The sequence below is a fragment of the Melospiza melodia genome, unplaced genomic scaffold (genome assembly GCF_035770615.1).
Source record: "Melospiza melodia melodia isolate bMelMel2 unplaced genomic scaffold, bMelMel2.pri scaffold_34, whole genome shotgun sequence".
In the NCBI taxonomy this organism is placed as follows: Eukaryota; Metazoa; Chordata; class Aves; order Passeriformes; family Passerellidae; genus Melospiza; species Melospiza melodia.
In genome coordinates this window covers 903919-976007 of record NW_026948659.1, presented here as the reverse complement: position 1 = coordinate 976007, position 72089 = coordinate 903919, and positions in this window count along the sequence as shown.

The window sequence follows — 72089 nt, the reverse complement described above, 5'->3', positions numbered from 1 at the left end:
CTCCAACACCAAATTTGCCACACAAGTGCTTGACCATACCAGTAAGTATACCCGCACCCAGCACACTTTAGAGCAACCCAAGCACAGCAAAACATATTACTACAAGCACAACAGGTTGTACTACTCAGTGGTATGGATTCATCAAATTGCGTGGTAAGAACCCAGTTTATCCAATCCTGTGGTGGGTTCGTTAGGGCTCTGGCAGCTGGTTCACTATATTGTGCGAGACGCTGGAGGTCCTGCTGTACATTAAAGAAAAGCTTTCTCAGCAGTCGTCGTTCTTCATCTCCTGCTGTTATTCTACCCCACCACCCGACATCCCAGATACGTAAGGCTTCACCCATTTAGCAGGTACCCAGAGAGTCCCTCAAGAACTCAATGATCAGAGTTATAAAGGTTTGAGGTGGAGTCAGAATTATAATGTCTGCTCCTCTTGTTTGTTCTCCGGAGCTTTCTTGACTCATGAGAGTGGGTCCACGTGGGTCGCTCCTTGATCCGAACCGCAGTGAAGATAGTCAGCAGCACTTGGAAAGGTCTCACTTTTCTTATAGGGGTTTTCCTAGAAGATTCTTAACATACACCCAATCACCGGGATTAAACGGATGCAATTTGCAATCAGGTTGTTTAGGTTGGTGCTCTATCACCACAATAGCATTCTTATCGAACTGTTTCCCCACCGTCATTACATAATCATAAATGTACTGATTACCGATTTGGTCTATAGCGTCCCCATTTACAACTTGCACAGCATAAGGTCTACCATACAAAATTTCAAATGGACTTAACTTTTCTTTTGATCTTGGTTTGACTCTCAGCCTAAGCAGAGCAATAGGCAAAGCTTGATACCACTGCAAATTAGTCTCCTGGCATATTTTGGCAATTTGTTGTTTGATGAGATGATTCATCTTTTCCACTTGCCCACTGGCCTGTGGACGGTAAGGCGTGTGTAATTGCCATTTGATTTGTAATGCTTTGCTTATTGCTCTCACCACTTTTGCACAGAAATGTGTACCCCTATCCGAAGAAATGCTCTTCGGTACCCCAAACCGTGGAATAATTTCATTCAACAGTACTTCAGTCACTTCTCTTTCCTTATTTGTCCTACAAGGGAATGCTTCAGGCCACCCAGAAAATGTATCAGTTAACACCAACAAATACCGAAACCCCCCTTTTCTTGGGAGTTCAGAAAATCAATTTGCCATACTTCACCTGGGAATTTACCTCAATTTATGGCTCCTTGGCGTACCTTGGTTCTCGTATTCGGGTTGTTTTTCAGACACCGCTCGCACTGGGACGTAACGTGTTTTACAGCAGTAAATAATTTCGGTCCTGCGGATCTAGACCCCAATGGGCCTTCTCATGTTCTGCTTTTACAAACTGCCACATCACGTTCCTGGTACTACTAACTGTCCTGTTTCCAATGGACCCCAACCATTCTCCAATATTTTGCCCTTATTTCTTTGAATCCTTATTTCTTTGAATTCTATGATCTGATTCTTGGTAATCTGGCTGGATATTGGTATCCAACTCTCCTGGTATTAGGGCCACTATTTCCACTTCCCTAGTTCTTGTGGCAGCCAATTTAGCTTCTGTATCTGCCTTCCTGTTCTCTATTTCCGGAATAGTGTTATCTTTCAGATGTCCTTTACAATGCATTATGGTCATTTGTGCTGGGAGTTGGACCGCCTCTAGCAATCGCAGAACCTCCTCTGCATGTTTGACTGTTTTCCTTGTGTAGTCAACAGTCCTCTTTCTTTCCAGATGGTCCCATGAGCATGTACAACGGAAAAGGCATATTTAGAGTCTGTCCATATATTTATTTGCATGTTTTCCGCCAATTCCAGGGCTCGAGTCAGAGCTATCAGCTCTGCCTTTTGGGCTGAAATCCCTGCAGGCAAGGGGTTCGACTCAATTACCCTTTCTGTAATAGTGACTGCATAGCCGGCCATCCTCGCTTCACGAAGCTGCTGCCATCTGAGAACCAGTTGTCCGCATCTTCGAGCGGCTCTTCTTTGAAATCTGGGCGACTGGAGTAGACGGCTTCAATTGTTTCCAGGCAGTTCGTGTTCGATGGGTTCTGCCGGGGCTCTCCCTTCTAGAAATGAAGCTGGGTTCACAATGTTAGTTACCTGAATGGTTACGTCATCTGATTCAGCCAGGATGGCCTGGTATTTTAGGAATCTGGAAGGCGACAACCAATGGTTGCCTTTCTGTTCCAGCACCGCCGACACAGTGTGAGATACTAACACAGTCACCTTTTGGCCCAACGTGAGCTTCCTGGCCTCCTCTATGTTGATTATCACTGCGGCCACTGCCCTCAGGCAGCCTGGTCATCCTTTACTTACTTCATCCAATCGCTTGGAGAAGTAGGCCACAGCTCTCTTGTGTGGTCCCAACTGCTGTGCTAGGACTCCTAGGGCCATCCCTTGTCATTCATGGGAGAACAGCCAGAATGGTTTTGATACATGTGGGAGACGTAAGGCCGGTGCTCTCATTAGTTCTAGCTTTAACTTCCTGAAGGCCTCTTCTGCCTCGGGAGTCCAAACTAGAACTTCCTTAGTTTCCTTCAACAAATCATACAATGGTTTAGCGAGTATCCCGTACTGGTAGATCCATAGCCAACACCAATCTGTCATCCCCAGAAAGGCACGCAAATCTCTCACTGTCTCTGGTTTAGGCATCTGACAGATGGCCTCTTTTCTAGCTGCTCCCAGGGATTGCTGTCCTTTGGAGACTTCGTATCCCAGGTACACCACTTTTTGCACCAGCTGTGCTTTCTGTTGAGAGACTCGATATCCACTTAAACCCAGGAAATTTAACAAGGAAATAGTCCATTCAATGCATTCTTCTTCTGTCACTGTTGCTATTAGGAGGTCGTCTACGTACTGCAGAAGGGTGCCATCTCTCAGCGGCCTTTCTCACTGTTCTAAAGTAAAAATCTTTTGACTCTCGGGAGCTAAAGGAAAGCAGAAGAATGCGTCTTTTAAATTTAATACGGTGAACCAGGCCAAGTTGTCCTTCAGTCTGGTTAAAAGCGTGTATGGATTAGCAACTACCGATGCCTGAACTAGTCTATAAGCTCTATTAGGTTTCTTTACCAGCAGGATTGGTGCATTAAAATCCGATTCTCATTCTATCAATAACCCCAGTTCCAAAAACCTTTTGGTTATGGACTCAATCTTCTTTCTTCCTTCTTTCCTCAGTGGGTATTGCTTTCTTACCACCGGTCTTGCCTCAATCGGTGCTACTTGTTTTGATTTCAGGGGGAATTGTGGAAGGGGCTAGCAGCGGGCCTGTTAGCTAAAGGAGCGAGAAGTAAGAAGAAGCTGATAAGGAGCTTTCTCCAAGGCCTTGGCAGCTCTCCCAGAAGCCTTGGCAGCTTTTCTGGAGGTTTTGGCAGCTTTCCTAGAAGTTCTGGTAGCAGGCCAGGTAACTCCCATGGCATCTGAACTTTCTTCACTAAGTTCCCCATCAGAGCCCCCTTCTACCTCAGCCCCGACTCTTCGTTTGCATCTTGCCTCGTTTCTCTCTCTATTCTCCATTCTTTAAAGAGCGAGTTCCAGGTTACTGCTAAATCAACAGCTATTTTATCTCCCACTCGAGCAGTTGCCCAGGCTCATGGGTGAGTCTCGTTCAGGATTCACTCGAAATTGTGATTCTCAGGTTAAGGTTCCACACAACTGATTGTTAGGCTTAGACCTGTAATCAGTTGTTCTTCATTTAAGTTCTCCAATAGGTCTCTTCTCAATAAGGGCTTTGATGAATTTGGTAAATATAAGAACTGATGAATTCCCATCTGTTTCCTAATACTGTATTTAATGGGTTTCAGAAAGTAAGGCTTTTCTGGTTGGCCTGTTGCTCCCACAAATTGTATAAATTCATCACTTTTAGGTACCAATTCCTGATTTAAAACTGAAAAAGTTGCTCCCGTATTAATCAAAAGTACTGTTTGAACTGTGCTTTAACCCACTGAGTTAATTGATCTACTATAATTAACAAATATTTCCACCGACCTACTTTAAAAAAATCTACAAAATCAACCTGGATCTTTTGAAATAGCTGCTAGGCTGTTTTGTATTCTCCAGAGGGAGGGCTTTTAAGCACTTTCTTATTTACCTTTTAACAGGTGAGACACCCCTGGGTAATTTGCTTTTTTTTTTTTTTTTTTTAATTTCAAATATCTTCATACATCCAAAAAAAAATTTTAAAAAGTGGTCACAAAAGGCTCTTGCTTCCCAGTATGTCCGTCTATACAAGTTATCTAAGATCTAATGTGCCACTGGTTTTGGCATCATAATTCTATCATCAGGAAAAACTCACTTCTCCTCCTTAAATGTTGCTCCTAATTTCCTTATAGCTGCCAATTCTACTAGCGGAAGGGAAAGAGTCTCTTGCTGAATTTCTATTTTTTTGTGAGGTCATGATTTCAGTATCTCTCTTTCTTAAGGTTGCTCTTTTGCTTCTTTATCAGCCAAATTATTTCTCTGACTTTAATATCCCTCCCCCCTCTGGTGTTCCTTTATATGAACTATCCCCCCCATATATTAACCCCTTCCTTTGAGTGTTTATAAGTCCCCTTTCCTTCCAAATTTCTCTAAAAGTATGTACGACACTAAAAACATACTTGGAGTCTGTATAAATAGTCCCTTCTTGCCCTTTTAAAATCCACAAGCTTGCGCTGACTAGGAGGGACTAAAGGGACTAGACTCCTTCACTCTAAACTTTTCCACTTCACCTGAATGCCAACCCATGTCATTAATTTCTAGATCATCTTCTTTAGGTAAAGAATAAATTTCAAGTTTTCCTTCACAGGGTTTTATCTGTAAATTTAGAGCTATTATTAGATCTCTGCCTAACATATTCTCCTCGGCCTCTGGTATCAACAATAAATTATTTACTCCAAATTTGTCATTTGTTTCAATTTTCACCCCTTTTATTATAGGAACAGGGAAAGCTTCTCCTGTAATTCCGATTACTGAAACTTGCTCACAACTTACTTCACATCCCTGGGGTAATTTTGTCACTGTTGACCGAGAAACTCCTGTATTTACTAAAAATACAAATTCTTCACTCTGAGGACCTACACTTAGTTTACACTTAGCTTTATTATCAAGGGCTCTTCTAGGTGTAATTCGATCCTCTTTGTTAGACAAAACTCTTGCCCTCTCTGACTCTCCTGAGAAATTTTCTCATCTTGCTGTTTCTTTTTGCAATTTTTTTGCAGGTGCCCCTTTTTATGACAATAAAAACAGGTAGGTCCCACACCCTTCTTTTTCTTATTTCTACTACATGCATCACAGCAATGTTCCTTAGGCTTTGGACCCTTCTTATCTTTTTCCAGGGCTAGTACTAGGGGATCCTGAGGGACTACATTAATTTCGCATTCTTTTTGCCACTCAGGTTTATTCCTTAGGGTGAAAAACATGTCTGCGTACATTATCTCATCCCATTTATTGAGCCGGTGGAGGAAGAGCATTAGTTGTAAAATGGTGTTATAATTAGTTGTTCCCTCCGGCGGCCATCTCTCATTGTCATCTAACTTGTACAGTGGCCACCACTGTGTACAATATTTAAGGAGTGTCTTTTTACTTATGTTTCCCCCTGGAATCCTTCCCAAGTCCTTCCAGTGCTTTAAGATACATCCTAAGGGGGTTTTCATATTTACGTCCTTACTCTGTTGACCTCCCATGGCTATTCCCTGTGCCTGTTTAACTAGATCAGTCTCCCTCTCGCTTCGCAGCGATACTACCTGCGTCTCATTCACTCTCAGCCATACCCACACACCTTTATGAAATAATTCCTACCTTATGGTCTATATCAGAACAGACTGTTTTACCAGGCTTGGTCACAGAAGGTCGCTTACAGACCGTGAGATACCGGTTTGCCAGATTCATGCAATCGCAACCGTAGACAGTATAACAATTGCAGGGGGTGACAATTTTCTTCCAGATGTTTATCAACTTATTCTCTTCTAAAAAAGTACAGAGAGAGCGGCAAGGTGTTTCCTGTAAAATTTTGCAACAGACACATAGAACAGACACAAAAGGATCACCGGCTGACAGACCACTCAGAAAGCAATCTTAGTTTTTAACCCTTAATCCACAGTATTATAACATTAAATACAATATTGAAAACAGTTGCCCACACAGTAAAAACAGACCAAAGATACCAAGACTCTAACCCAGTAGCTGGGACTCTAACCCAGTAGCAGGACTTTAACCTGCATTTCTATTTCTGGGACTCTAACACAGTAGCAGGACTTTAACCTGCGTCTCTATTTCTGGGACTCTAACCCAGTAGGGATTCTTTACCGGGGCGTCCCCCAGCTTTCCCTTCGGGCAGTCACGTCTGACCCCCGTTTCCCAACAAAGCGCTTTATTCCAAAACCAATAAACAATTGAAATACCTCTTAATTGGAGCAGGAGATGCAGGGTACTCTTCGTCCACCAGGAGCACTGGTCCGGGGGGGAGTCTCTTCTGACAAAAATTCGTCAGGGCGCCCAGAGAGTCCCGACCCCGGACTCGGCCCGGGAGGACTTCTCAAGGCCCGGATCTCCTGTCTGGTCCCATCTGGGTCGCCAGAAATGATGCCGAATTTTGCCCCAAAAGGCGAGAATAACTGCTTATGAGACTCAGCTTAAGTCAGATAAGCAGGAGGTATTTTATTGCGACGCGTCGGAGAAATCACAAAGTGGATTTCTGATTTCCCGTAACAAAACAAGCCTTTTATACATTTTTGAATATAGGATTACATCAGATCATATACATCATCATTTCTTTGCATGCATATTCATAGGGGCTGTGGCGTAGGCAGAGTGTGGGCGGGGACACTTCTTTTGAGGATCATCTTGGCGGTCGTTCCGGTTGCCTTCATCATGGGCTGGGGTCTCCTGATAAGTCTTCCTCCTTAAACTTTTGAACTCTTCTCCTAATTTGGTCAATTCCCGGTGTACTTGGCTTGGTCTCTATAGCTTGGCAAAGTTCTTAGGGTCAGTTTGACATTGTTGGCTCTGAACATGCTTAGCCCATCGCTTCTCCTCTCGCTATCTCTTTCCTGTCATTGTGTTCCATGCTTTAGCTGATTAATTGCTCTATGTGTTTCCTAATACTATACCTTCTTCAAATGCCTCATATTCTATGTTTTAACTCATTATTTCTTGAAGGCTATCTGTTTTGGGGCTTCATGACCCTCATGCCATTCTTCCAACAGTACCTGCCAGGTTCCCTGAGACAATCTACCAGGGCTTGGTATGCTGAGGGTTTCTTGTTCCCTTTACAGCTGGGACAACCTGAGTGCAATTTCCACACTCATCTGTGGAGCTCTCGTTTCTGCCTCTCATCGGGACCTCAGTGTGCAGACTCTGCGTCCTGCACATGGCTAGGCTCAGGACAATCAGAATTCCCACCAGGCGTACTCCTCTGCCTTTGCCTCCGCCCCCTGAGGTACCACCAGCGGCAAGGAAGACCATCTTCGTGGCAGCAGGAGTTTTCTTCAGGGAATACATTCTCTGACCTAGCCACTTACCTCCTTTTAAAGGTTCCCCACCTTGAAATTCTGATAGCATCTGAGCTGCACGGTACCTTGATTGACTTTCGGCACTCCACATCCAATATTTCTGCCTTAGATTTGAGTTTTCCACGCAACCTGTTCTGGAAAATGTGGAACCACTCTTGTGAATCTAATTCGATAATTCCTAAATCTGTGGCTAGGGTTAGAATGCAGTCAGTCAGCTCAAGCTCCTCTTCCAGACACTGGGTGCACAATCCCTTTGGCCTCTGCCCCCTTCTGCAGCGTACAATAAAAGCTCCCTGACAATATTCACACTTAAAAAGTACAAACGGATAGCATACAGAGTCAGTATACAACCTATCTACTCACTGTCGGTCATTTACAAGGACATTGGAGTTTGAGTTTCAAGTCACATGGGGAAGAAGTGACTCTCCACTTGGGCGCTTCCTCCCGATGTTCGACTTTCTTCACCCTAGACTTGTGTGTCCAGCCTCCGCCATCCAAATGGCCGTGTCTGTTGTCAGGAGTACAAGAAAAGTACCTCCCCAGTGAGGAGAGAGGTGTACAGCTTTCCACACTTTCACAAACACTCTGTCATCCAGTTGAATTTTGTGGATAGCAAATCCCAGAGGAGCACTCTGAGATACTATCCCTTGTTTTCTTAGTTCCTGTAAGTTTCTTTTATCCCAACCAAATACAGTTGAATCTGGCTGTCCTCAAGTCTGGGGTGTCCCATTGGCATCCCATGCTTATATGACATTTCATGTAACATCTCGAAGGGTGAGAGCCCCATCTCTGAATGAGGCATTTTGTGATATTAAGCAAGGCTAAAGGTAGGCATTTTGGCCAGGACATCTGAGTTTTTAAAGCTTATTTAGACAACTGCGCTTTCAAGATCTGATTCATCCTTTTCATCTGTCCTGAGCTCTGGGGATGCCACGGAGTGTGGTATTCCCACCGAATGCCTAGCGCCTCTGCCATCTGCTTAATAATTTTTGATGTAAAATGAGTTCCTTGGTCCTAATCAATGTAGTTCACCACCTCATATCAGGGCACAATTTCCTCCAGCAATTTCCTGGATACTGTCTGAACCATTGCCCGTGGACTTGGGAAAGCTTCCACCCAATGGGTCAATTTGTCCACGATCACAAGCAGAAATTTGAGCCTCCTCACTTTGGGCAATACATGGAAATCGACTTGAATCCTTTCAAATTGTCGATACGCGATGGGGCGACTCCCCAGGATGGCCTTAGTCTTGTTAATTTCTGGTAAATCAGGCATCCTTGTACCTCTTGTTTGGCCAATTCGTAAATTCCCCTGCACCGGAAAAATTTCAAAAATTGTTCTGCCAGGGTCTCTGCCCCCCCGTGTGTTCACTGGTGCAGTTTCCTCAAAATCTTCCTGGTAAAACCTTTAGAGACTAGTTCTCTCCCATCTGGCAATTTCCACTTACCTTCCTCCAATTTTCCCCCAACCTTCTCATAGCTTTCAATCTCCTTTTGGGAGGGTTCAGGAGGGTCATCTGGGACCTCGATCGCTTCAATTTCCAGGGTACATACCATCATCAGTGCTGCGGTTTTGGCTTCCTGGTCTGCCAAATTGTTGCCCCATGTTTGGAACTGAATTCCTGCCTGGTGTTCCTTCACATGGACCACTGAAATTTCCTCAGTCCCCATTAGTGCTTCCAAGATTTGCCAGATCAATTCTCCGTGCATCAGTTCCTTTCCCCGGGTGTTGATCAATCCCCTTACTTCCCAGATTTTCCCAAAGGTGTAAACCACCCCAAAGGCATACCTAGAGTGTGTAAAAATTGTTCCCTTCTTCCCCTTCAGTCCTTTCAAGGCTCTCAGAACTGCGTACAGTTCGCAAGTCTGGGCTGACCAACTTGCACTCAGGGGACCCGCTTCAATCACTTTCCCCATTCGTTCATCCACGACTGCACACCCTGACTGTCTTTTCCCATCAATCACCCTGCTTGACCCATCTACAAACCATTTTCCCCTTCATCTAATTCCTTTTCCTCCAAATCCTCTCTGATTCTTGTCTGCAACTCTACCACTTCCACACAATCGTGAACAATTTCCTCCAAAGCTTCCCCAAAAAAGAACTGCGCAGGGTTTTATGCAGTTGTTGTCTGCAATTCCAAATACTGTGAATGAATCAAAATGGCCTCATACTTAAGCAATCTAGCATCAGTGAGCCATTTATCTGCTTTCTGTTGTAGTATTCCCCACACGTTGTGCGGTGCAAATACTACCAATGGTGCACCGAAGGTTACCTTCTTGGCCTCCTCCACCAGCAATGCCACAGCCACAATTGCCTGCGAGCAGATGGGCCATCCCCTGCTGACTGGGTCCAAAAGCCAGGACAAGTAAGCCACAGGTTTTCTGACTCCCGCCCAGTCCCATGTCAGCACCCTGTGTGCCGTGTGATTACTCACATCCACAAACAACTGAAAGGGTCTCTTCACATCAGGGAGGCTCAGCACCGGTGCCACTGTGAGTGCTTCCTTGACTCCCCTGAGATCTTCTTCATCCTTTTCCATCCATTTGACTCGGTCTGTGGTGAGTTTCCTGAATAGAAACTTCACCTTTTCACTGTACCCTTTAATCCACTGCTGGCAATATCCCAACAGCCCCAAAAGCTGTCTGACCTCCCTTATCGTTTGCAGGGGTGGTAAGGCAACAATCCCTGCCACCCACTCTGGATGCAGGTGCCATCACTCTGGATGCAAGGGAAAAATTTCTTTTTTCCCTTGGTTAACCAATGTTCCAAGTACCTGACCTCGGGCTCTGTGAATTGCAACTTAGACTTTGACACCTTCAACCCCTTTTCCCCTAAAAACTTCAATGCTTCAATGGTGCTCACTCTTACAGCCTCCTCCCTTGGACCTGCAACCAGCAAATCGTCTACATATTGTAACAATTTTGTTCCCTCCGTTGGTACAAAATGGCTCAATACCTGCTCAAGTGCTTGCCCGAATAAATTTGGGGAATCCATGAAGTCTTGAGGCAACAACGTCCATCTGAGCTGCCGCTCTCTCTTCGCCTTTAGATCTTCCCACTGAAACGCAAAACAATCTCTGCTGCCCTCTGCTAAAGGACAGGTCAAGAAAGCATCTTTCAAATCAATCACGCTGTACCATGTGTCCTCAGGAGAAATGTTATTCAACAAGGTGTAAGGATTTGAGACCATGGGGAACAAGGTCTTAGTTCTCTGAATCACAGCCCTTAAATCTTGCACTAGCCTAAAGCTGCCGTCCATCTTTTCACAGCCAAAATTGGGGTGTTGTGCCGAGACATGCACGGCTCCAACATTCCTTTATTTATTAATTCATCAATCACCAGTTCCAATCCCTTCCTTCCCTCCATGGAGATGGGATATTTCTTAACCCAAATAGGGTCCTCTGGTCTCTCAATTTTGACATGAATCAGCTATGTCCAGACTCCCAGCTTCCCCTTTGACATACCACACCTTCGGATCTATTTTCTCCTTGTCCTGGATGTTGAGTTTATACATTCTCACCCTGAGCCTTGAATTTTCTACTGCCAAGGTGATTTCCAGGGCTACCATCATGTCCCGCCCCAGTACATTTAAATACGCATCCTGTATCAGTAAGATATTTCCTGTACGTCTTTTGGTTTTTGTTTCTATTTCTACATCTTTTATGATCAGAACCTCAAAGGGTTCCCCTTTTGCCCCGATTACCATCATGGAATCAGTGCTTAGAGAGCACCCTTGCGGCAGCTGCTGCACCGCTGTCCATTCCGCCCCTGAGTCTACCATAAACCACATCTCCTGCCTGTGGGGTCCTACTTTAAATTTTATCAAGGGCTCCCTCAATGTTCTGGACTCCAAACTGAAAAGTCCCTGACACCTCTCATCTTCTTGCAACATTGCTTGGTGCTTGGCTTTGTTGGGACAATTCCTTCAGATGTGTCCCTTTTGTTTGCAGTAATAGCACTCAAAATCTCTCTTCTGATTGTTTGATCCTTTTCCTTGGGAAGAGTTCTGCCGAGACCTGAGCCAGCGGGATCGCAACCTCGGGAGGCAACACGGGCACCGGTGGTGCCTGAGCTGGTCTGGGCTGGGGCGGAGGAACAAGGTAGGGAGGTGGAAGATTGTCCAAGGGTTCCCATTCCTTTCCCATGTTTGCTGCATGTCGGAGGGGTCATAGTGGGTATAAACTCATCCAAGCACACCTCCACATCTCGGCATACTCGATTTCCTCAAAATCCTACAGGCAGCAATCAAATACGTAATCGTACAAAGAGTTGCAAGTCCATGCTTTAAACATGCCGAACACCAGCCAAACCACGTATTTTCCGATCTCCTTCCCTCCCCATTTTTCCATACAAAAATGTATCATTTTCTCCTTGGACCTGCCAGCTCTCCTTGGGCTCTCATACCAGTGTGCTAGCATCCACCCCAATGGACTATCTCTTGGGATTTCTGGCAGAACTTTCCCGGGACCCTGGGGAGATTTTTCCTTGGGTTTTCTCCAGAACCTGCTTTTTCCCAACCTCATTTTTCCAAAAATCCCTCCTGCGAATTTTCTCACCTTGTCTCCTCCAGCTGGGATGCTCATGGCAAGTCCTGACTCTGTCTGATGTTGATCTCCTGAGTCTGCAAAATGTCACCAGTCTTACTCAGTCAAACGGAGAACCGTTCCACTGACTTTTTGACTGATCTCCGGTTTTCTTTCCTGTTTTCTCTGGATCAGAAGGACTCCTGAAATTTTCCAGGACTGTCGTTTCCCCTTTCTGACCGAACCATGACCAATTTCCCCCCTCGAACTTTCTACGAGTCCCAGGTCCCACGTGTGTTAAGGAAAAGCGTCTGCTTCCCCCTTGACGACCATGTGCCTCACGGTATGGTGGAACTGCGACTGTGGGGTCCACACTTGCTTTGTGACAGAGTCACATCTCACAATAACTCAGTCACACCCCACTCAACCACGCGATACTCACGGTTCCTTTTCCCACGTGGATTCTTCATGCACGTTGATTTCCGAGGGGAAAAAAAAGCACCTCGGGCTTGGAGATCCCCTGGATCTTGCCGAGTTCCTGAGAGCGGGGCCCATTTTATCCCTCTTTAGCTGTGGCTCCAGTTTTGGTTCGGTGATTTTTAATTGGTCTCGGGGACTCCAATCCCACTCAGACTGCTGAAATCACCAAGATGCCTTCAGGGCAGGAAGGGGTCCCGAACCCCAAATTCAAATCACTTCGGGTTTCACCAGATTGTTATAAATGATCAAATCGTGACCCAAAATTTATCAAAAATTTAGTAAAGATTTCTTAATTTGTCTGCGTGACCAAATTTCGGTCTTCAAAACCACCACAGCCAAAGAGACAGCGTTGAGCCTGTGTTCGGCGCTGGGTGAACCTGGATCTGACCTCTCGAGTGTCAGAGTCTCCCCCATTCATGCATGCTGCTTCCTGCAGTGAGGTTTTATACAGTTTATTCTGCCCGAGGCAAAGATGACCAAATTTTCTTTGTATCTCTTCACATGCATTGCTGTTTCTTTCCATGTGCAGAGGTGGACAAAAGCTGGGTCCTGGTGTGCCACTGGTGTCAATCGGCTCCGGCAAGCCGTGTATTCAGATGTATCAGTTTGGCGCCCCTGACTATCTTGATAGATGCAATTGGCAAGGCAATAATCGCTCTTGGGTGGCTCCCGATGACTTGGGATACCAGTTATCATCGCCCTGGAAGCTTCTATTCCTACGTTAAAGCATCAGTCGTTATCTTAACTTGTGTCAGGGAACTTGTTGAACCTAAATAGACAGATGCTCCCGGCCGGGGTGGTCAGACACATACATTTGGAGCATGAATTATCCCTACCATATATTACAACTGCATTTACCTCTCCAGCATTGCTTTCCAAAAGAAAAGAAAAAGCTGGGGAAGGCAAACTGTATAGCTCATGGTATTTTACAGTGTCTAAAACATGCCAAGTCATGTAGAAGTGAGATCCTTAGAAGTGAGATCCTTAGAAGTGAGATCCTTTTGGAATTAATGGGACAGAGAAGTAGTGCAAAGGGGAGCATAAAAATAAATAGAATAATACATCTTGGTATGGTTTTTCCTGTTTTCATTTCATTTCCTAAAAACTGCTTCAATTCTTCCAGAATCTTCTCCACAGTCCTGTTTGCTCTTTCCAAGAACCTTTCCTGGAGAACAAGGTGCAGCTTCTGTCACAAGATGTGCCACCAGCTGCAGCTTCTCTTGGCTTTCCACACCGTGCCTGCAGCACAACTCTTGCAGCAAAGCAGGACAAATATTTGAAGAAATTTACAGCCTGTTCTTTTCCTTGTGGTCTGGGCACTTGTGCCATTGGTGAGGTTTTCATTGTTACTGTTCTACACTAAGAAAACATGATGGGCTACCAGGAATTGTTAGGGAATGCAAGCCTGACTGAATGCAGAGAAAGAATCTCCAGAGCCTGCAGCCAGAAATGGAGAGCTGTGTGATAATCATTCCATCAACCACATGGACATCTTGAAAGCAATATAGAAGATGAAAATGGGCTGACAGAGGGAATTTGTTTCATTGTTCAGTTCAGATGCTGCTACATCTCATGCATTGATATAAATCAAGAGTTACTGTCAGTTCATGAAGGGCACCAAAACAAGCTGGATTTCTCAGGAGATGACTGAAAGAATCTGAAAAGGAGAAATGCAGGGAATGACTTAGTGAGCTTTGCCTGTACAAAGGATCATTTTTCCTATTAATTTCCAGTCCATTCCCTCCGCTTTTGTCCTTACTAGCAAGGCCATTTTCATCCCAGATTCCCAATGAAATGGCAACCCTGAGCTTGGAAGTGCCTGAAAGATGCCCTGTTCCTCTGCAGGAACACTGAGGCTGAAGCAGGAGCCTGAGCCCTCTCTGGGGCAACCTCCTCCGAGCTGGAATTTGTGCCGTGCTGGGAGAGGAGGAGGAGGGGGAGAGCGCTGGTGCTGTGTGGCAGGAGCAGGAGGTTTGGGCCGCAGGACATTCCGTCTGCGCCGCTGCCCCGCAATGGGCGGTCCTGCCTGGCACTCTGGGCCTGGCCCTGCGTGCGCTGAGTTCCAGACATTGCGGGAGCTCCCCAGGCTGGGCTCAGCTTCCCGCTGGGCCTGGGCAGCAGGCTGGGCTCCAGCTGGTATCAGCAGCAGCTGGAAATACCTCTGCGCATCTCCATTTGCTGCTGCTGCTGCTTGGGAGAACAGAGAATTAAGTAAGTCAAGACACTCTGGTTTCTCTTCCTCCTGGTGGATGTTTTCATTTGATTTGATATTCCAGAGGCAATTTCTGTGATGGCCTCTGTCAGTTGATTCTATTTCAGCAGAAGCAGCAACAGGGCTATGTTTGAGCACTGCAAATGTGGCCGGTATGGCTGCTTTAATTCTCCTTGACTTAGTGCTCAGGGACTTGAGAGCATTTCAAGATCTGCTGATCATGATGCCTGTGACCAAAAGCCTGAGTTCACCTATTGCCAGCTGGGGGCTATGTACAAATTACCAACAGGACGGGACTGCTGAGGAACGTGTGTCGAGCTGTTTATTTTCTAGCATCAGTCTCATTACATGGTTATGAGAATGGGAAGATGCCAGCAGCTTGTGTCCTCAGCAGCAGACAACTCAATGTTACAACTTACTTTAAAAGTTTTTTACTAATCACACAAAGCAAAAGCATATTGATGGTAGTTCTATCCAACCACTATAAGCACAGGTACCTTTGGTTAAAACAATGCTTGCTTGTTTTGAATAGAATACCTTTATACACAATGAACAGAGCTCCATTATTAAGCTTAGAACTTCCCAATATCTCTGCGGCTTAGGGATTTGTTCTAGACAAGCGTTAATACACCAACCATTTTTCTATTTGTCCTTACTTTCTACTTCTTATTGAACTTTTCTGCTGACAAATCTCATGGCTACTGCTTAGCTCTAATCGTAGTTCTGCTGTCTTTGAGGCCTGCATTTTGCAGCTTTCCCAAAACCCTCTGATTTTAAGGATTCCCACATTCACCATCACAAAAGCACTATGGGTAGCACTGATCAAAAAAGGCAGTTGCAGATAAATTTCAAGTGGCAAGCAGAAGAGGGCCAAGAGTAGCCATGATCTCCAATTCCCAAGGCAAAGGCAGCAGCAGCCTCCTGCTGTCACCTCAGGGTGAATAAAACAGCGATGAAAGCAGCGCTGGAACCTGATCCTTTCTTTCTCTGAGGGCTGGCTCAGGGCAGCACAGGCAGGCCCTGAGGAGTCAGGGCTGTGTGTGGGTGATTGCTGCTCTAGTCCAGAATTGAGCTGGAAAAAGCCCTTGGGAGCCGAGGCAGGAGCAGGTGGGAAGGGGCCGGCGCTGCTGCTGCTCCTGTCCGGGAGCCCCAATAGAACCAAAGCGCCATTGTCAGACACTGCAAGGCCTCATGGAAGCAAGGGGCCATTATGCCACTGCAGAGCCAAGAAGACCATTGTGGTATTGCTGGGCCTTGTGAAAAAAAAAAGATCTGTTGTGATACTACAAGGCCTCATGGAACTAAGGCGCAGTTGCAATGCTGCAAGGCCCCAAGGATCCAAGAACATGGAAAAGTTCTGTTTCGCTTGGCTTGACTGGTCCAGCTTACTTTGGCATATTGAGGGTTGCTTCTCCACTGCCCGTGAAGCCCTGGAGTTCTGTGCTTTCCTTCCTGTGGGAAAGAACTCTCCTCCTTTAGGGGTTCATGGCTGAAATTGGGATTCTACGTCCAAATTCACTTATATCAAAGGATGATTCCTGTATGAAATCTGCCAGAACAGACAGCTCTGGGTGGCCTTGACATCTTGGGGGCCACCTCTCATCTGCCTTCAAATACTGTGGGGGTGTGCTTTACTTTCCATGGAAAAATCATCTTTCAAGTGCAAGTGTCCATAGCCAAAATTGGGAATCTGCCTCCAAAATTCCTTATATCCAAGGATAGCTCCCAGGACTGTCCAAGTTCCCTTGGCTTCGTGAGGGCCAGCTCTCATCTGCCTGTGAAACACCTGGGCTCTGTACTTTCCTTCCTATGCAAAAGAACTGTCCTTGTCCAGATGCCCATGGACAAAACTGGGATTTGGCATCCAAAATTTCATTTATAAAAGGATTCCTCCCAGACAAAAGATGCCAAGACAAACTGGTCTGGCTGGCCTTGGCCTCCTTGGAGCTGCCTCTAATCAGCCTTTAAAACACTGGGGCTCTGCCCTTTCCTTCCTGTGGAGAAGAACTGTCATTCTGGTCCAGGTACCCATGGCTGAAATGGAATTCCACTTTAAAAACTCCACAAATATCCAAAAGTTGCTTTCAGACAAAAGCCGCAAGGACAGACAGGTCTGGCTGGCCTTGGCTTCTGGTGACTGCCTCTGATCTGCCTTCAAACCCCTGGGGCTCTGTGATTTCCTTCCTGTAGAAAAGAACCATCCTTCTTGTCCAGGCACCCATGGCCTCAGGCACATGAGCACTGTACAGGGACAGAGGAGCTCTGTGCTCAGTGGGGTGGGGACTGAGGAGAGCAGAGGAGAGCCCTGGGAGGGATTGAAGGGTGGTTTAAGTGATAGTAGATCCTTTTGACATAAAAGAAAAAGGCAGAAAAAAGAAAAAATTAATAAAAATGGCAGCTGGGGCAGGTCCAGACTGGACAGCAGGAGAAAGAAATTTCCCTCCAGGGCAGAGCTCTGGTCCAACACCAGAAGGAGCCTGGGTCATCACCAGGCTTTGTGTGTGCAGTCAGAGGCAGGCAGGAGGCAGAGCTGTCAGCAAAGGAAGGGGTCAGCCAGGTGGGGCAGCCAGGGGATGAGTTTTACAACATGGCTTATGTGGTCCAAGACCTGTTCCACATTGACAAATGATGGCTGCAGCCTTGGGCGATATTTGGCCAACATCCCTGTCAATCATCGTAACAAGGTGACCAGGAGAGATTCACATAAGAGTCTGTCAGTAGTTGGGTTCCACTGAAGGATAGAAGTTTATTCAGTATTGTTTTCATTTTGAAAGTAAGAGCAGTGATACTGGAGTCTTCTGTAGCAGGAAACATGGTATACCATATAGAACATGTGGACCATAGTAAAAGATGTTAAATAAATAAATAAAATACATTAATTAAAATATACATTTATAAATAAATAAATAAAAACATTCTCAGCCGTTCCAGGAGAGCCTCAGCCTCATGATCTGGCAAGAAAACTTATCACCATGAGTCAGCAGAGTGGCTCTCCAGATGGCTTTGCAGAATGGCTGGTATTACTGCCTAGTGTTACAGGGTTAATATTGGGGTGCAAGGAAGCAGCATTTTTGAATTTCACTAGACTTAATATGGAATGTTAGGGGAAGAACAAAAGAAGGAAAAGGGAGGAATCAAGGTGGTTTGGAGAGAAATAGACATAGGAAAATAGAGGAATAGTACAATAAGTGGGGTCAGTCATGCTGACAGATGCTGACAAATGCTGATCAGTGTGCTTGTAAGACCCTGCCTTGCACCTGGTGCCTGCACTGGTCCACAGTACCCTGTTTCCTCATTAGACTCAATGTGTATTTTCTGACTGCGCTGCAGAGCCAGTGGGATCTGGTGGAGTCAGATGAGAAAGCTTTTTGCACACTTGTCTGTGTGTATGAACATGTCTGTATGAGGCAGTTGAAAAGTTGAGTGTCCAAAGGCCAGCTAGAGGGTGGTCCTTATGGTGTTGATAAAGGTACCCTTTATCATGGTATACCATGATAACTTATCCTTTGGTGCTCAGTAATCTAAAGATCTAGAGAATGTCTTATGGATAGGCCTTAGTTACCCTTAATCATCCCTTTTTTCCTCTAAAAATACAAATGACATCAGGTTAGTTACAATTTCACACATGATTTTCTTAAAAATAGAGAACCATAAGGCTGCAGGACAAAGTCACTTCGCAGTTGTCCTCTTCAGTGATGTTTCAAGCTTCCAGAACAATAGTTGTATTGAAAAACACATGCATTCTAAATTGGCCCCTTCCTGGAGTGCTATGGTCATGAATGCAAATGCCTGAAATGGTTCCTAATTACTTTTACCTTTGTATTAGATATTACACACAAAGGACACTCTTCTATTCAGAAAGGTAAGTTTTATTATAATAAAAACCACCAAAGGATAGTATAGGGACTTATGATCCTATATTTTCAGAAAAAAAGAGATGAGAATTTATGTTTTTGGTGCTCTGTAGCCGTCCATATGGACAACATTCCAATATGCCAAGGTATGTGTCCAAAAGGTACAGGGGGACCTTTTCCCAGAGCAGCAGGGACAGAGGCGCAGGGCAGGGACACCGTGGGACAGCCTGGGCTGCACAGGGCACAGGGATGGGCAGCAGCTGCAGGACAGCCCTGCCAGAGCCAACTTGGGCAGCACTTTGGCCATGGCTGCTGGGCCTGGGCCTGAGGCAGGAGAAGAGACAAGTGACCCTTGCAGGCCTGGGGCCTCATTGCCTCCTTGTCCCTGCTCAGCAGCCTGGCAGGGGCCGCCCCATGCTCCTGCCCTTGCCATTGCACATCCCCACATGCCAGTGCCCATCCCGGCAAGAGCCCTGAGCAAGGAGGGAGGGACAGCATCTGCCTGGCCAGGGGCTGGGGCTCAGGCCTTGGCCCTTGGCATTCCTCAAACACATCCAGCTTTGCTCAGCCCCAGAGACACCTTGGCCTTGTTTGTCCCCAGCTGTCATCACTGCCTCAAGTGTTCTGCTCTAACTGGAACCTGGGGACACTTTCTCAGTCGTGTTCCTCAGTGAAACCCATTAAAACTTCAAGAAAATTCAGAGTTTCAATTTAATTTTGAGTTCTTGTGAAGTTTATTGAAGACACTCTCAGGGACTGAGTCTGATGTAAACAACACAGAAGCCCTGAGAGGGTCATTAAAGTTTTCCTAGTCCACTTATGGAGAAAGATTTCAAAGAACTTGTAAAAAATACACATTTCTATTTTAAAGGATGTATTTTATTTTATTTCTCTTTACATGAGAGGTGATTGCAGCATTCTGTGATTGATATTGACCCAGGGTCTCTCCTCAGCAGCTCCGGCCTGCTCACAGAAGCTGTGCCTAGAATTCTGACCCAGTGTGGACAACCTTGCTCCACATTGCCCAGCCCCATCCTGTCTGTCCTCACTCCCCTGGGACCTGCTGTGCTTGCAGAGCTGGCTGCACTCAGCCTAAGAGGGGTTTTCACTTTTTGGGGATTTTTTGAAGCAATCTGAAACTCCTGAATTTCCCCACTGCAAACAGACACACTGCTCAGGTGTGTGCCAGCCGCAGGTGCCACCAAAGCCACTGCAGAGCTGCCCTGGGCCAGCTGTGAGGGTGGATCATCAGCCCAAGCTGCACTGGGCCCCTGCAAGGGGCTGTGGCCATGGGCACTGCACTGACCCCACTGCTGGGTTTGGCTGCCACGGCCACCGAGAGAAATTAAACTGTCCTTGGAAACACTGGGGAGGACTGGGACATACTGGGGAAGACTGGGAAGGCTGTGGGAGACACTGGGACATACTGGGAGCGACACTGGGGGATACTGGGAGAAACTGGGGACACTGGGGCAATTGCAGAGAAGACTGGGGACACTGGGGTACCTGTGGATGACACTGGGAGGAACTGTGAACGACTGGGAATGAACTCGGGTGTATTGGGACAGACTGGGCATTACTGGGAGGGATTGGAGGGTTACTGGATTGTACTGGGTTCTACTGGGGACTAATTGGGCTTTACTGATGTTATACTCGTCTGTACTGCGAATGAACTGGGCTTTACTGGGAGGGACTGGAGGAGGGTGCATGGGCTGTTCGACCTCCACTGCATCCCATTTGCTAAAGCCCCAGCCAATCACCAACAGCAGCCAATCAGCGGCAGGAATACGGGCCTGGGGGCCGTGCTTACACGGGCAGCAAATTTTCTTTTTGCCTACAACTCCCGTCATGCCCCGCGGCCAAACTGAGCCCCATTGCAGCCGGGAGAACAACTCCCTTCATGCCCCGCGCTCCACTGAATTCCGAGATCCGACCCTGTCCCATAACTGTCCCACAAACACTCCAGGATCCCTCAGTGTCCCCTCAGCGCCCATTCGGGACTCCCATAAGCACCCCCAAAACCCTGAGTGCTCCCACCCCCACAGATGCCCGGTACAGCCACTTCTGGGAATTCATCTCCTCTCGTCCCCCGTAGCCCCAGAGCCCCTCAGAACACAGTCCCGCGCCTAAAACTCAGGCCGCGACCCGCGCCCTAAAGAGCCCGGTTGGAGCTCTCCGAGCTCCTCCCAAGGGCTCCCGTGCCGTTTACGTTCCCCCAGAGGATCTCAAGTCGGGGCTCGGACGCAAAGGTGTCCCCCAAGAGCCGTCCCGGACTCCGAAACACTTCGTTCCAACCACTTTTGGGACTACAGCTCCCGTCATGCTCCGCGGCGCACGACCAGCGCCATTTCAAGCGGGACTTTATCTCCCGTCATGCCCGGCGCCCCACCGAGAGCCATTGCAGCTGCGCCCAGAACTCCCGTGTTGCTCCGCGGCCCCGTTAAACCGTATGATACCCGCGCCTACAACTCCCATCACCCCCCGCGCTCCAGAGAGTCCCTTTCGAGTCCCTCCAAGGGCCCGCCCGGACCCCGAACGGCCCAAATTCCCCTCCCTTACCTCCAAGGGCCCCCCTGGACCCCCAAGTGCTGCCCTGGACCCTGAACTGTCCCTCAGAATCCCTGCGTGCCCCTCCAAGTGCCCACCCGGCTCCCCAAAGTGTGCCCCAGACCCTCAAGTTCCCTCTGAATTCCCTCCCCAGACCCAAACCTGCCCCAAATGTGCCCCAGAAATGTCTCCAGGGTCCCCAAAGTGCACGCCCCCCCAACTCTGTCTGAGAAAAAGATGATAAAAAAGATGACAAAAAGACTACTAATATAACTAATTAACATAAAGAGAAAGAAATAAATAGCCAATAGAAATTAATTAATTAATTCATGAAGGAATTGTGTTACTTAAAACCAATGATGAATAATTTTCTTGGTTGCTAGAAATGTATCCAATTTTAATATAAATATACAAATTAGGTAATAAAAATATTTTATGAGACTATCCTGAATTAAAAAATTACAATTATAATTTTGTTATTAATAATTTTATTTATAAGGAAAAATGCTAAAATTTTGCTTTTTTTGCGGGATATTAGTTCCAGGTGGGTGTTGTCAGACATGGTTAGGCTGGGGGTGAGGAGCCGATTGTCCAAACAGGCTCAGCCTGCAAGGGGCTCATTCTTATCCATGCCACGACTTCCTAAGGAGACATTCACCATCCAGATCACTTGGGGAATGCTTCTATCCCCTCTTCTCATAACAAAAAAAGAAAAAAATACTGATGTGATTAAAGATCCAAAAATCATGAGGTGCATTTTGACATCTTCCTCCTGAAGACAACTCCAAACTGACTCCAATTGCTGCACAAGCCCTGGAGACTCAAAGACAATGGAAGGGAGACAAAGAGCTCCTGAGGCCTTTCTGTATTTTAATCAGCCCCACGCTGGATTTGGGGCTGGCTCCAGGAGCCTCAGGCACACAGAGAAGGATGAAGAAGCTGCTCAAGGAGTCAGCAGCAAAACTCCAAGTGCCTTGGAGCATGGCTGGGCCCCAGGGAGGGCAGGGAGTGCCAAGGCTGCCCAGGGCCTGGTGAGAGCAGATCCTTGAGGGCAGGATTGCAGGGAGGCCAAGGCTCTGAGCAGGGAACTGCAATGCTGAGCAAGGCCTGGCTTGGCTGCAGGAAGCAGAAAGGCCAAGCCCTGAGCCCAGCCTGGGCCAGCAGGGCCTGTCCCTCACGGCTGCCTCGGGGCTCTTGGTGGGCCAGGGGGATGTGAGGGGCAGCAAGGACAAATGGCATCAACCTGCAGCCCCTGCCAGCCTCCCCAGGGAGGCCGAGGGAGAAGCAAAGTGCAGCCCCTGCCAGGAAGGTTCCTCCTGTGGGGCCTCCAGAGGCGCTGCCCGAGCCCAGGGCACAAAGGCCTGGGTGCCTGTGGCCCTGCCAGCCCTGCCCAGCCCTTGGCCATCTGTCCTACAGGCTGTGCCCCCTGGGCGTGCTGCTCCTCTGCCCTGGCCGGCTGCACTCGCCCATCTCGCTGTGCCCCAGCATTTCTCACCCAGCGTTGCTATGCCCTCCCTGGGCTCCCTGCACCCAGCGCTGCCGGCTCCTGGCACACAGAGCCCGGCCATGGCCCAGCCTCACGCTGCCACACCTCCAGCACCAACATTCTGCCCTGCGAGGGACTTTGCCTTCTCCTCAGCTCCAGCCTGAACCTTCCAAGGTGCACTTGGGGGAGGTTTCCTGCAATTCCCACTGCCAAAGAAAGCTCTGTCTCCTGCTGGTCACAAACAGAGAAGGGCTGGTGGCAGATCAGAGGTGGTCAGAGGCTGTTTGGGGCACAGCGACCATTGTAGCCATGATATTTTCTGAAAAATCCCTTTGCCAGGATTTAGCTCCTGAGAAGCTGAGGCCTCAGGTACAAAATATAAACAATCATTATCTGCTGCTGTGGAATGCAACAGGTGGATCTGTGATTGGCTTCATGTCATTGCTTCTAATTAATGGCCAATCACAGTCCAGCTGTGGCTCTCTCTGGTCAGACACAGGATTTTGTTATCATTCCATTCTTTCTCCTTTGCTTGCAAGCCTTCTGATGATATCCTTTCTTCTCTTCTTTTTGTATAGTTTTAATATAATATCTATCATAAAATAATAAATTAGTCTTCTGAAACATGGAGTCAGATCCTTTTCTCTTCCCTCTTCTGGGACCTCTGTGAACACCACTACTGACCATGAAATTATTAAGTTTTTTAATATTCTCTGAAAGAACAAGGGGCATCAACTAAACACCTACAACTGTCTGGAGGGCCAGTTGAGTGGCGGTGAATGTTACACCAGAGAGTGGTGGTGAATGCTGCTGCATCCAGCTGGCAGCCAGTCACCTGAGGTGTCCCTCAGGAGTCTCTGCTGGAGCCAGTTCTGTTCAATATTGTTACTGACAATATGGATGATAGTGTTGAGACTTTCAGCAGTAAATCTGCAGACAAAACTAAGCTGGGAGCGTGTGTCCATCTGCTGGAAGGTAGGAGGCCTCTGCAGAGAGACCAGGAACAGTTGGATGGATGGGCAGAGTCCAATAAGATGAAGTTTAATAAGTCCAAGTGCCGGGTCCTGCACTTTGGCCACAACAACCCCGGCAGTGCTACAGGCTGGGGACAGAGTGGCTGGACAGCGGCCAGGCAGAAAGGGACCTGGGGCACTGATGGATAGCAGGCTGGACATGAGGCAGCAGTGTGCCCAGGTGGGCAAGAAGGCCAATGGCTGCTGGCCTGGATCAGGAATGGTGTGGCCAGCAGGAGCAGGGCAGTGATTCTTCCCCTGCACTCGGCACTGGTGAGGCCACACCTCGAGTGCTGTGTCCAGTTCTGAGCCCCCAATTTCAGAAGGCCTGGAGGGCCTGGAGGGGCTGGAGCGTGTCCAGAGAAGGGCAACAAGGCTGGGGAGGGGTCCGGAACACAAGTCCTATTCAGAGTGGCTGAGGGAGCTGGGGTGGTTTATCCTGGAGAAGAGGAGGCTCAGGGAGACAAGGCAGTGTCAGGGCAGAGGTTAGACTTGATGATCTCCAAGGTCTTTTCCAACCTTGCTGATTCTGTGACTCTCTGGAACCACCCTTGGAGCAGTTGCAGGAGGAGCCCTGGGCCTCCTCTTCAGCAGCTCCACCAGCCCAGGTCCCTCAGCTTCTCCTGCCCGCCCTAAAGCCCATCCTGTCAGTCCTGCAGAGCCTCTGCAGCTCCTCCTCACTGCCCAGAACAGGGAGCCCCAGAGCCAGACACAGCAGCCCAGATGTGCCCCCCTGGCCTGGGGTGCCTCTGGCAAGGGAGCAGCGCCAGGAACTGCAGGAGCCTGCAGAAAATTCCTGCAGCACTTGTAGGATGATCCTGCTGCCCAAGGGACATTCCCATCGTGCCAAGTCAGGAACTACAATGGGGAGTGGGGCCAGAGTGGACAGGGCAAACAGGGATGGGCTGTTTGAAGGGAGGGGACAGGGGTGGAAGAAGAAGTAATCTAGATCAGGAAAGGGGAAAGAAAGCACAGGTGAAGCCAAGGAAATGCTCAGGGCAGTTTGGGGGTGGCTGCCAGGCAGCCCTGGCTCTGAGCAACAGCGTCTGCAGTGGCACAGGAAACTCCCAGCTGATGGGAACAAACTTTCTGGCTGACTGCAGAGGCCACGACAAACCTGAGTGGTTTCCCTGGTGTCCCCCAGATCTTGCTGGCCCCAGGGGCTGATGGCATTTGTGCTCCCTCAGGTTCATGTCCCCACACCAACAGCATGGGGGTGCTCCCCCTGCTCTGTGCAATGCAAACAGGGGCTGCTGAGCCAGTGCTGCCGTGCCTGTGCCTGCAAGGATGGGCCACCTGTGTGAGCTGGGGGAGAGGCCAGGGCTGCAGAGGGGGGATGTTGTTGGCAGCTCCATGAGGACGCTCTGGGACGCTGCCCTGGTCTGTGCAGCGCACTGGGGATGGAGCAGCCCCTGCTCTGCTGCTCCTTCCCGTCTGCCCCAGGGCCCTTGCAGAGCCCCAGCCATGCTGTTTGCCCCCAGCCTGCCCATGGCTAGCCTGGGGCTGCTCACGGGGCTTTTCTGTGCTCAGCATTGGCCTGGGCGTGTTCTTGAGAGAGCCTGGGCAAGGAGCCTGGAGCCCCCAGGCCCTGGGCTGAGGCGTCAGCACTGCCCCAGCAGTGCCCATGGCCTGTCCCTGCTGCAGCCCCGGCACTGCCACCCCCAGGGCTGTGCCCGGCCCTGAGAGCACTCAGGCCCTGCAGCAACACCAGGGCCACCAGGGCAGCGGGGCAGGGCCATGGCAGCAGCACAGGCAACACCAAGTGCTGCTGCTGCTGGGCACAGCTGCTGTGCCAGCCCTGATCTGCCCCAGCTCTGCACACAGACATTGCTGCTGCAGCTCCAGAGAAGGGAACAGAAGGGGGAACTCTGGTGAAAACTCTGCTCGGAGAGCATTTATTCTGTCTGAAGCCACTTAGAGTGCAGCACCTCATTGACACAGTCTGAGGCCACCGTGAACGTTGAGAGAAACAAAATGAGAAATGGCACAAACACTGACCTTCCTTTGTTGTAAATAATAAAACGCTAAACCGAAAGACAGGAACATATCAACAAACAAACCCCAGTGGTATCAAAGATGACTTTTATTTCATGAGATTTGCAGAAACTGGTCAGAAGCTTAACGTTTCTGTAACCGTCTATTCATCAGTGTCCACACCGCAGCCTTGAGCTCCTGGTTCCTCAGGCTGTAGATGAGGGGGTTCAGGGCTGGAGGCACCACCGAGTACAGAACTGACAGGGCCAGATCCAGGGATGGGGAGGAGAAGGAGGGGGGCTTCAGGTAGGCAAATGTGGCAGTGCTGAGGAACAGGGAGACCACGGCCAGGTGAGGGAGGCAGGTGGAAAAGGCTTTGTGCCGTCCCTGCTCAGAGGGGATCCTCAGCACAGCCCTGAAGATCTGCACATAGGAGAAAACAATGAACACAAAACAGCCAAAAGCTAAACAGGCACCAACCAATGAAATCCAAATTTTTCTGAAGGTGGAGTGGGAGCAGGAGAGTTTGAGAATCTGGGGAACCTCACAGAAGAATTGGCCCAGGGCATTGCCATGGCACAGGGGCAGGGAAAATGTATTGGCTGTTTGCAGTAGAGCAGTGAGAAAGGCACTGGCCCAGGCAGCTGCTGCCATGTGGGCACAAGCTCTGCTGCCCAGGAGGGTCCCGTAGTGCAGGGGTTTGCAGATGGACACATAGCGGTCGTAGCACATGACGGTCAGGAGGGAAAATTCTGCAGAAATGAAAAATACAAACAGAAATAGCTGAGCAGCACATCCTGAGTAGGAGATGTCCCTGGTGTCCCAGAGGGAATTGTGCATGGCTTTGGGGACAGTGGTGCAGATGGAGCCCAGGTCGCTGAGGGCCAGGTTGAGCAGGAAGAAGAACATGGGCGTGTGCAGGTGGTGGCCGCAGGCTACGGCGCTGATGATGAGGCCGTTGCCCAGGAGGGCAGCCAGGGAGATGCCCAGCAAGAGGCAGAAGTGCAGGAGCTGCAGCTGCCGCGTGTCTGCCAATGCCAGCAGGAGGAAGTGCCTGATGGAGTTGCAGTTGGGCATTTGCTGTGTCTGCATATTTCAACGTACAGCAGGAAGAAAGACAGGGCAATGGAGGGGAAATTGTTCAGAGAAAAATCACAACTCTTTTTTATAGTCTCTTTCTTTCCACTAAGCACCTCCCCCTTGTGTATGTCTAGGAGATCTTCCTTCACTATTGTTGCTGGAGCCCTGATTTCTGCTGGCCAATGCTGTGTGAGGAGCTGGACCTTGGCCTGCAGGACACCTGGGAGTCAGCCCTGACCGCCAGTCAGTGCAGGGGAACTCTGAGAGCAGGGCCCAGTCCTGGTGTTCAGGCTTGGATAAAGAATCTTCCTGTAAGGCTGCAGAACTGCCTGGGTGAAGGGATGGGGATAACAGAAGGCAGAGCGAGGGATTCTGCTGCACCTGGGGAGAACAGAGAGTCCAGTGAGGCAGGAGCGTTGTCTGAGGCTTAGTGCAGACTGAGGGGAGCTGCTCTGCCCTCTCTCCTGTTCCAGCTGCCCTGCACTTGCACCTTTCTGAAATCCACTCCCGTGTTACCCTGGACAGCCACGAGACACTGCTGAGAGCAGAGGAATCCCTGGCACACAGAGTGGCTCCTGCCTTTCCCACAGTCAGGACAGTGGGCTCAGTGCCAGCCCCCCAGGCTGCCCTGCCCAGAGCTGCCTGGGCACAGGGAGCTGGGACACCCCATTGCTGTGCTCAGCCTGCACAGGAGGTGCCTAAGGGCTGGGCCTGGCCCTGCAGCTGGAACTGCCATTGCAGAGAGCCCCTCAGCAATGCCAGCAGCACCTGGGCAAGGCAAGGAGAGAGAGAGAGAGACGGGCCTGAGGAAAAGCCTTTCCCTGCCCAGCCCCTGCCAGGCAGCAGCAGGGCAGGACAGTGGCCCTCAGGCCCTGGTCAGCAGGGAATGGGCACATGGCTGCAGAGATGCCCTTCATCTCTGGGGCTGCTCTGCCAGCCCAGGAGGGACTGAGGGCCCCGAGCCCCCGGGCTGAGGGCTGTGCTGGCTGCGAGGGGACACAAGAGCTGTGCTGCTCAGGGCAGTGTGTGCCCTGCAGGACAGGCCCGGCAGGTGCCACATCTGCCCTGCAGCAGGGCTTCCCTCAGCACTGCCTCCCTCCCTGCCTGCCCACGGCTCTGCTGCTGGAGCTGTCCCAGCCCCAGCTGCTCCTGTGGCCCCGGGCTCCTTCCCTGCCAGAGCTGCCAGAGCCCAGCCCAGCCCCTGGGCCAGCCCTGCCCTGCAGCTGCTGGGCCCTGAAGAGATTAAAGAACAGCTCCCCCAGCCTGGGCACCATGGAAAGGTGATGCTGCATGGATCTGGAGGCTGGGCAGGTGCAGGCACTTGCTGAGGTGCCCAGGAATCCTCAGGGTGATGGTTTAAGTGTCTCAGGCCCTGATCTACCCTGCACAGGTAATTTTCTATTGCCACCAAGCTGAGCCAGGGAAAAGTGGTAGCACAGATTCAGGAAAGCAGAGACCCAAGCAGGAAACTCCTGTCCTGAACCAGCTCATGAAAAGTCACCCTGGGCATGAGCTGGAGCTCTGAGCAGCCCTGGCTGCAGCCCCAGCTTCACCAGCTGCAGCCGTCCCTGGCAGCAGGAGCCATCCTGCCCTGTCCCTCTGACAATGCCCAGGGCAGCCCTACTCTGCAGCACAGCCTCCCCCAAAGCAGAAAGAGCAGCAGAGCATCCTTACAGTCACATCAGTCCTGTCCTGGGTCAGCTTCGGGAGATCCCTCCAGGAGCACAGGGGACGTTGCCCTGCACCCACACACTCACCATGCACAGGGCTGTGAAGATCTTTCCCCAAGTGAAGTCTCAGCTCAATGTCTTCCCAATCCTGATTGCCTTCAGCCTGTCTCTGCCTGGCTCCTGTCCCCTCAGTGTCTGCAGGCAGAGCCCTCAGCCCTGCTGGGCTGGGAGATGAGCTGGGCCTGGGAAGAGCTGTTCCTTTAAGCTCAGCAGCACCGAGACAGTACAACGAGTTTAATGAGCCTCTTGGGGCTTTGCTGTTGTTTACATCAGACTCAGTCCCTGAGAGGGTCTTCAAAAAACTTCTCAAGAACTCAAAATTAAATATAAACTCTGAAGTTTCTTCAAGTTTAAATGGGTCCCACTGAGAAAGTGTTCCCAGGTTCCAGTTAGAGCAGAACACTGGAGGCAATGATGACAGCTGGGGACAAACAAGGCAAAGGTGTCTCTGGTGCTGAGCAAAACTGGATGTGTTTGAGGAATGCAAAGGGCCAAGGCCTGAGCCCCAGCCCCTGGCCAGGCAGATGCTGTCCCTCCCTCCTTGCTCAGGGCTCTTGCTGGGATGGGCACTGGCATGTGGGGATGTGCAATGGCAAGGGCAGGAGAATGGGGCGGCCCCTGCCAGGCTGCTGAGCAGGGACAAGGAGGCAATGAAGCCCGAGGCTTGCAAGGGTCACTTGTCTCCTGCTCCTGCTTCAGGCCCAGGCCCAGCAGCCATGGCCAAAGTGCTGCCCAAGTTGGCTCTGGCAGGGCTGTCTTGCAGCTGCTGCCCATGCCTGTGCCCAGGCTGTTCTGCATTGTCCCTGCCCTGTTCCTGTTATGCATGAGAAGCTTGACTAGGCCAATATTCAAGCAGCAATCAATTCATTTTTTAATATGGTAAATATGAGCAATGCAGTACTGGGTACAATGGGGGAAGTTTTCCCTCTAACTGCACACAAATAGTTGAGGCTTACAGGTATTTATAGGGGTACTCATCAGCTTTCTCAGCAGTTTCTATTCCAATTTTTACTCAGCAGCGGTTTTTATTCTCAAATTTTTTGCCGCAATTCTATACACTATTGTGATTTTGTTTTTCTCGGGATATATGCCGCAAAGGAGTATCCCCATATGGTGGTGGTCCAATTTCCAAAAGAAGAAAGACAGATCCCATCTAGTGGAGTCCAGCTACCCAGATGTGGGTCCACCTTTTGATTGCAGAGAGTATAAATCTCATAACAATGATGTCCAGCTTCCCTTGGTCAAAAATGTAAATCCTTGAGTTTATGTTCGCCTTCCTTTCTTAAGCTGCTTTTCTCTATTTTGTTAAGGTGTGAGATAAGCATGTTTCCTTTATATATATTCCAAAACTATGGTTTCAAGTATACAAGCAACATTCTAAAATTACACTTCAAAAGGTTATTATTGCAGAACTCTTTAAGGATTAACTACAAGCAAAGAGCAACATCCTTAACACTTTAATTCAAATGCTCCTCAATCAACCAAGGTTAATTGCAAACAAAAGATAGGTTCAAAGGCCTTCTTCCATGCTTTACTTTCCTCAGTTATTATTAGAATTCGCAACTGTCCCATTGTTGGTCTCCATATTGCAATCACAAATACACACATTGCCTGTATGTACCTGACACGATACAAAGCATTGTATTTCACAGTCCCCTCTCGCTTGTATAAATTTTCATTTATCTTACTCATTTGTGTCTGGGCTTCAAGTCTGGCCAAACTTTGGAAGCTTTTCCCTTTTTGTCTTCTGTCTTTAATCTCATTATTTTGGATATCTTAGCTGTTTTCTCAAATTGTCCAGCCTCTCCTGTAGCCAATTCCAGGTCTACTACAGCAATCGGCATGCTTTGAATGACTGAGTGGATTAGTCGGATAAAATATTGAATAAGGCAAGGTAGAAACAATAACCCAGCTAATGAACACAATATCATGAACCCTATTTTCTTCCACCAAGCTCCTCCTCCAAGCATCTGGTCCCACCATGAGGCTTGCAGGATGGAATTCCATTTTTGGACTGGGACATGAGCCAGCCTTTTGATCTCTGCTGCTAAACCTCTGATGATTTCTCCATAATCATTAATCTCAATGCAGCACTCGGACTCATTGAATTTTCCACACACTCCTCCTTCTTCAGCCAGCAAATAGTCCAATGCTATTCTGTTCTGATACACAAAAGCCTGCACCTGAGTGTGCTGCCAGCTTAACAAGTCCAGGGCCTCCGAGGAGTTATTTGAGACTATTTCTACCACTGTCTGTAGTCTAATCAATTGGTTCAATAGGTAAATCAAGGTCATATATTGCCAGCTTCCATCTTGAGCCCAAGTGGCTGGCCCATAATAATCTATTATTCTTTCTGCTAGCCACTCTTCTTCTCCCCGCTTTTGGTCCCCTCCTGCCCTTGGAAACTCAAGTTTCAATTCTCATTTTTCCCTGTTAAGGTTTTCATATAAGGGTGCTCCTAACAGATTACTCTTGGACATTGGTAGTACAAAGAAGGAGGGTTGTATAAGCTTTTTGCCCACAAATCCAATATATACCATTTGGGGCTTTCTATGGTCATTTACAGCCTCAGGTTTTTCCCAGTAAATTCTTAGGGTCTCCAGGGATTGGTAAGGGTTAGCTCCAGGACTTTTATGCCAGCACAACTTTATCTGGTTGTTCCATTTGCAATTTTTCTCCTTAATTAGGCTCCACTATGCAGCAGGAGGTGTTGGCTGCCAAGTTCTAGTGTTATTGGTTGAATTTACTGCTAAAGTAGATGTGCAGGGAGTATACCCTACCACTTCAGTATATTTTCTCCCCTCTCTGCTGATGCAAACTGTTCCAATTATTTGATGATTTAAAATGCATCCTTCAGGACGTTTCAATCTTTTGGAAATTTGAGTATGGTTCTATTTTAGAAATTGCTCTGGAGCTAGACTCTCACCTCTCCATGGCCATTTTTCAGCTGATTTCTATCCCCCACAAATCCAACAATTGGCTAACTCTAATTATGTGGCAATTTCTTGCATTAGATCTACAAAAAGGTTCCTATTTGAAGTCAGAAAACCCCAATCACTATACTGCTGTTCTAACTGTTTGTATTGTTCACTAAATTTTTTTAGCTTTTCTTGTTCTACTCTTTACATTTTTGCTTCTGATTCTTGCTTTTGTAGTTTTTGAGTAATTTGTTTCATTCTACTCTCTGGGTCTCTTCCTTCTCTGTCCTTTGCTAAACAAAAGAATTTGGCGTATCGCAGACAAATTTGTTCATCATCATCTTTAAGAAGGTTGATAAACACAGGCCAATCCTTGGGAGAAACCTTCAGTCCGTGTTTTAAATTTTCTCCAACCCAGTATATTTTGCCACCCATAGTGCACATCATTAATTAGTTATGGTCATAGCACACTTCATGAACATGGGAATGTGCCATGAACATTGATTCCATTTTTCCCCTGATCCAGACAGTATGATTGCATTTGTCACAGACAGCCGGAGCAATAGGCTCTGATCCTGCAGCTCATGGATTATGTGGAGTTCAGGAGTGAGGCTCTTAAGGCCCATTGCCTGGGATGCAATGATCAATGCAGTGAAAATAATCCTCAGAGGGTCTAACTCTCTACCTCTCTCAAGGCCCCTTGGGTTGCATCCAAGGGCCGAGATGTAGATCTTCTCTGTAGCAGAGTTTATACCTTGGGATTTAGTCACTGATATCTTTTGTTTCATTTTTGCCTTTTGCCTCATGAGCCTTCAGATCTCTATTTATTGTGGTTGTGGTCTGATTCTTTTTAATTTAGGCCAATTGCCCCCTAAGTTCGGGGGATGTGTGACTACAATAGGGTTGGTGTATGTGCCTCCCTTTCTTCCAGCAATACTTGGCTTTCTGTCACTCTTTTGCTTTAATTTGATATTCATCATGTATCCAATTGCCCTTATCACACTCTGTTTATTCTTATTTGGCCTTTGGTACTTCCTGCAAATCAATTCCTTCTCTTGTTCCATGTACCCAAGTTCTCCACCAATCTTTATCACCTGTTTCAATATATCCTTTCCTTACTACAGCCCACAACGTTCTATCAGTTTCTTTTTCTATTTCTTTCGTACAATTAAAGCAGAGAGCATTAGGGATCTGTCCCCTTGGTAGGTTTGTATACCAATATTCTTCACACCCTATACACTTATAACAACCTCATGGATAACACAGTCTGGAGTAATACATTCAGCCTCTCGTGAGTGAACTGGTTTTGCAGCTTAAGGTACGAGCATTTTCCTGACATACATCAGTCCCTTTTTAACTTCATTTTCAGTTCTCTGGGGGTAGATGCAATTCTCCACTGGGATTCCGTCTCTGTCAGTGGTTCTGCTGGTCATTTGACCCACGACGTGTGGGTCCAGCCTTTTTCTGCAGTTCGGACAGCTGTATCAGTGGTCGGCAGAGTTAAATAGGGACCTTCCCACCTAGGAGACAAACTTTCTTCTTTCCAGCTTTTAATCAGCACCCAGTCACCCAATTTTATTTGATGCATGCTAAATCTGAGAGGGGCTGATTGAGCAATTACCCCTTTCTCCCTTAGTTCTGGACATGTTGTCCCATCTTCTGGATGTATTTTTGAATAGTCATATTGGCTATGACTACTGATGTTTGGGGTACTTCCTGGGAATAGGGCATTCCATAAAGCATCTCATATGCAGAAAGTCCCATATATGCATTTGGAAGCGTCCTTATATTAAGTAATCCTAAAGGTAAACATTTTGCCCATGACATTTGGGTCTCAATCATCAATTTTTTTAATTGCTGTTTTATAGTTTGGTTCATTCTTTCCACCCTCCCAGAGCTATGGGGGTGCCAAGGGGTGTGATATTCCCAGGAAATACCCATGGCTTGTGTTACTCCTTTTATGATGCTGGAAGTAAAGTGGGAGCCCTGATCAGAATCAATGGCCCTGATAACCCCAAATCGGGGAATAATTTGTTCCAACAAATTTTAACTATAAACTTCGCCGTGGGTCGGGCAGCTGAGTAGGCCTCCACCCAATGAGTTAGTTGATCTACTAATACTAAAAAGCATTTCCATCTGCCCACCCTTGGTAATTCAGTATAATCCACCTGAACCCTTTCCAATGGTCGGTAGGCTATTTTTCTACCGCCAGTTGAAGCTTGTCTCAGTACCCTTTTGTTAACTTTTTGACAAGTCAAACACCCCTGTGTTGTTTTGCTATCTCAAAAATTCCAATACATCCATAATATTTTAAAAAATGATCACATAAGGGTCTTGTTCCCCAATGAGTACATTGGTGTAACTGGCTTAGAATCCTTCTAGCGTAAGCTTTAGGTAAAATCTCTCTCCCATCTGGTAGTACTCATTTTCCCAGCTCTTTCTTAGCTTTTAATCTTTTTAGAGATTCCTCCTCTTGAGTACTATAGCCTTTTGGCAGCTCCTCTTGAATTTCCACTATAGTGTTCAGCTGGATAGTTTATTTTAATTTACAAGCTGCCTCCTTTGCAGCTTGGTCAGCTGTGTTGTTTCCTCTCACTAAGCAGCTTGACCCTCGTTGATGACCTCTTACATGTACTACAGCTCTTCTCTTAGGTCTTTTCAGGGCTTCAAGCACTCTGAACATTAACTCCTGATGAATCAGTTTCTTCCCTTGAGTGTTTATCAAACCTCTTTCCATTCAGATTTTTCCAAATGTGTGTACAATTCCAAAAGCATATGTTCAGTCTGTGTAAATAGTCCCCACCTCATCTTTTAGAAGTTCTAAAGCTCAGTATAAAGCAAACAATTCACAAGCTTGAGCTGACCAGCTAGAACTTATTTTTCCTCTTTCTTTGCAGACATATTTTCTCCTTCTACAATAGTGTATCCTGAATTTCTTTTCCCTTCTATCACACATGACGAGCTATCAATAAAATACTTTTCCTCACTAGATAGCTCCATCTCACTTAAATCTGGTCTCACTTTTGTTTGTAATTCCACACAAGCTCTTCAGCTGGCTCCCCATAGAGAAACTGAGCAGGGTTCTGAGCAGGAGTGACTTTAAGTTCCAGTTCAGGGGAATGTATCGAGATAGCTTCATACTTTAAAACACAGCTATCAGTGAGCCACTTCTCTGCTTTTTGATGCAATATGCTTCTAACATTGTGGGGGTATATATATTACTAAAGGAGCTCCAAATGTAACTTTCTTTGCTTCTTCTACCAGAAGAGCTGTTGCTACTATAGCTTGTAAACATATTGGCCATCCTCAACTAACAGGGTCCAGTAACTTGAATAATACCCCACCGGCTTTTTGTCCCCTCCCCAGTCCTGGGTGAGCACTCCATAGGCAGTTTGCTCAGCAGTATTTACAAATAATTGAAAAGGTTTCTCAAAGTTCGGTCGGCTGAGTACTGGGGCTTGAATTAGAGCATCTTTCAAACTCTTACATTGTTTTTCATCCTCCTGGTTCCATTTCACTGTATTGACTTGTTAGTTTTTCATACAAAAATTTCACCTTTTGACTTTATCTATCTATCCATTGTCTGCAATATTCCAATAACCCTAAGAGGTGTGGTACTTCCCTTTTGGTATTAGGGGAAGGCAGACTCAGGATTCCTGATATTCTCTCAGGATCTAATTTCTTTGTTCTTTTACTCAGCCAGTGACCTAGATATTTCACTTCCTCTTCAGCAAATTGTAACTTTGCCCTTGAAACCTTTAGGCCTTTCTTTCCCAAGAAATTCAACAGACTGATTGTTGCTTCTCTCACTTGCTCCTGATTCTCTCCTGCAATTAACAGATCATCTACATATTCTACTAGTTTAGTTCCTTCTGGTCTTTCAAAATCTTGTAAAATTCTTTCTAAAGCCTGGCCGAAAAGATTGTGGGATTCTGTAAAACCCTGTGGAAGTACCGCCCACTTCAATTGTTATTTTCTCCCTGTATCTGGATCTTGCCGCTCAAAGGCAAAATAGTCCCTGCATCCCTCCTCTAAAGGACAGGACCAAAAGGCATCTTTCAAATCCACTACACTATACCAAGTATAGTCAGAGGAAATCTTACTTAGTAATGTATACAGGTTAGCTACTACAGGAAACCTTGTGGCTGTTCGTTGACTGACAGCCCTTCGGTCTTGGACTAGACAGTAGCTGCCGTCACTTTTCTTCACAGGGATTATGGGGGTATTGTGGGGTGACATACATCCTTCTGACTTGCCCTGCCCTAAGAGTTCTTCAATTACTGGCTTCAGCCCTCGCCTGCCATCTAGTGGAATAGGGTATTGTGTCACCCTTACAGGAAACTCAGGATTTACAATGGTGATTTTAAAGGGTTCTATATTCAATTTACCGATCTCCCCAGGAGTGGACCAGACATCAGGACATATTTTACTCTCGTCCTGGTCCGTCAGTTTGTACAGCTGTACCATTAGTTCATCATTTTGGGGTTGAATACAAATTTTTAATGAAAGGATCAGGTCTCTTCGCAAAAGATTGCGTTCTGCTTCTGAGACTAGTAATAGATCACTAATATCCACTTTCCCCTTTGATTCAATTAGTACTTCTTCAATAATGGGAACCTTAAAGGCCTCCCCTTTTGCTCCAATTACTTGATCTGTTTTCCTGCTGATTTTGCATCCTTTTTGTAATCTTTGCACTGTTGATCTTTCAGCACCCGTATCTACTAAAAAGGTGTATTCTTCACCTTGGGGACCTACTTTTAATTTTATTAAGGGCTCTTGTGATGGCCTGGTCCCTAATAAATAGAGCCCCTGATACCGCTAATCTTCTACAAACAGTTTTTGATCTGCCTCCCGCTTCTTGCAAACCCTTTTAACACCTCCTTTCATACCACAGTAAAAGCAGGTAGATCTTTTAGAACCCTCACCTGTTATTTTTCTTGTGGTTTTAGCATTCCCTGAAGATGCACCACTGTTCTGAACCTCTTTTACTGCAGCCACAAAAACATTAGCTTTAGCTTTTGCCTTTTCTTCATCTCTGTGGACATAAACTCTCTGTGCTTCCCTTAACAATTCTTGCAAACCTCTCTCCTGCCAGCTGTCTGACTTTTCAAGTTTCCTTCTAATATCCTCCCATGATTTTGCCACAAACTGAGTTTTGATTAATGCTTCCCCCACTGCTGTATCAGGATCTAATCCCAAATACATTTGTATACTCTTCCTTATTCTTTCTAACCAATCTATGCGTGACTGATCTTTCCCCTGACATTCATCCAGGGCCTTGCTAATATTTTGCCCTCTGGGGACTGCTTCTCGAATCTCCTGAATATTCCTGAGATCCACCATATTCTGCCTATCCTGATCATTGTTATGGTCCCATTTAGGGGCTGCCAGGGGCCATTTCATTTCTCCTAAAGGTCCCTGCTGGTGGTCCCTATCCCAAATTCTCATGCCAGCCTGTCTTATCAGCTGTCTCTCCTCTGCTGTAAATAAAATACTTAAAATTGACTGAATCTCTGTCCAGGTGTAAATACTGGGTCCTAGAAACTGATCTAACCTTTCAGACACCCCCAGAGGATCTTCAAGTAACCTTCCCATTTCTTTTATAAAAGCCCTTACATCCCTGGTGTTCAGGGGTGCTGACACATACCCAATGACTGGTCTCCCTTGAGTTCCTACTAATGGTACTTCCTTCAATGGGTACAGCTGCCCCTCCCTTCCCTTCTTTATTGCTATCCCCACTGTTTTCTGCTCGTGCCCTTTCCTGGCTTCACTTTCTGTGTGCTGGTGGTGAATCATGTACCAGGAGCGGAGCCACCGGGGCTTGTGGTGCAAGGGGTCCTGGTTTAGGTGCGGGGGTGCTGGATTGGGTGAGAGGGGTGCTGGACTGGGTTCAAAGGGTGCTGGAATGGGTGCAAAGGGTGCCCGGTTAGGTGCTGGATGAGGCACCTCTGGTAGATAAGGGGTGGAGGAAGGTTGTTTAAGGGGTCCCACTGATTCTTTTCCTTTTTGGTTTTTAATTCATACAGAGGAGCAGGTCAGGACCCATGCCATAAAGCAGCATAATCGCTTTCTTCTTGGTTAATAGGGTCCTTTTTATTTACATAGGCATTCAAGGCCTTACAGATCCACCCTTCAGATAACCCACGCATTGGCCAGCACAAATTATCAGGTCGTATCATTTCCTTAGTACATTCTACCATACAATATTGTATCATTTTCTCTTTACTTTTTCCTCTCCTGGATTCACATTTGTCCCACAATTTTAACATTACCCCAAGGGGGCTGTCCTGGGGTATATCTGGCAAAATGCTCCCTCTTTTTCCAGTACCTTCAGTACCTCTATTTTCCTGCTCGTTTATACCAGCTCCTGGGTATTTGCTCTGGCATTGACCCATTTTTCCACTGAAGGGGTGTACCCTCACTCACTCTGATCTCACTGGTTCAGACCTTAGTCCTTTCTTGTCAGGAATTTCCTTAATAACAAGTCCCTTCTAACGCCTCTCGCCTCTGTTTCTCTACCCGGAAAAGAAAACAAATTCCTCTCCGTAATTATTATCTTATCTCACCACCCCCGACCTTTTACATACAGAGAATCCTTTTCCCCATGCTTCATTCCTTAACCTGCCGCCCCCCTTGTGGGGTAGCGAAACCGAGGTTAGAAGAACTCCTCACTCGTGTCGTGACTAGGTCACGTCTCATACACACACCATTCACACTCTTACACACCTACACCCATTCTTACCCCACCTACCCAAGTGACACTTACAGCCTCCTTTTCTAGCCTGGGTCTTCGTGCATGAGTTTTTACAGGTGAATTTACTGCAGTCTACTCTGGGAGCTCAAAATTCTTTGCTCATAATTTACCTTATGGATTTCCTCTTCCCTGAGAGATTCCCCCATCACTCAGGGCCACTGGAGGCAGAAGCCTCCAAGGTGGGGCGCCTCCCTGAGATCAGGAGTCTCCCTCAATGGATTTGGAAATTCCCGGCCAATGCACCAAATCTGTTATGAATAAGAAGCTTGACTAGGCCAATATTCAAGCAGCAATCAATTTATTTTTTAATATGGTTAAGTATGAGCAATACAGCGCTGGGTACAGTGGGGGAAGTTTTCCCTCCAACTGCACACTGATAATTGAGTGTTACAGGTATATATAGGGGTACCTATCAGGGTTTTTCCAACAGTTTCTATTTCCAATCTTATACTCATCAGCAATTTTTATTCCAAATTTTTACATCACAATTCTATACACTATTGTGATTTTAATTTCTCAGGATGTATTTTCAAAGGAGTGTCCCCAGATGGTGACGGTCCAGTTTCCAAATGACGAAAGACGACTCCCATCTGGTGGGGTCGAGCTCCCCAGATGTGTGTCCACCTTTTAGTTGCAGAGACTATAAATCTCATAACAGTGATGTCCAGCTTCCCTTTGTTAGAAACCATAAATCCTTGAGTTGATGTTCATCTTCCTTTCTCAAGCTGTTTTTCTCTGCTTCAATAAGGCCTGACATAAGCATATTTCCTTTATATATATTCCAAAGCTACAGTTTCAAGGTTAGCAGTAATATTCTAAAATAAGACTTCAAAAGGTTATTATTGCAGAGCTTTTTATGGATCAAATGCAAGCAAGAAGCAACATCTTTAACACCCTAATTCCAATGCTCCTAAATCAACCAGGGTAATAGAAAACAAAAGATAGGTTAAAAGGCCTTTTTCTATGCTTATTTTCCTTAGTTATTATTAGAATTCACAACTCTCTCATTGTCGGGGTCCACATGTTTCACATTCACAAATATACACATTGTCTGTTTGTACCTGACACGAAATACAACTTTGCATCTCACAAAGGTTGTCCACACTGGGTCAGAGCTTAAGACACAGCTTCTGTGAGCAGGCCAGAGCTGCTGAGGAGAGACCGTGGGTCAATATCAACCACAGAGTGCTGCAGTCATCTCTGATCTAAAGAGAAATAAAATAAAATACATCCTTTAAAATAGGAATGTGTATTTCTGACAAGTTCTTTGAAATCTTTCTCCATAACTGGACTAGGAAAATTTCAATGACCCTCTCAGGGCTTTGCTGTTGTTTACATCAGACTCAGTCCCTGAGAGGGTCTTCAATAAACTTCTCAAGAACTCAAAATTAAATTAAAAATGCAAAGTTTCTTGAAGTTTTAATGGGTCCCACTGAGGAATACAACTGAGAAAGTGTCCCTAGGTTCCAGCTAGAGCAGAAAACTGGAGGCAGTGATGACAGCGGGGGACAAACAAGGCCAAGGTGACTCTGGTGGTGAGCAAAGCTGGATGTGTTTGAGGAATGCCAAGGGCCAAGGCCTGAGCCCCAGCCCCTGGCCAGGCAGATGCTGTCCCTCCCTCCTTGCTCAGGGCTCTTGCCGGGATGGGCACTGGCATGTGGGGATGTGCAATGCCCAGGGCAGGAGCATGGGGCGGCCCCTGCCAGGCTGCTGAGCAGGGACAAGGAGGCAATGAGGCCCCAGGCCTGCAAGGCTCACTTGTCTCCTGCTCCTGCCTCAGGCCCAGGCCCAGCAGCCATGGCCAAAGTGCTGCCCAAGTTGGCTCTGGCAGGGCTGTCTTGCACTGCTGCCTTTGCCTGTGCCCTGTGCAGCCCAGGCTGTGCTACGGTGTCCCTGCCCTGCGCCCCTGTCCCTGCAGGCTGTCGGCATCCCCCGGCTGCCCCCCCTGGCTGGCCCCTTCCTTTGCTGACAGCTCTGCCTCCTGCCTGCCTCTGCCTGCCCACACAGAGCCTTGGGCTGACCCAGGCTCCTTCTAAGAGATGTTCTGCATCATAGCTCAGCCCTGGGAGGGAAATTCCTTTCTCTTTGTGTCCTGTCAGGGCCTCCCCAGCTGCATTTGTGGTATAATTTCTCTATCTGGCTGTTTCCCACTATGGAGAAAAAGCTTCACCATTTCTGAATCCACCTTTAAACCCTGCCTGTCCACTCCTTTTCTGTCTGCAGTCTCCTCACAACTCAGACCAAGCACATCAGCCTCCATATATTGGTTATGTTCTTTAGGCCTGCAAACACCAGTCTGGGAGATCTTTGAGCCCTCTCCATGGTGTTTTCAGATGAAAACATTCTGCTCATAGTCTAACAATATATCACAAGTGCCCAAGGCCAGGCTGAGGTGTCTGTCAATGGCAGCTTTTGTCTGGGAGCAATCCTGGGATAGATGGAATTTTGTCAGCCAAATTCCAGTTTGTGCCATGGTCCCTGGAGAAGGCCAGGTTTTTTCCGTAGGAAGGAAGGAACAGAGCCCTGGTGCTTCTGAGGTAAATGAGATGTGATCACTAGAGGCCAAGGCCAGGCAGAGCTGGCAGGTTTTTTTCTGGGTATCTTTTCCTTGCATACAGGAAATCTTTCAGGGGGGAGTACCAATGTTGTCCATGGGTGTCTGAAAAGAGAGACAGTTCATTCCACAGGAAGGAAAGCATGGAGCCTCAGTGATCCAGGAGCTGATAAGAGGCAGCCCTCAACATTCCCAGATCAGCTGGACCTTTCAGGTGGCCCCTGGGAGGCCAAACCAGCCAGATCTGTTCCATATCCCCTTGGTTCCATGAGGCCCTGCAGTGTCACCATGCTCTCCTTGCTTCTGCAATGTCACAATGGCCCTGTGCTTCATGAGGCCCTGCAGGGTCACAGTGGCCCTTTGGTTCCCTGAGGCCCCACAGTTTCACAGTGGTCTCCATGATTCCATGGGGCCTTGCAATTCCACAATGCTCTCCATGGATCCACAGTGCCCCACAGGATCACAACGGCCCTTTGGTTCCGTGAATTCCCACAGTGGCACAATGGTCTCCACAGGAAGGAAGCAACTGAGTCCAAGAGTTGCAGGGGCAGATGAGAGGCAGTCACCAAAGGCCAGCCAGACTTGATTGTGTTGGCACATTTTTTTTCTGGGAGCAATCCCCGGATATACAGAATTTTAGAAGTAGGATCTCATCTTTGGACATGGACAACTGGACAAGAAGGATGATTCTTTTCCATAGCAAGGAAATAATGGAACGCCATTGTTTCAGGGGCAGAAGCAGAGGCTGTCTGAGCCACAGGCCAGACACACCTGTTTGTCCTGGCAGCTTTTGTCACAGAGGAATCCTTGTATATACAGAATTTTGTGGGGCTGAATCTCAATTTGGACCATGGACACCATGACAAGAATGACAGTTCCTTTCCATTGGAAGGAAAACACCAAGCCCCAGTGTTTCAAAAGCATGTGAGAGGCCACTCCCAAGAGGCCAAGGGCATCCAGACCTGTCTGTCCTGGCAGCTTTCACCTGGGAGCAATCCTTGGATGGACAGAGTTTTGGAGGTGGAGTCCCAGTTTTGGCTGTGGGCACCTGGTTGAAATGGACGTTTTTTCCATAGGAAAAAAAAGCACAAACTCCAAGTATTTTGGAAGAAGATGAAAGGTGGCCACCATAGGCCAAGCCAGCCAGACCTTTCTCTCCTGGCACCTTTCATTTCTGGGAAAGCCTTGGATGTAGGGAATTTTGGAGGTGGAATCTCAGTTTTGGCTGTGGGCACCTGGACAGGAAGAAGAGTTCTTTTCATTAGGATGGAAAGCACAGAGCCCCAGTGCTTCAAAGGCAGGTGAGAACCAGCTCTTCAGAAACCAAGGCCAGCCAGACCTGTCTCTCCTGGAAGCTTTTGTCTGGGAGAAATCCTTGGATATAGGGAATTCTGGAGGTAGATTCCCAACTTTGGCCATGGGTTCCTGGATGTGAAAGGTGCTTTTTTCCAATAAGAAAGAAAAGCACATGGTCCCAGTGTTTCAAAGGCAGATGAGAGGTGGCCCCTGGGTGGCCAAGCCAGCCAGATCTGTCAGTCCCGGCAGATTTCATCTGGGAACAATCCTTGCATATATGGAAATCTGGAGGAGGAATCCTGATTTTGGCCACGGACACCTGAAGGAGAAAGACAGTTCTTTCCACAGGAAGGAGCGCCCAGAGCCCCAGTGCTCCAGGGGCTGATGAGCAGCAGCCCTCGGCATGCCAGAGTCAGCTGGAGCTGTCAGGTGGCCCTCAGGTGTCCCAGCCAGCCAGGCCTTGATGCCTTGAGGCTGCCTAGAACAGAAGCTGGACAGAGTTACAGGAATAAAGTAGGGATTTATTAAAAGGCCTTCAAAGACACACCTGGGGCAGTACAAGAGCCCAGCTGAGGGTACACCCAAGATGGACAATGGGTCACACATTTTCACACTTTTATAAGTTTTGGTCCATTTCTATATTGGGGTTAATTGTCTAATTACAGCTTCATGTTATGAAGTCCCATCCTCCCAGTCTGCTCTCCTCAATTCACTGTTTGCACTTTTTGGGCCTGAAGCAGCAACAGTGTCCTTGCCTCTCCTAGGTTTCTAGGTCTCCTCCTCCAGTTATGGAGAAATATTTCAAAGAGCTTCTAAACAATATGCACTCCTATTTTAATGGATGTATTTTATTAATGCTGTCTTTGGAGCAGAGACAATTGCAGCATTCTGGGATTGAGATTGACCCAGGGTCTCTCGCTAGCAGCTCTGGCCTGCTCACAGAAGCTGTGCCTGGAGCTCTGACCCAGTGTGAACAACCTTGCTCCACATTGCCCAGCCCCATCCTGTCTGTCCTCACTCCCCTGGGACCTGCTGTGCTTGGAGAGCTGGCTGCACTCAGCCTAAGAGGGGTTTTCACTTTTTCTAGTTTTTGAAGCAATCTGAAACTCCTGAATTTCCCCAATGAAAAGAGACACACTACTCAGGTGTGTGCCAAGACCAAGCTGCCACCAACAACGTTCCCCTCACCCAAGGCAGAACTGTGCAGGAAATGTTTTAGACCTTTGCACTCCATGGTTCCATGAGGCCTTGCTCTGTGGCAATGGACTTTTGGTTCCACGAGGTTCTGTACTCAACAGTGGTATCCTTAGTTCCAAGTGTCACCATGGCCCCTTGGTTCCACGGGGCCCCACTGTGTCACAATGGGCTCCATGATTCCATAATTAATGCAAAAGCTTTGCATAAACAATGAGCAACACCATGGTCTCCTTGGATCTGCATTGTCATAACCAACAATGGGTTCCATGAGATCCCAAACTGTCACAATGGATATTTGTCTCCATGTGGCCCCTCTGTGTCACAAAGGACCCTTGGTTCCATCAGGCCCCAAAATGTCACATGGTTTTCCCTTTTCCTGCAGCAACCAGCAGCAAACCCCAGTGCCAGGGTCAAACGTCTGGCAAGAAGGAGCAACGGGGGACATTTGGAGTGATGGATTTTTCCTTTCCAGGTCTCAGTGACGTGGGATGGGTCCCTGCTGTCCTGTAGATGGATGAATACCAGCCTGCCCATGGCAAGGGGTAAGAGACAACAGCCTCTGTCCATGGAACTGCAACAGCAGAGATGTCAGGAGACCTGGGTTTAAAAGACTCTTACCAGCACAGGAAACATCAACCTAAGACATTTTCTTGAAAGCTGACATTTTAGAGCATTTTTTTATACAGACTTGGACTACCAAATACCAAGTTAAACAGTTTTGGCTTTCTCTGGGCCCTGAGACCAGTTGGAATCTTTTCAGCAGTCTGTGCTGTTACATCCTGTTTTAAATGATCAAATTGAGAGCCAAACTTATAAGAAAATTTAGCAAAGATTTATTAATTTGTCTGTGAGACCGAAGTTTGGTCGTCAAAACCACCTCAGCCAAGGGTCAGCGTTGAGCCCAGGATCGGTGCTGGGTGAACCCAGATCTGACCTCCGAATGTCAGAGTCTCTCCCTGTTCATGAATGATGCATCGCGCAGCAAGTTCTTATACAATTTATTCTTCCCGAGGCAGAAATGACCGAATGTTCTTTGTGTCTCTTCACATCCAGAACCATGGCTTTACATGTGCAGAGGTAGACAAAGACTCAGTCCAGGTGTCTCGATGTTGTCAGTCAACTCCGGGGAAGTCAGCATTCACATGCATCAGGGTGGCACCGTTGATCATCGTGGTAGATGTAATCATCAAGATGATAATCACTCTTAGGTGGACCCGGTGACCCAGGGAAGCCAGCGATTATTGGCCTGGAAACTTCTATTCTTACATTAAAACCCCAATGTTTATCTCAACGAACGTCCAGGAACTAGATATGAATAAGACACTGCTCCTGGCCAGGATGGTCAAAAGACATAGTGTGGATTTTAGAATATTTTATACATTAATAGCATGAATTATCTCTATCATATACTACAATCCCTCCCCATTTATATCACCAATTCAATTCATGTTCTCAAATTGCTAAATTTTTCATTTTCTACTTCTACCCACCACCACTGAGGGTCTTTCACAAACAGAGTGCTCCCTTACACTATTCTGTACTCCCCTTGTGGAACACCCTGTTATCCCATATTATTCACATTCGCTTTTGCTTGTTTGTCGAACATTGCCAATACTTCAGCAGCATTGCTGGCACACTTCCTTTCTTCCAATCACATGATTTTAGATGTGTTGCCTCTGGAAGCTCCTTCCGGATCCACGGGAATTATCGCTATCTGCATTCCCTGGACCACGGAGTGGATCAGTCTAAAAAAGCATGGAATTAGACAAGGCAGGAATAGGATGCCAGCTACTGAACAGAGCACAAAAAACATCACTTTGTTCCACCAGGCCCCATCAAACAATTTGTCCCACCATGAAGATTTTAAAGTCCAGTTCCATTTTTGAACAGGGACATGGGCCACCTTTTTGATCTCGGCCCCCAAAGCTCTTATGGTTTCCCCATAATCATCGATTTCAATACAACATTCTGATTCGTTGAACTTTCCACACATTCCCCCTTCTTTGGCCAGCAAATAGTCTAAAGCTATTCAATTTTGGTACACAAATGCCTGTACCTGGGTGTGCTGCCGACTAGAGTAAATCCAGGGCCTCAGAGGTGTGATTCGAAACAATTTCCACCACTGCCTGCAGCCGAATCAGCTGGTTCAGTAGGTAAATTGGAGTCCTATATTTGTAGCTTTTCTGCATTTTGTTTTTGTATCTGGTGCTTGTGCTTATCTGACTGCCCGTTCCTTAGCCCTGCCTCATGATTAATACACCAAATCCCTGTTACCAATTCACACAATTTGACCCTCATGCCATTCTTCCAACAGTACCTGCCAGGTTCCCTGAGACAATCTACCAGGGCTTGGTATGCTGAGGGTTTCTTGTTCCCTTTACAGCTGGGACCACCTGAGTGCAATTTCCACACTCATCTGTGGAGCTCTCGTTTCCGCCTCTCATTGGGACCTCAGTGTGCAGACTCTGCGTCCCGCACATGACTAGGCCCAGGACAATCAGGATTCCCACCAGGCGTACTCCTCTGCCTTTGCCTCCACTCCCTGGGGTGCCACCAGCAGCGAGGAAGACCATCTTCGCAGCAGCAGGATTATTCTTCAGGGAACATGATCTCGGACCTAGCCGCATACCTCCTCTTAAAGGTGCCCCACCGTGACACTATGATTGCATCGGAACTGCACGGTACTCTGATGGATTTCCGGCACTCCACATCCAAAATTTCTGCTTGTGATCTAAGCTTCCCATGCACCCCGTTTTGAAAAATGTGGAACCACTCCTGTGAGTCCAGTTCAATGATTCCCAAATTTGTGGCTAAGGTTAGGATATGGTCAGTCAGCTCAAGCTCTTCCTCCAAATGTTGAGTACACAGTCCTTTTGGCCTCTGTCCCCTTCTACAATGAATAACAAAAACCCCTTGACAATATTCACACTTAAAGTATACAAACGGATAGCATACACAATCTGGCAGTATACAACTTATCTGCTTGCCGTTGGTCATTTACAAGGATGTTGGAGTCTGATCTTCAAGTCGCCTGGGGGAGAAGTGACCCTCCACTCGGGTGCTTCCTCCTGATGTTCGACTTTCTTCACCCTAGACGCGTTTGTCCAGCCTTTCTCCGCTGTCCAAATGGCCGTATCTGTGGTCAGGAGCACAAGAAAGGGACCTTCCAAGTGAGGAGAGAGCAGCATCTCCTCCCACACTTTCACAAGCACTCTGTCACCCAGCTGGATTTTGTGGATAGCGAATCCCAGAGGAGCACTCTGGGCCACTATTCCTTGTTTTCTGAGTTCCTGCAAATTTTGTTGATCGCAACCAGATATGGTTGAATCTGACCATCCTCAAACCTGGGGTGTCCCACTGGCATCCCATGTCTATATGGCATCCCATAGGGAATTTCAAACGGTGAGAGCCCCATCTCTGAGTGAGGCATGCTTCGGATATTAAGCAGTGCCAAAGGCAGGCATTTCAGCCAGGACATCTGTGTTTCTAAAATTAATTTAGATAACTGTGCTTTCAAGGTCTGATTCATTCTTTCCACTTGTCCTGAGCTCTAGGGTTGCCACGGAGTGTGGTATTCCCATCGAATGCCTAGTGCATCTGCCATCTGCTTAATAATCTTTGATGTAAAATGTGCTCCTTGGTCCGAATCAATGCAATTCATCACCCCATATTGGGGTACAGTTTCCTCCAGTAATTTTCTGGACACCGTATGAGTCGTTGTCCATGGGCTAGGAAAAGCCTCCACCCAATGGGTCAATTTGTCCATGATCACAAGCACAAATTTGAATCTCTCCACTTTGGGCAACTCCGTGAAATCAACTTGAATTCTTTCAAATGGTCAGTATGCAATGGGGTGACTCCCAGGATGGTCTGTCTTGCCCTTGTTTTGTTAAATTTCTGACAAATCAGGCATCCTTGTACCTCTTGTTTCGCCAATTCGTAAGTCCCCTTGCATCCGAAAGATTTCAAAAATTGTTCTGCCAGGGCCTGTGCCCTCCAATGTGTTCGCTGGTGCAAAATCCTCCTGGTAAAACCTTTAGAAACTAGTTCTCTCCCATCAGGTAATTTCCACTTACCTTCCTCCAATTTCCCCCCAGTCTTCTAACAGCATTCAATCTCCTTTTGAGAGGGCTGAGGAAGGTTATCTGGGACCTTGATCCCTTCAATCTCCGGGGTACTTACCGTCATCACTGCCGCGATCTTGGCTTCCTGGTCTGCCAAATTGTTGCCCCTGGTTCGGAACTGAATCCCTGCCTGGCATCCCTTCATGTGGACCACCGCAGTTTCCTCCGGCCCCCTTAGGGCTTCTAAGATTTGCCGAATCAGTTCTCCATGAATCAGTCGCTTGCCCTGTGTGTTGATCAACCCCCTTTCTTCCCAGATTTTCCCAAAGGTGTGAACCACTCCCAAGGCATACCTAGAATCTGTAAAAATTGTTCCCTTTCTCCCTTTCAGTCCTTTCAAGGCTCTCAGAACTGTGTACAGTTTGCAAGCCTGCACCGACCAACTCGCGACCAACTCTGCTTCAATCACTTTTCCCGTTTGTCCATCCACAACTGAGTATCCTGATTTCCTCTTCCCATCAATCACCCTGCTTGACACATCTACAAACCATTTTTCTCCTTCATATACCTCTTCTTCTTCTAAATACTCTCTGATCTTTGTTTGTAATTCAACCACCTCCATGCAGTCGAGAACAAGCTCCTCTGAAGCTTCCCCAAACAAAAACTGTGCAGGGTTCTGTGCGGTCATTGTCCACAATTCCAAATCCTGTGAGTGAATCAAAATGGCCTCATACTTTACCAACCTTGCATCAGTGAGCCATTGTCTGCCTTCTGCTGTAGTATGCCCCGTACATTGTGCGCTGCAAATACCACCAACGGTGCACCGAAGGTTACCTTCTTGGCCTCCTCTACCAGCAATGCTATGGCGACAATCGCCTGCAAGCAGGTGGGCCAGCCCCTGCTGACTGGGTCCAAAAGCCTCGACAAGTAACCTACCGGTTTCCTGACCCCAGCCCAGTGTCAGCACCCTGTGTGCCGTGTGATTGTTCACGTCCACGAACAACTGAAAGGGTCTCTTCACATCAGGGAGGCTCAGCACTGGTGCCGCTGTGAGTGCTTCCTTGACTCCCCTGAATTCTTCTTCATCCTTTTCCATCCATTTGACTCGGTCTCTGGTGAGTTTCTTGAATAGAAACTTCCCCTTTTCACTGTACCCTTCAATCCACTGCTGTCAATATCCCAACAGCCCCAAAAGCTGTCTTGTGGAGAGTATTATTAATAATTGGTTAGCTGAGAAAGGCCATACTGACAAAATGCCGCTGGTTAAGCTGAAGGAGAAAAGTCAGCAGTCAGCAAGCTGAAAGGAAAAGTCAGCAGTGACCTTGCTGCAACATGAGGATAGGGAGTAGAGATTAGTCCTGAATATATCCTAAGAATATGTAGAAAGTATCAAAAGTAGAACCATAGGAATGCAGAAGTAGGCGTAGGTGCTGATATGTAAGCTGACCAATCTTGAGCTCAACTTTTGCAATATGTATGAAGCTCATTATTAACTGTATTTGACCCGCCGTACTGATCAATAAAATTGGGCCTGTGATGATCAAATTGATGTCCTGGTTCCCTTCCGTCGACAAATGGTGGAGAATGCGGGCATAACCGAATCTCTGCCCCTTTTTCTCGGATTAAAAGAAAAAGGGATTACGCCACGGTCCGGAAGTTGGGTTTGGGTCCTTGCAGCCGGGACGGTGCCGGAATTTGAAGCACCCTTGATGGTCAAAACTGTGAATCAAGCCAATACGTGTCGCAGGAGCCTGGAGAGCTGCAACAGCGCGCGCTGATTAATAGGTATGGATAGGCAAGCGGCATATGATTTATTTACCGCCTATTTAGAGCGGCGTGGGATAAAAGGGATAGATTTAAAAAAGGAGTTACCAGGGTTATTAGCTTATGGCCATGCTAAGGGTATCTTTTCTAATCCTCATACAGTTCATGAGCTAGCAGAGTGGAAGAACTTTGGGGAAATATTGTGGGATACAGTGCTAGACGATGATAAGTCAGCAAAGAAATTCGGGAAGTTATGGCGGGTGGTGTAGAACACGTTACTTCAGCAGGTCTCTGAGAGAAAGGCAGCAGAAAGGGCAACAGAAGCTCATAAGAGGAATATAGGGTATGGTCGTGAAGATGATCCCCTGGCACCTTCTGTAACTAAGGTACTTATGCCTAAGAGTCCCCAGCAAAGTGGTGTGGAGGATTTTCCTATAGGCGCAGTGGAACCGTCTGCACCTTTCCTGTCAGAGGGGAGGGCGAGTCGGATGGTGGGGGTAAGAGCAAGCCAGCTTTGCCTCCGCCACCAGCTTCAGGCGGGTCGAATGGTGGGGGTGGGAGCAAGCCAGCTTCGCCTCCGCCGCCAGCCTTGCCTCCGCCGCTACCCCTCAGTGAGCCGGCTCCGGTTACAGCTTCAGCGGGGGGGTCGCTTCCCCCGCACGAGCCGGCTCTGGCGGGGGGGTTGCTTCCCCCGCGTGAGCTGGCTCCGCTCGAGTCGGCTCCGGTTTCACTGTCAGCTCCAGCGGGGGGGGCAGCTTCCCCTGCTTCCCCCGCGCGAGCCAGCCTCTGCTTCACTGCCCCCCCCGCGCGAAAACTCGATGTCTGCACTGAAGCGCCAGCAGCATAGCACCCTTAAAGAGCCAGATCCCATCCCAGGGGCGCACCGTGATCCATGGGGGGAGATGGCTAAACAGAGGAGGGAAGCTTGGGCTGCTTTGGCGAAAGAAGTAATGCAAATGGGGGATGGTGAGGCGGTGGAAATAGCTTCTAGTCTTGCATGTCAAGTTACATACACACCACAGTATGATGCACAGGGGAACCTTACGCATAATATAGCAGAATATACTCCCTTAGATTGGAAGCTGTTAACTCAGCTACGTTCTACGGTTAGTCAGTTTGGAGTAAAAAGTGAACCTGTTAGGCAAATGCTAGATTATCTTTTTAATACTCAGGTTTTATGCCCTAATGATTTAAGAGGTATAGTTCGGTTGATATTTACTCAGCATCAGCAGTTATTGTTTAATGCACATGACCCATTACATGGAGTAATAGTAGAGGAGCTGATGGGCTTAGGGGCATATTTGCGTACAGAGGCACAGATGATCTCGGGAGCAGATAAACTTAGAGAGTCTATGTGGTTAGTGCGTGCTGCAATAGATATGGTTAAAGAGCCAGGAGGTTTACCGGCTTATATGGGTATTAAGCAAGGAAGAGAAGAATCATTTGGAAATTTTATCGATAGAACAGCTACTGCTATAGATCGGGCTGGTGTTGCAGGGCACTATTGAAGCAGGTGTGCCTTGCAAAATAGCAATCCAGCAACCCAAAGAGTGTTAGCTACTTTAGAGGCAAATTAGACTATTGAGGAAGCATTAGAGCGAATGGCATTAATGCCAACAGCTTCACAGGCATTTATAGCAGAAGCCTTAGAGGAATTAGGATTAGGATTACAAAAACAAGCAGAGTCTACTCAGAATCAGGTGTTAGCTGCTCTTGCTCCTCTCCGAAGTGGCTCACTGGCATTCACGCAAGGAGGTTCGAAGCCATTCATCAAGTGTTACCGATGCGGCAATGAGGGAAAGACACAAGTTGCCGCCATGACATCGGAGACACCAGCTGCTACCGTAACATCGCTGCCACCTCCTGTCTGCAACCCGCAACAACAGGGAGCCTCGGTTTGGACTTATCAGCAGCAGTAGACGTCACGCTAATGACGAACCGGCCTGAGAGGATACCCACTGGAATAAAGGGCCCTCTTATATTAAATGGACAAACATGTGGAGCATTATTGCTGGGACGTTCCTCTATAACTATGTTGGGATTATTTGTTTTGCCTGGTGTTATCGATGCGGACTTTACAGGGGAAATACAAATTATGGCTTACACCCTTTATCCTCCGATTAAAATTACAAAAGGACAACGCATTGCACAATTGGTACCACTGTCACAAATGACATCAGGAATACAATCATTTACTGGGCAAGCACGGGATGAAAAACGTTTTGGCTCTACTGGTGTTACACTTTTAACTGTGGATTTACAAAATAGACCAAAACAAAAGGTTGAAATTACCTATGGGCATCAAAGCATAACCCTTTATGGATTATTGGATACAGGAGCAGATACCAGCATCATTTCTCCAGAAGCATGGCCACAACATTGGCCTCTATTTCCCTCATCAAACATGCTCCCAGGAGTGGGAGGATTTACATTGGCAAGCAGGTCGCCGTCTTTGTCTGTGTGCATTGAGAATCAACAAATATCTGCTGTGTTTTCAATTGTTCAACTGCCTCCTACAGTTTCCTGCTTAATTGGAAGGGACATTTTAACACAATTGGGAGTGGTGTTAACTAATCAGCACCCTTTGGGGTAATTGCCATTGCTTGGACTTTCCCCATTCCACTCACCTGGAAAACGGATACACCGGTGATGGTTAAGCAATGGCCATTAAAAGGGGAGAGTCTTATGCATGCCCATGAATTGGTACAGGAACAATATACAAAAGGGCCACCTACGACTGTCCACAAGCCCTTGGAATACACCTATTTTTGTAATCAAAAAGAAATCAGGGAAATATCGTTCGATACATGATTTGAGGGCTGTAAATGACCAAATGGAGCCAATGGGGGCCTTACAGCCTGGTCTTCCAAATCCAGCTATGATTCCAGAACACTGGCCACTTTTAATTATTGACCTAAAGGATTGTTTTTTCACTATTGGCCTGCATCCTGATGACATGAAGAGATTTGCTTTTACTTTACCAGCAATAAATCGTGGGGAACCCGATAAAAGATTTGAATGGACATCTCTTCCGCAGGGCATGCGCAACTCCCCCACTTTATGTCAGCTTTATGTTGATGCTGCATTACAGCCACTACGTCGTAAATGGCCAGCAACTATAATATATCATTACATGGACGATATTTTGTTTGCACAGCAACAGCCATTCTCCTCTTTACAGATTAACACCATTAAAAATACTCTTGCTGCATATTCACTTGTTATTGCTGCAGAGAAAATTCAGACTACAAAGCCCTGGAAATATTTGGGATGGACTCTGACGGATCAAATAGTGATACCACAAAAATTGGAATTACAATTGGACATTAAAACTCTACATGATGCACAGAAGTTGCTGGGAGACTTACAGTGGCTAAAGCCTATTGTGGTAATACCAAATCATTTATTAGAAGCCCTACGGCCTTTGTTAAAAGGCGTGGACCCTACTACTCCTGTACACCTGACAAAGGAGCATCGTCTTGCTTTGCAGCAAATTAGTAATTGTGTACAGCAAGGGTATGTGTCTCGTCGACAACTCGACCACCCCATTGACCTTACTATCTGGAATAGCCCTTGCCACTTGCTTGGTGCTCTCTCTCAGTTGCAAAAGAAAACGGGGGAGATACGGGTGTCTGAATGGTTGTCACCACCACTACAGCATAAGAAAACAATATCTTCAAAAATTGAACAATTGGCTGCATTAATCAAAAAGGGGTGTCTCAGAATTCTTGAAGTGGATGGTAGAGAACCTGCTACTATTAGATTGCCTATGGAAAAAGAAACCTTGGACTGGTACTTGATAAATTCAAAGAATTTACAAGAAGCATTATTGATGTCACCTGCTAAAGTAGAGACTAGTAAATTAGTGCCTAGAGTTTTGCAATGGATGACAGAATGGAACTGGATTACTCGACCTTTGAGAGAAGAAAACCCCATAGAAGGAGCTATTACAGTTTTTACAGATGCAGGAAAGAAATCAAGGCGTGCTGCTGTTACCTGGCAAGAAAAAGGACAATTGAAGCATCAACTCCTCACAGCAGACCCTGCAGATAGCTTACAAACTTTGGAATTGTTAGCAGTAGTATGGGCGGTGTCCAACTTACAGAAGCCTTTAAATGTGGTCACAGACTCTATGTATGTTGCAGGAGTAGTCAAACGAATAGAGGAAGCAGCAATTAAGGAAGTGAACAATAAACGATTGTATGAGTTACTGATACAGTTAAAGAAAGCTTTACGGGAAAGAGCAAACGGTACCCTTAAGCAGTATACTGAAAAACATCAAGATTTGACAGATCCACAAGCATGTTTGGCTAAGGTTTTGTATGTGATTAATCATTTATGCATTTATGGGGAAGATGATACCCCCCTGCAATGAAACATCATCCGAGGTCAGGTCAGGAAAATACTAAGGAAACAGAGGTCTGGGTTGAGTATAAGAACCCATGTACAGGATTATGGGAAAAAACTGCAAAAGTATTATATTGGGGTCGGGGGTATCTTTGTGTTTCCTCACCTACAGGGCCTTTGTGGGTGCCTGCTAAGTGGACTAAACCTGTTTTTGATGCAGCCTCTGGTGGATCGCCTTACGGAGGAGGACAAGGAGCGACTGGGGAAGAAACTGCTTCTAGTCCTACAACCACTACTGTTTCAATTGAAGGGGTACTCGGAAGCGGTGGACAGAGCACTGACACGTCACTACCGGACGGCCCAGGAGTTGATTCGTTTCATTGACTCATTATCAACTTTTCACTTAACAGATCCAGCGAAACTACATTGCCTTGACTGTCACAATCCACATTGTGCTGCCTGGATAGCTCTACGTTGTGGGGGTTGTAAAAGAACTTTTTGGATAGAACAATCATTATTACGGGATTTGTGGTGTCATACTTGTGAACACGAGCATACGTGGGGAAAAAGCTGACAAGATGAATTGTGGAGACAAACGGGCAAAACTCATATATAGCTTTAAATCTTTATGAGTCTCCTGAACAGAAGGTTCTTGCTTATTATTGATGGGAAATACAATGTATTGTGAATAGAATTAAGGTTCAAAGTAAATCACGTATAGTTTCTATAAGGTGTAGGAAATTAGTGCCTTTAACACAGCATTCAGTTGTAGGACCCTTCCAAGGGGATCCTGATAGAGCATTAGATTGCTGCACTGATAAGTTGCAAAAATTAAGTTTGCAAGTGGCAGGACCAATGAAATTAGGAGCAGCAAGATTGAAGACAGATAAGAAAAAGAAGGCAAAAAAGGGAACGGTCTCATTTGAATAGGGGTATCAGTGATTGCTAATTAATTTTTATGATTAGAACACTTTTACAGTTGTGGGACCCTCAGGAGGATATAGTTGTTGAGGAGGATAACGAACAAGAACTACGATTACGAAATAAGATACGTCTTGTGTTAAAGAAAGACCTTGAGCTGTTAGCCTCATATAGTAAAAAAGCTGAAGAGGCTTTGCGATCACCACCATTGAATTGGTTGCTTTGGATTGAAGAACCAGAATTTTATACTGGTCCTTACTTACATTCGCTTCCTTGTTATGTTTGCAAAAAGGATAAAGATAAGTGCTATGCATGGGTAGCTTTGCATTGTGCAGATTGTAATCAGGTTTATTGGTATTCACAGAGGTCATTGGGATATTTATGGTGTACATCTTGTTTTGGAAAGTGGATTCAAAATCATATCTGGGTTAGAGCTCTTGAGCAAAGTACTGGCCTGCCAGGACGGACAGGATTACAGCTTTTTGAGAGTGCAGATAAAGTAGTTATAGCATATCTTAGGTGGAAGTTGCAGGAAAATCTTAGAATATTTGAAATTAATAGAGCCTCATGCATCATAGCAGCTCGCTGTAAAGCTGATTTGCCTTCAAACTTATCTCATGCTATACCTGTGAGCAAAGATGCTGATTTAGAATTAGATCAGTATATTCAAGAATTGACTCAGCCTTACAATAGACAATCTAGAAAACCAGGGAAAAGACAGCGAAGAAAGGAAAAACAACGTAAGCAGAAGGAAGAAAAGGAGAAGCAAAGTAAGCAGAAAGAAAAATGAGGTTTGTTTTTGTTATACTGCTCAATGCTGTAGCAAGTGAAGCAGTAGGAGTAACACACTTTAGTCAACCAAGGGAAAATTTATGGGTAACACTTGCTAATCAAACTAACCAATCATCACTTTGTCTTAGTCTTGGAGGAGTCACTAACCCATTTCGAACATGCCTGGTGGGACTTCCGGTGTGGTCTCCTGGAGAATTTTGCAGTTTGATAAACAATCAAACCTTATGTATGTCTAACATGTCAAACATCACATTGCCGGTGCAACAAGGGTATACTGCAGATCAGAGTGATGGCTATCGTCAATGCTTACTAATCCAATCACTTAACACCTCTTTGCATTCTCCTCCTGAAGAATTGGATCTTTTTGGAAGTACAAACACCAGCATATCTAAAACTACAGCTGGTGGATGGTTTAGCTTCAAATTTTCGGGTGCTCAGAATATAAACCAACCTAAAGAAACATGGGCCACCCTAGATTCATCCCTGAATGTGAGTGAATTCTCTCCACAGCATTACAGTCAATGTAACGGCACAAATATCACAGCACCAATGAAATTACCCACAGGAATATTTTTGATTTGTGGAGACAGGGCATGGAATGGTATACCAGCTAAACCACAGGGTGGACCCTGTTTTTTGGGAAAATTGTCATTGTTTCATCCTAATGTGTCCTTGCTAATGCAGCTGAGTCAAAATTCAAACAGGAGAAAACGTAGCATACATGACTTAGACTGCAGCAAGATAGGAGATCCACGGTTTTGGGGCACATTCAAACAGGTGGTGGTTTCAACTATCTTACCAGGAGGATCTGCCAATAAAGCCATGAATTTAGCAAAACAATTAGGATGCTGGGCAAGGGATGAGCTGAACAAGACATCACAAATTCTAGACATGCTAACTGCAGATGTGCAAAGTGTTAACCATGCTGTTTTGCAAAATAGATGCTGTAGATTTTTTGCTCTTAGCACAAGGGCATGGATGTGAAGAGTTTGAGGGAATGTGTTGCATGAATCTGTCTGATCATTCGGTGTCCATTCAAACTAAGATAAAAGAACTGCAACAGGGACTTCACAAACTTAAAGAAGAAGACGGTTTAGGAATTGACGAATGGCTTAAAGGCTTAGGACTTGGACCGTGGCTGAGGAACCTTATGATCTATGCTATAGGCCTGCTGGGTGTAATTTTACTGTTTTTGCTTATTTTGCCTTGTATCTTTAACTGTATTCAAAACATGGTCAGCCGTACAATAGCAAAAACATGGCAAACTAATCTCCTTGCACAAGAAGAAAACGGGGGAAATGTGGAGAGTATTATTAATAATTGGTTAGCTGAGAAAGGCCATACTGACATAATGCCGCTGGTTAAGCTGAAGGAGAAAAGTCAGCAGTCAGCAAGCTGAAAGGAAAAGTCAGCAGTGACCTTGCTGCAACATGAGGATAGGGAGTAGAGATTAGTCCTGAATATATCCTAAGAATATGTAGAAAGTATCAAAAGTAGAACCATAGGAATGCAGAAGTAGGCATAGGTGCTGATATGTAAGCTGGCCAATCCTGAGCTCAACTTTTACAATATGTATGAAGCTCATTATTAACTGTATTTAACCCGCTGTACTGATCAATAAAATTGGGCCTGTGATGATCAAATTGATGTCCTGGTTCCCTTCCATCGACACTGTCTGACCTCCCTTTTCGTTTGCAGGGGTGGTAAGGCAACAATCCCTGCCACTCACTATGTGTCGGTTTCTGTTTCTCCTCCCGGCTGATTTATGACCTGAGAAAGCTCAGGGACGCCACTTGTCGATTTCTCGGCTGTTTAGGTGGCCTGGAAAGGCCCAGGGTGGCCTTGGACAGCCCAGCGCTTCAAAGGACGAGGAGAGACTTCTGATCTTTTCCCGGTCTCGGTGTTTATTAATTGTTTATCTAAAAGATTTTCTTTCAGCCTAACAGAGGTCTGCACAGCAAGCCAGCCATGAGCACACTGAGAGCCCCGGGGCGGTCACTTATCTTTATACCCAAAGTTACGTATACAATATTTATAATTTTTCCCCAATACCTTCTACCCTTATTAACCGGTGGACTTCTAGTAATGACCAATCCCAAAGTGCCACCATCACCACAGAAGATGGAGGCCAAGAAGAAGAAGAAGAAGAAGGACAGGACACGCCCCAATTCCTCCATCTTACTTCTTTAGACCCCCCTGTACAGAAATCCTAAATCCTGTGTTTTACACTCTAATTAACTTATCCCTTCACCATTCACCCCAGTGAAATCCTCCCAGTCCTCATACAGGTGTCATCTCCTGTGTAGGATCAAAGTCCTGCCACCAGACACTTCTGGCAACATTCCAGGACTCCCGAGCCCCCCAAGGGTGTTCTCGGCCACTCTGCACCTCCATCCTGAGGTGCTGAGATCCCACAGCTCTGGATCCAATTTCTTTTTCCCTTGGTTAACCAATGTTCCAAGTACCTGCCCTCGGGCTCTGTGAATTGCAACTTAGACTTCGACACCTTCAACCCCTTTTCCCCTAAAAAGTTCAATACTTCAATGGTGCTCACTCTTACAACCTCCTCCCTTGGACCTGCAACCAGCAAATCGTCTACATATTGTAACAATTTTGTTCCCTCCATTGGTACAAAATGGCTCAATACCTGCTCAAGTGCTTGCCCGAATAAATTTGGGGAATCCATGAAGTCTTGAGGCAACGACGTCCATCTGAGCTGCCGCTTTCTCTTCGCCTTTAGATCTTCCCACTGAAACGCAAAACAATCTCTGCTGCCCTCTGCTAAAGGACAGGTCAAGAAAGCATCTTTCAAATCAGTCACGCTGTACCATGTGTCCTCAGGAGAAATGTTATTCAACAAGGTGTAAGGATTTGAGACCATGGGGAACAAGGTCTTAGTTCTCTGAATCACAGCCCTTAAATCTTGCACTAGCCTAAAGCTGCCGTCCATCTTTTTCACAGCCAGAACTGGGGTATTGTGCCGAGACAGGCACGGCTCCACCATTCCTTTCTTTATTACTTCATCAATCACCGGTTTCAATCCCTTCCTCCCCTCCATGGAGATGGGATATTTCTTAACCCAAATAGGGTCCTCTGGTCTCTCAATTTCAACACGAATCAGCTCTATGTCCAGCCTCCCAGCTTCCCCTTTGACATACCATACCTTCGGATCCATTTTCTCCTTGTCCTGGATGGTGAGTTTATACATTCTCACCCTGAGCCTTGAATTTTCCACTGCCAAGGTGATTTTCAGGGCTACCATCATGTCCCGCCCCAGTAAATTTAAATACGCATCCTGTATCAGTAAGATATTTCCTGTACGTCTTTTGTTTTTTGTTTCTATTTCTACATCTTTTATGATCAGAACCTCAAAGGGTTCCCCTTTTTCCCCGATTACCATCATGGAATCATTGCTCAGAGAGCACCCTTGCGGCAGCTGCTGCACCGCTGTCCGTTCCGCCCCTGAGTCTACCATAAACCACATCTCCTGCCTGTGGGGTCCTACTTTTAATTTTATCAAGGGCTCCCTCAATGTTCTGGACTCCAAACTGAAAAGTCCCTGAAACCTCTCATCTTCTTGCAACATTGCCTGGTCCTTGGCTTTGTTGGGACAATTCCTTCAGATGTGTCCCTTTTGTTTGCAGTAATAGCACTCAAAATCTCTCTTCTGATTGTTTGATCCTTTTCCTTGGGAAGAGTTCTGCTTCTTTGCCGGCTCCTTCTTTGCTCTGTCTCTGCCCTGCTCCTGTTTGTGTGCTTCCCTTACTGCAGCTACCAATACCTTAGCTTGGATCTTCTGTTTCTCTTTGTCTCATCTCATGTAGACTTTCTGAGCTTCCCGAAGCAGCTCTTGCAACCCTTTTTCCTGCCACCCATCTATCTTTTCTAACTTTTTCCAACTGTCTTCCCAGGATTTTGCCACAGACTGAGTTTTTAGCAAAACCATCCCCAAATGCATTCTCAAACCCTTGCAGAGCCTCTGCAACCATTCCATGTGAGTTTCATCTTTCCCCTGGCACTCCCTGAGTACCTTGCTCATGTTCTGTCCCTTGGGTACTGCTTCCCTGCTACCCTGAATTATCATATTTCCTAAATTTATCCTTTTCTGCCTCCCCTCCTCCATCTGGGCATTCCAGGACGGTTTCTGGTTTGGCCAACTCTGGGCCCCGCTTTCCCCATTGGGGTTTCTCTTTTCCCAATCTTTGATTGCAGGTTGTCTGATCATGTCCCTCTCCTCATTGTTGAACAGCGATCTCAGGATCGCGTTGAGATCCTCATAGGTGTAGGTGTTGGTCCCTAGAAATTCATCTAGCTTTTCTGCCACCCCTCAAAGGATCATCTATCAATTTTCCCATCTCTTTCTTGAACGCTCTCATGTCACTGGTGTCGATTGGCGCGTGTACAAATGCAATAACTCCAGGAGCCGTCAGCACCTCCACCAGTAAAGGGAAGAAGCCGAGCTTCTCTTCCTCGTCCCCACTGTCTCCCATAGTCTCCCTCCTCATTTGCCGCTCCTTCAATGGGCCAGGGGAGAGCTGGTTTTGGGGATGGTTACCTGTTTTTCTTTGGTTTTGGGAAGGGTCAGTGGCAGCGGCTGCTCACATGGGAGCGGAGTCGCCGCCGCCGCTTGGTCACGTGGAGGGGGAGGTACCGCAGCTGGCTCCGGTGGGAGCGGCAGTGCCAAGACCTGACCCAGTGGGATCGCCACCTCAGGAGGCAACGTGGGCACCGGTGGTGCCTGAGCTGGTCCGGGCTGGGGCGGAGGAACAAGGTAGGGAAGTGGAAGATTGTCCAAGGGCTCCCATTCCTTTCCCATGTTTGCTGAGTTTCAGAGGGGTCATACTGGGTATAAACTCATACAAGCGTACCTCCACATCTCGGCATACTCAATTTCCTCAAAATCCTACAGGCAGCAATCAAATACGTAATCGTACAAAGACTTGCAAGTCCATGCTTTAAATGTGCCGAACACCAGCCAAACCATGTATTTTCTGATCTCCTTCCCTCCCCATTTTTCCATACAAAAATGTATCATTTTCTCCTTGGACTTGCCCGCTCTCCTTGGGCTCTCATCCCAGTGTTCTAGCATGCACCCCAACAGATTATCTCTTGGGATTTCTGGCAGAACTTTCCCAGGACCCTGGGGAGATTTTTCCTCGGGTTTTCTCCAGAACCTGCTTTTTCCCAACTTCATTTTTCCAAAAATCCCTCCTGCGAATTTTCTCACCTTGTCTCCTCCAGCTGGGATGCTCGTCACGAGTCCTGACTCTTTGTCTGATGTTGATTTCCTGAATCTGCAAAATGTCACCAGTCTTACTCAGTCAAACGGAGAACCGTTCCGCTGACTTTTTGACTGATCTCCGGTTTTCTTTCCTGTTTTCTCTGGATCAGAAGGTAGATGGACTCCTGAAATTTTCCAGGACTGTCGTTTCCCCTTTCTGACCGAACCATGACCAATTTCCCCCCTTGAATTTTCTACGAGTCCCAGGTCCCACGTGTGTTAAGGAAAAGCGTCTGCTTCCCCCTTGACGACCATGTGCCTCACAGTATGGTGGAACTGCGGCTGTGGGGTCCACACTTGCTTTGTGACAGAGTCACATCTCACAATAACTCGGTCACACCCCACTCAACCACGCGATACTCACGGTTCCTTTTCCCACGTGGATTCTTCATGCACGTTGATTTCCAAGGGGAAAAAAAAGCACCTCGGGCTTGGAGATCCCCTGGATCTTGCCGAGTTCCTGAGAGCGGGGCCCATTTTATCCCTCTTTAGCTGTGGCTCCAGTTTTGGTTCGGTGATTTTTAATTGGTCTCGTGGACTCCAATCCCACTCAGACTGCTGAAATCACTAAGATGCCTTCAGGGCAGGAAGGGGTCCCGAACCCCAAATTCAAATCGCTTTGGGTTTCACCAGATTGTTATAAATGATCAAATCGTAACCCAAAATTTATCAAAAATTTAGTAAAGATTTCTTAATTTGTCTGTGCAACCAAATTTAAGTCTTCAAAACCACCACAGCCAAAGAGACAGCGTTGAGCCTGTGTTCGGCGCTGGGTGAACCTGGATCTGACCTCTCGAGTGTCAGAGTCTCCCCCGTTCATGCACGCTGCTTCTTGCAGTGAGGTTTTATACAGTTTATTCTGCCCGAGGCAAAGATGACCAAATTTTCTTTGTATCTCTTCACATGCATTGCTGTTTCCTTCCATGTGCAGAGGTGGACAAAAGCTGGGTCCTGGTGTGCCACTGGTGTCAATCGGCTCCGGCAAGCCGTGTATTCAGATGTATCAGTTTGGCGCCCCTGACTATCTTGATAGATGCAATTGGCAAGGCAATAATCGCTCTTGGGTGTCTCCCGATGACTTGGGATACCAGTTATCATCGCCCTGGAAGCTTCTATTCCTACGTTAAAGCATCAGTCGTTATCTTAACTTGTGTCAGGGAACTTGTTGAACCTAAATAGACAGCTGCTCCCGGCCGGGTGGTCAGACACATACATTTGGAGCATGAATTATCCCTTCCATATATTACATCTGCATTTACCTCTCCAGCATTGCTTTCCAAAAGAAAAGAAAAAGCTGGGGAAGGCAAACTTGGTATAGCTCACGGTATTTTACAGTGTCTAAAACATGCCAAGTCATGTATCTTAGAAGTAAGATCCTTTTGGAATTAATGGGACAGAGAAGTAGTGCAAAGGGGAGCATAAAAATAAATAGAGTAATACATCTTAGTATGGTTTTTTCTGTTTTCATTTCATTTCCTAAAAACTGCTTCAGTTCTTCCAGAATCTTCTCCACAGTCGTGTTCGCTCTTTCCAAGAACCTTTCCTGGAGAACAAGGTGCAGCTTCTGTCACAAGATGTGCCACCAGCTGCAGCTTCTCTTGGCTTTCCACACCGTGCGCGCAGCACGACTCTTGCAGCAAAGCAGGACAAATGTTTGAAGAAATTTACAGCCTGTTCTTTTCCTTGTGGTCTGGGCACTTGTGCCATTGGTGAGGTTTTCATTGTTACTGTTCTACACTAAGGAAACATGACGGGCTACCAGGAATTGTTAGGGAATGCAAGCCTGACTGAATGCAGAGAAAGAATCTCCAGAGCCTGCAGCCAGAAGTGGAGAGCTCTGGGATAATCATTCCATCATCCACATGGACATCTTGAAAGCAATATAGAAGATGAAAATGGGCTGACAGAGGGAATTTGTTTCATTGTTCAGTTCAGATGCTGCTACATCTCATGCATTGATATAAATCAAGAGTTACTGTCAGTTCATGAAGGGCACCAAAACAAGCCGGATTTCTCAGATGACTGAAAGAATCTGAAAAGGAGAAATGCAGGGAATGACTTAGTGAGCTTTGCCTGTACAAAGGATCATTTTTCCTATTAATTTCTAGTCCATTCCCTCTGCTTTTGTCCTTACTAACAATGCCATTTTCATCCCAGATTCCTCATGAAATGGCAACCCTGAGCTTGGAAGTGCCTGAAAGATGCCCTGTTCCTCTGCAGGGACCCTGAGGCTGAAGTGGGAGCCTGAGCCCTCTCTGGGGCAGCCTCCACCGAGCTGGAATTTGTGCCATGCTGGGAGAGGAGGAGGAGGGGGAGAGCGTTGGCACTGTGTGGCAGGAGCAGGAGATTTGGGCCTGACCCCACATGCGCTGAGCTCTCAACACTGCGGGAGCTCCCCGGGCTGGGCTCAGGTTCCTGTTGGGCCTGGGCAGCAGGCTGGGCTCCAGCTGGGAACAGCAGCAGCTGGAAATACCTCTGCGCATCTCCATTTGCTGCTGCTGCTGCTCAGAAGAAACAATGCAGGGAGTCAAGAAGTTCTGGTTTCTCTTTCTCCTGGTAGATTTTTTCATTTGATTTGACTCTCAAGAGGCAATTTCTGTGATGGCCTCTGTCAGTTGATTCTATTTCAGCAGCAGCAGCAGCAACAGGACTGTGTTTGAGCACTGCAAATGTGGCCTGTGCGGCTGCTTTAATTCTCCTTGACTTACTGCTCAGGTACTTTAGAGCATTTCAAGATCTGCTGATCATGATGCCTGGGATCAAACGCCTGAGTTCACCTATTGCCAGCTGGGGGCTATGTACAAATCACCAACAGGACGGGACTGCTGAGGAACGTGTCTCGAGCTGTTTATTTTCCAGCATCAGTATCATTACATAGTTATGAGAATGAAAAGATGCCAGCAGCTTGTGTCCTCAGCAGCAGACAACTCAATGTTACAATTTACTTTAAAAATTTTTTACCAATCACACAAAGCAAAAGCATATTGATGGTAGTTCTATCCAACCACTATAAGCACAGGTACCTTTGGTTAAAACAATGATTGCTTGTTTTGAATAGAATACCTGCTTGTGAGCCTTTATACACAATGAACAGAGCTCAATTATTAAGCTTAGAACTTCCTAATATCTCTGCGGCTTAGGGATTTGTTCTAGACAAGCGTTAATACACCAACCATTTTTCTATTTGTCCTTACTTTCTACTTCTTATAGAACTTTTCTGCTGACAAATCTCATGGCCTCTGCTTAGCTCAAATTTTAGTTCTGCTGTCTTTGAGGCCTGCATTTTGCAGCTTTCCCAAAACCCTCTGATTTTAAGGATTCCCACATTCACCATCACGAAAGCACTATGGGTAGCACTGATCAAAAAAGGCAGTTGCAGATAAATTTCAAGTGGCAAGCAGAAGAGGGCCAAGAGTAGCCATGATCTCCAATTCCCAAGGCAAAGGCAGCAGCAGCCTCCTGTCACCTCAGGGCGAGTAAAACAGCGATGAAAGCAGCGCTGGAACCTGATCCTTTCTTTCTCTGAGGACTGGCTCAGGGCAGCACAGGCAGGCCCTGAGGAGTCAGGGCTGTGTGTGGGTGATTGCTGCTCTAGTCCAGAATTGAGCTGGAAAAAGCCCTTGGGAGCCGAGGCAGGAGCAGGCGGGAAGGGGCCGGCGCTGCTGCTGCTCCTGGCCGGGAGCCCCAATAGAACCAAAGGGCCATTGTCAGACACTGCAAGGCCTCATGGAAGAAAGGGGCCATTGTGCCACTGCAGAGCCAAGAAGACCATTGTGGTATTGCTGGGCCTTGTGAAAAAAAAAGATCTCTTGTGATACTACAAGGCCTCATGGAACCAAGGCACAGTTGTAATGCTGCGAGGCCCCAAGGATCCAAGAACATGGAAAAGTTCTGTTTCGCTCGGCTTGACTGGTCCAGCTTACCTTGGCATATTGAGGGTTGCTTCTCCGCTGCCCGTGAAGCCGTGGAGTTCTGTGCTTTCCTTCCTGTGGGAAAGAACTCTCCTCCTTTAGGGGTTCATGGCTGAAATTGGGATTCTACGTCCAAATTCACTTATATCAAAGGATGATTCCTGTATGAAACCTGCCAGAACAGACAGCTCTGGGTGGCCTTGACATCTTGGGGGCCACCTCTCATCTGTCTTCAAACACTGTGGGGATGTGCTTTTCTTTCCATGGAAAAATCATCTTTCAAGTGCAGGTGTCCATAGCGAAAATTGGGAATCTGCCTCCAAAATTCCTTATATCCAAGGATAGCTCCCAGGACTGTCCAAGTTCCCTTGGCTTCGTGAGGGCCAGCTCTCATCTGCCCGTGAAACACCTGGGCTCTGTACTTTCCTTCCTATGGAAAAGAACTGTCCTTGTCCAGATGCCCATGGACAAAACTGGGATTTGGCATCCAAAATTTCATTTATAAAAGGATTCCTCCTAGACAAAAGCTGCCAAGACAAACTGGTCTGGCTGGCCTTGGCCTCCTTGGAGCTGCCTCTAATCAGCCTTTAAAACACTGGGGCTCTGCCGTTTCCATCCTGTGGAGAAGAACTGTCATTCTGGTCCAGGTACCCATGGCTGAAACGGAATTCCACTTTCAAAACTCCACAAATATCCAAGGGTTGCTTTCAGACAAAAGCAGCAAGAACGGTCAGGTTTAGCTGGCCTTGGTGTCCGGTGAGTGCCTCTGATCTGCCTTCAAACCCCTCGGGCTCTGTGATTTCCTTCCTGTAGAAAAGAACCCTCTTTCTTGTCCAGGCACCCATGGCCTCAGGCACATGAGCACTGTACAGGGACAGAGGAGCTCTGTGCTCCGTGGAGTGGAGACTGAGGACAGCAGAGGAGAGCCCTGGGAGGGACTGAAGGGTGGTTTAAGTGATAGTGGATCCTTTTGACATAAAAGAAAAAGGCAGAAAAAAGAAAAATTAATAAAAATGGCAGCTGGGGAGGTCCAGACTGGCATGCAGGAGAAAGAAATTTCCCTCCAGGGCAGAGCTCTGGTCCAACACCAGAATGAGTCTGGGTCATCACCAGGCTTTGTGTGTGCAGTCAGAGGCAGGCAGGAGGCAGAGCTGTCAGCAAAGGAAGGGGCCAGCCAGGTGGGGCAGCCGGGGGATGAGTTTTACAACATGGCTTATGTGGTCCAAGACCTGTTCCACATTGCCAAATGATGGCTGCAGCCTTGGGAGATATTTAGATGGCCAACACCCCTGTCAATCACTGTAACAAGGTGACCAGGAGAGATTCACATAAGACTCTGTCAGTAGTTGGGTTCCACTGAAGGATAGAAGTTTTTTCAGTATTGTTTTCATTTTGAAAGTAAGAGCTGCGATACTGGAGTCTTTTGTAGCAGGGGACATGGTATGCCATATGGAACATGTGGACCATGATAAAAGATGTTAAATAAATAAATAAAATACATTAATTTTAAAAATACATTTACAAATAAATAAATAAAAACATTCTCAGCTGTTCCAGGAGAGCCTCAGCCTCATGATCAGGGAAGAAAACTTATCACCACGAGTCAGCAGAGTGGCTCTCCAGATGGCTTTGCAGAATGGCTGGTATTACTGCCTAGTGTTACAGGGTTAATACTGAGGTGCAAGGAAGCAGCATTTTTGAATTTCACTAGACTTAATATGGAATGTTAGGGGAAGAACCAAAGAAGGAAAAGGGAGGGATTAAGGTGGTTTGGAGAGAAATAGACATAGGAAAATAGAGGAATAATAAAATAAGTGGTGTCAGTCATGCTGACAGATGCTGACAAATGCTGATCAGTGTGCTTGTAAGGCCCTGCCTTGCACCTGGTCCCTGCACTGTTCCACAGTACCCTGTATCTTAATTAGACTCAATGTGTATTTTCTGACTGCGCTGCAGAGCCAGTGGGATCTGGTGGAGTCAGATGAGAAAGCTTTTTGCACACTTGTCTGTGTGTATGAACATGTCTGTATGAGGTAGCTGAAAAGTTGAGTGTCCAAAGGCCCTCTACAGGGTGGTCCATATGGTGTTGATAAAGGTACCCTTTATCATGGTATACCATGATAACTTATCCTTTGGGGCTGAATAATCTAAAGATCTAGAGAATGTCTTATGGATAGGCCTTAGTTACTCTTAATGACCCCTTCTTTCCTCTAAAAATACAAATGACATCAGGTTAGTTATAATTTTACACATGAATTTCTTAAAAAAGGAGAGCCATCAGGCTGCAGGACAAAGTCACTTCCCAGTTGTCCTCTTCAGTTATGTTACTAGCTTCCAGAACAATAGTTGTATTGAAAAACACATGGATTCTAACTTGGCCCCTTCCTGGAGTGCTATGGTCATGAATGCCAATGCCTGAAATGGTTCCTAATTATTTTTTACCTTTCTGTTAGATATTACACACAAAGAAGGACACCCTTGTATTCAGAAAGGTAAGTTTTATTATAATGAAAACCACCAAAGGAGAGTATAAGGACTTATGATCCTATATTTTCAGAAAAAAGAGATGAGAATTTATATTTTGGTGCTCTGTAGCCATCCATATGGACAACATTCCAAAACGCCACGGCATGTGTCCACAAGGTACAGGGGGACCTTTTCCAAGAGCCTGCAGGGACAGAGGCGCAGGGCAGGGACACCGTGGGACAGCCTGGGCTGCACAGGGCACAGGCATGGGCAGCAGCTGCAAGACAGCCCTGCGAGAGCCAACTTGGGCAGCACTTTGGCCATGGCTTCTGGGCCTGGGCCTGAGGCAGGAGCAGGAGACAAGTGACCCTTGCAGGCCTGGGGCCTCATTGCCTCCTTGTCCCTGCTCAGCAGCCTGGCAGGGGCCGCCCCATGCTCCTGCCCTTGCCATTGCACATCCCCACATGCCAGTGCCCATCCCGGCAAGAGCCCTGAGCAAGGAGGGAGGGACAGCATCTGCCTGGCCAGGGGCTGGGGCTCAGGCCTTGGCCCTTGGCATTCCTCAAACACACCCAGCTTTGCTCAGCCCCAGAGACACCTTGGCCTTGTTCGTCCCCAGCTGTCATCACTGCCTCCAGTGTTCTGCTCTAACTGGAACCTGGGGACACATTCTCAGTCGTGTTCCTCAGTGGGACCCATTAAAACTTCAAGAAAGTTCAGAGTTTTAATTTAATTTTGAGTTCTTGAGAAGTTTATTGAAGACACTCTCAGGGACTGAGTCTGATGTAAACAACACAAAAGCCCTGAGAGGGTCATTGAAATTTTCCTAGTCCACTTATGGAGAAAGATTTCAAAGAACTTGTAAAAAATACAAATTCCTATTTTAAAGGATGTATATTATTTTATTTCTCTTTACATCAGATTTTGTTGCAGCATTCTGTGATTGATATTGACCCAGGGTCTCTCCTCAGCAGCTCTGGCCTGCTCACAGAAGCTGTGCCTTGAGCTCTGACCCAGTGTGGACAACCTTGCTCCACATTGCCCAGCCCCATCCTGTCTGTCCTCACTCCCCTGGGACCTGCTGTGCTTGCAGAGCTGGCTGCACTCAGCCTAACAGGGGTTTTCACTTTTGGGGGTTTTTTCCAGCAGTCTCAAACTCCTGAATTTCCCCACTGCAAACAGACACACTGCTCAGGTGTGTGCCAGCCCCAGGTGCCACCAAAGCCACTGCAGAGCTGCCCTGGGCCAGCTGTGAGGGTGGATCATCAGCCCAAGCTGCACGGGGCCCCTGCAAGGGGCTGTGGCCATGGGCACTGCACTGACCCCACTGCTGGGTTTGGCTGCCACGGCCACCGAGAGAAATTAAGCTGTCCTTGGAAACACTGGGGAGGACTGGGACATACTGGGGAACACTGGGAACACTGTGGGAGACACTGGGACATACTGGGAGTGACACTGGGGGATACTGGGAGAAACTGGGGACACTGGGGCAATTGCAGAGATGACTGGGGACACTGGGACATCCTGTGGATGACACTGGGAGGAACTGGGAATGACTGGGAATAAACTCGGGTGTATTGGGACGGACTGGGCTGTACTGGGAGGGATTGGAGGGGTACTGGATTGTACTGGGTTACTGGGGATTAATTGGGCTTTACAGGGGTTATACTGGTCTGTACTAGGGATGAACTGGGCTTTACTGGGAAAGACTGGAGGAGGGTGAATGGGCTGTTCCCACCTCCACTGCATCGCATTTGCCGAAGCTCCCGCCCATCTCCAGCGGCAGCCAATCAGCGCCAGGGATCCGGGCCTGGGGGCGGTGCTTACACAGGCAGCAAATTTTCTTTTTGCCTACAACTCCCGTCATGCCCTGCGGCAAAACTGAGCCCATTGCAGCGGGGATAACAACTCCCGTCATGCCCCGCGCTCCACAGGACTCCAGGATCCGCCCCCATCTGTCCCATAAGTGTCCCCCAAACACTCCAGGGTCCCTCAGTGCCCCCTGAGCGCTCATTCGGGACCCCCATAAGCACCACTGAACCCCTGAGTGCTCCCACCCCCACAGCTGCCCGGTATAGCCACTTCTGAGAATTCATCTCCTCTCGTCCCCCGTGGCCCCAGAGCCCCCCAGAACACAGTCCCGCCCTTAAAACTCCGGCCGCGACCCGCGCCCTAAAGAGCCCGGTTGGAGCTCTCCGAGCTCCTCCCAAGGACTCCTGTGCCGTTTATGTTCCCTCAGAGGATCTCTAGTCGGGGCTCGGACGCAAAGGTGTCCCCCAAGAGCCGTCCCGGACTCCGAAACATTTCGTTCCAACCACTTTTGGGACTACAGCTCCCAGCATGCTCCGCAGCGCACGACCAGCGCCATTTCAGGCGGGACTTTATCTCCCGTCATGCCCCGCGCCCCACCGAGAGCCATTGCAGCTGCGCCCAGAACTCCCGTGATGCTCCGCGGCCCTGTTAAACCGTATGATACCCACGCCTACAACTCCCATCACCCCCCGCGCCCCAGAGAGCCCCGTTCGAGTCCCTCCAAGTGCCCGCCCGGACCCCGAAGGGCCCCAAATTCCCCTCCCTGACCTCCAAGGGCCCCCCCTGGACCCCCAAGTTCTGCCCCGGACCCTGAACTGTCCCTCAGAATCCCTGAGTGCCCCTCCAAGTGCCCACCTGGCTCCCCAAAGTGTGCTCCAGACCCTCAAGTTCCCTCTGAATTCCCTCCCCAGACCCGTAACTGCCCCAAATGTGCCCCAGAAATGTCTCCAGGGACCCCGAAGTGCACGCCCCCCCAATCCTGTCTGAGAAAAAGATGATAAAAAAGATGACAAAAAGAGTACAAATATAACTAATTAACATAAAGAGAAAGAAATAAATAGCCAATAGAAATTATTTAATTAATTCATGAAGGAATTGTGTTACTTAGAACCAATGATGAATAATTTTCTTGGTTGCTAGAAATGTATCCAATTTTAATATAAATATAAAAATTAAGTAATAAAAATATTGTATGAGACTACCCTAAATTAAAATAATACAATTATAATTTTGTTATTAATCAATTTTCTTTAACAGGAAAAATGCTAAAATTTTTCTTTTTTTTGGGGATGTCAGTCCCAGGTGGGCGTTGTCAGACATGGTGAGGCTGGGGGTGAGGAGCAGCTTGTCCAAACAGGCTCAGCCTGCAAGGGGCTCATTCTTATCCATGCCCAGACCTCCTAAGGAGACATTCATCATCCAGATCACTTGGGGAATGCTTCTATCCCCTCTTCTCATAACTAACAACTAGAAAGATACTGATGTGATTAAAAAAACAAAAATCATGAGGAGCATTTTGACATCTTCCTCCTGAAGACAACTCCAAACTGACTCCAGTCACTGCACAAGCCCTAGAGACCCAAAGGCAATGGAAGGGAGACAAAGAGCTCCTGAGGCCTTTCTGTATTTTAATCAGCCCCACGCTGGATTTGGGGCTGGCTCCAGGAGCCTCAGGAACGCAGAGAAGGATGGAGACGCTGCTCAAAGAGTCAGCAGCAAAACTCCATGTTCCTTGGAGCATGGCTGGGCCCCAGGGAGGGCAGGGAGTGCCCAAGGCTGCCCAGGGCCGGGTGAGAGCAGATCCTTGAGGGAAGGATTGCAGGGAGCCCAAGGCTCTGAGCAGGGAACTGCAATGCTGAGCAAGGCCTGGCTTGGCTGCAGGAAGCAGAAAGGCCAAGCCCTGAGCCCAGCCTGGGCCAGCAGGGCCTGTCCCTCACGGCTGCCTCGGGGCTCTTGGTGGGCCAGGGGGATGTGAGGGGCAGCAAGGACAAATGGCATCACCCTGCAGCCCCTGCCAGCCTCCCCAGGGAGGCCGAGGGAGAAGCAAAGTGCAGCCCCTGCCAGGAAAGTTCCTCCCGTGGGGCCTCCAGAGGCGCTGCCTGAGCCCAGGGCACAAAGGCCTGGGTGCCTGTGGCCCTGCCAGCCCTGCCCAGCCCTTGGCCATCTGTCCTGCAGGCTGTGCCCCCTGGGCGTGCTGCTCCTCTGCCCTGGCCGGCTGCACTCGCCCATCTCGCTGTGCCCCAGCATTTCTCACCCAGCGTTGCTGTGCCCTCCCTGGGCTCCCTGCACCCAGCGCTGCCAGCTCCTGGCACACAGAGCCCGGCCATGGCCCAGCCTCACGCTGCCACACCTCCAGCACCAACATTCTGCCCTGCAAGGGACTTTGCCTTCTCCTCAGCTCCAGCCTGAACCTTCCAAGGTGCACTTGGGGGAGGTTTCCTGCAATTCCCACTGCCAAAGAAAGCTCTGTCTCCTGCTGGTCACAAACAGAGAAGGGCTGGTGGCAGATCAGAGGTGGTCAGAGGCTGTTTGGGGCACAGCGACCATTGTAGCCATGATATTTTCTGAAAAATCCCTTTGCTAGGATTTAGCTCCTGAGAAGCTGAGGCCTCAGGTACAAAATATAAACAATCATGATCTGCTGCTGTGGAATGCAACAGGTGGATCTGTGATTGGCTTCATGTCATTGTTTCTAATTAATGGCCAATCACAGTCCAGCTGTGTCTCTCTCTGGTCAGACACAGGATTTTGTTATCATTCCATTCTTTCTCCTTTGCTTGCAAGCCTTCTGATGAAATCCTTTCTTCTATTCTTTTTGTATAGTTTTAATAGAATATCTATCATAAAATAATAAATTAGTCTTCTGAAACATGGAGTCAGATCCTTTTCTCTTCCCTCTTCTAGGACCTCTGTGAACACCACCACTGACCATGAAATTATTAAGTTTTCTAATATTCTCTGAAAGAACAAGGGGCATCAACTAAACACCTACAACTGGCTGGAGAGCCAATTGAGTGGCGGTGAATGTTACACCAGAGAGTGGTGGTGAATGCTGCTGCATCCAGCTGGCAGCCAGTCACCTGTGGTGTCCCTCAGGGGTCTCTGCTGGAGCCAGTTCTGTTCAATATTGTTACTGACAACATGGATGAGAGTGTTGAGACTTTCAGTAGCAAATCTGCAGACAAAACTAAGCTGGGAGCGTGTGTCCATCTGCTGGAAGGTAGGAGGCTTCTGCAGAGAGAGCGGGAACAGTTGGATGGATGGGCAGAGTCCAATAAGATGAAGTTTAATAAGTCCAAGTGCCGGGTCCTGCACTTTGGCCACAACAACCCCTGCAGTGCTACAGGCTGGGGACAGAGTGGCTGGACAGCGGCCAGGCAGATAGGGACCTGGGGGCACTGATGGACAGCAGGCTGGACATGAGGCAGCAGTGTGCCCAGGTGGGCAAGAAGGCCAATGGCTGCTGGCCTGGATCAGGAATGGTGTGGCCAGCAGGAGCAGGGCAGCGATTCTTCCCCTGCACTCGGCACTGGTGAGGCCACACCTCGAGTGCTGTGTCCAGTTCTGGGCCCCCAATTTCGGAAGGCCATGGAGGGGC